This window comes from Pelodiscus sinensis, chromosome 3 (genome assembly GCF_049634645.1).
Source record: "Pelodiscus sinensis isolate JC-2024 chromosome 3, ASM4963464v1, whole genome shotgun sequence".
NCBI lineage: Eukaryota > Metazoa > Chordata > Testudines > Trionychidae > Pelodiscus > Pelodiscus sinensis.
In genome coordinates this window covers 185841471-185913559 of record NC_134713.1, presented here as the reverse complement: position 1 = coordinate 185913559, position 72089 = coordinate 185841471, and the positions used below count along the sequence as shown (strand labels likewise).

Genomic DNA, 72089 nt, shown 5'->3' with positions numbered 1-72089 from the left:
TTTCTGTATTTCCCTCAGGTGCAATTAGCCGGCAGTGCCACCCGCACGCCCCCAATCTAACCCATTTTTGAGCACCACCATTCAGAACAGGCCTCTCCTCCACCTTTTCCCAACCATTATCTTTTGCCGAACAAAGCAGCTTGCCCCCGTTTTATAAGCAAGGCCTTGCTGCTTCAGTGCCAACCGGGAGTGTCTCGCTGTGGGAGGGACAAAGCTTGTGAAAAGCATTTGGATTGAAACCAGGATGCTGTGAAAAAAACGACCTTGGTACATTTGAATCCCTTCATTGTTGAGAGTGATCACAAGGCCCAGTGCCGAAGGAGTTCCATACTTTGAGCACTAATCTCATTTGTAGCCCATCACTCAACATCTGGTCAGATGATGGGCCTTGGGGGACTCTGCCCTGTCTGTTTTTGTGGTGATCACCCATCTTTAAGGGGCTAGGCATTTCAGTGGGTTGATGAAGGAAGCTAACTTTACCCCTGCCGACCAAGAATCCTATTTCGGTTCATTTTGTTCTACAGCCTTAAATCATGAACATTTTGACACAGTGCAGTCAATATTTCCTATGCTGTTTCCCTACCTTGGGTCTCACTGATAAAGTTTTAACCCTGCCTGCACTATATGCTTTCTCTCTTTCACATATTGAAATGAGGGGAAAATGAGGGCTCGCATACCAGCATAGTTAAACTCATAAACCTCCCCCTCAAAATGTCAGTGCAATGATATTGATTGAAAAGGGGCTTACTTCATTTGGAAATAGGAACCTTTAAGACAAGTCTACACTACAGGGCAATGTCAACCTCAGCTACACAACTCCAGCTCCATGAACAGCATAGCAGGAATTGTCGTACCTTTGGTCAAGTTGCTGTAGTGTCTCCACAAGGGGAGGGAGGGTCAATGGGAGAAACTCTCCTATTGACTTCCCTTATGCTTCTCATTCCAATGGATTACCAGAGTTGACAAGAGAGTGATAGGCGATCGATTTAGTGAGTCTTTGCTAGACCCACTAAATAGACCCTAGAATTGATTGCCTCAGCGTTGACCTCCAAGTAAGAATAGACATGACCTTAGTTTGAAGTATCTTTACAGTGATATAACTGCATCCACATCAGGAATCATACTGGTATAATTGCTTCGGTTAAAAAAAAAGGTACACCTTCCCCCCCATCAAAATACTTATACAAGTAAGAAATCTGTGTGTAGATCAGGCCCAAACAACAGTGATTTCCTCTTCAGAATTAATTTGATTATTTAAAGCAGAGTGTGCAACTTTCTTTAAATATGACATTTGTTATAATGTCTTTAATTTGATAGGTGAATTGTAGGAATGAAATCCATTGAAAATTAAGAGATCTCTTTCAAGAGACACACATCACAGTGAAAGCTATTTTAAGAAAATTCACAGCACCTGCAAAAACAGATTGTTTAAAGATAAACTCAAAGCAGGTAGAAAACTGTGTCTGTACCTTTGTTTTCTCCTTTTCTTCTTCTTCTTTGATATGTAAACACCAAAAAGGGTGTTTTCCACCGCTCAGACACAAAAAAGCGTTTGGCTGTTCTGCTTGTTTTTTATATTGGAAATTCTGGTCTTGTGTTCCGGATTCAGCTGTCAGATCAGGGGCAGGCAAAATATGGCCTATGTGCTACATCTGGCCTGCCAAATCTCAAGATCCAGCCCAACGGCCCATCATCGACACAGCTCCAAGTCTACGTTGCTCAGCTGGGGTATTTTTTCACACCCTTGAGTAACATAAGTTACATCAACTAAAGCACTAGTGTGGACAAACCCTAAAAGAGGTAAGTAGGGGAGACGTTATGTTTGTTTTTGTTAGCACTGATGTAACTCAAACTCTTGACAAGCAGTTGAGACTTGAGAGAGCGGAACACGAGATTTGAGGTGCCTCACATTGGGAAGTGTAAAAAAACCAGCTCAACCAAAATTCTCTCTGGTTTTCTCTACTTACCTCATAAAGAAACAAAAAAGATCACACTCCCCCATCTCCCTTTGCAAGGGAGCTGCAACACACATTCTGCTAGAGAAGCAGAACTGCAGTCAAGTGGTATGAGATTATTTGGGGGGCAGAGATACTTCTGCCAGCTTTCTGAGGAAATGAGAGAGATGCTTAGGTGGGGAGACACTTCCCTAGCAAAGAAGGCTGAATCCCCATGACTCCCTCTCTTATATGGCACATCCTCTGCCACATTCTCTTTACTCGCCGCCACCAACCATACTGGGAGGCAGGACAGCCAGGATAGAAATCAGACTGGGACATAGGCCATGTCTATACTCAGGATGCTAACTAGTGGTTAACTCACTAAGCGAGTACTACTCGACTAATTAATAGGCACTTCTGCATTCCTCCTTTGAAATGTACGAGAGTCCCTGCTGGGGCTCTTGTACATTTTGAAGGAGGAATGCAGAACTCTGCATGCAGCCCGGGGCCAGCGGGAAGTCCCACTGACTCTGGGCTACATGCAGGCTAGCTTTGAAATGTATAAGAGTCCCCAGTAGGGGCTCTTGTGCATTTCAAAGCAGAAGTGCCCTCATGGAGCCCGGGGTCAGCAGGGGACTCTGAGCCCCCCACTGACCCTGGGCTCCATGCTATGCTGCTGATTTGAAATGCCACGCGGCACCCAGGGACTCCCCAGCTGATCCCAGGCTCCGCACAGCATTTCAGCATAACCCGGGATCAGCTGGGGAGTCCCTGGGTGCCGCGTGGCATTTCCCCAGAAGCTGGGGTCAACTAGGGAGTCCCCAGATGATCCCGGGTTTCATGGAAATGCCGTGCGGAGCCCAGGATCAGCTTATGGAGTCCCTAGCTGACCTCGAGCTCGGAGCTGCTGCTTTGAAACGCTGAGGTGGCATTTCAAAGGGGCAGCACCGCACAACTGAGCTGGGGATCAGCTGTGCAGCACTACCCCTTTGAAATGCTGAGACTATTATATATGGGCAATAAGTCTGTGATTTTTCTAATAGCTCTAGGTGTCTATGCAAGCTCTGTTTTAAATCGACTACACAAGGCAATAGAAATCATCGTGTACAACTTGATACAAATAATTTCCCAGAATTCTTAAATGCCACTAATATGTGGCTTTTTCAACTCACTCTTCCACCTACTATACTAAAGCACCACTTCCTGCACCTACAAAGTCTTTTGTTTATATAGGGTCTGTAATGGGGTGGAGTGGCCGCCCACTGACCCCGAGGGGGAGGTTTCCTTTCCAGAGCCTTGGTGGCCCTGACGACCCACTTGACCAGAAGCCAGGAGGTGGGGCCAGGGATATAAAAGGTCAGCCAGAGAGGCCAGCATGAGGCCAGCAATGGGAAGGAGCCAGAAGCCTTCCCTGCACACCCAGAGAAAGAGCTGGACCCAGGAGCGGCAGCGGACTGGCCTGGGCCACCGGGGCCCCTACTAGACCGCAACCTGGAGGGACTGCTTGCCTGGCCAGGGATTCCAGACCTACAAAACCTAGACGACCTGCACCAGATTCAGGTATCATCCAAGGGAAGGGAAGAAGCCCAGGGGAGACCGACCACCATTTGTCTGGGCCCCTACTAGGGCAGCGCATTTCAGAGTAGATCCCCACTGACCCAGCAGCAGACGGTTCTGCTGCTACTAGGGCTCTGGGCTGGGATGTGGTGAAGTGGGTGGGCCCGCATCCCCCCTGCCACTCCACCCTTGGGTGGCCGTCTTCCCCCCTCGGCTGTTACCCCACAGCAGCCTGCACCTGACGGACCCCCGCCCAAGCAAGGGGACCCAGCTGGGTGCACGTACCAAGACTGTTGAACTGTTTGTTTGCCTGCTGCCACGCCCTGAGCCAGGACTTGGCTTTGTGAACTGTTTGTTGGCTGTCCCGAACTGAGGCTTGGGGCTCAGAACTGTCTACCCATTTACTGCCTGCCCCAAGCAGTGCCTGGACTGTTTAGTGACCAGCCATCAGCCCTGAAGAGCTGAAGGGCCCAGCTAGTTCCCCAAGAGACTAAGCAGGGGGGAGTGGGGCGGAGTGGCCACCCACTGACCCCGACAGGGAGGCGCCCCTCCCCAAGCCCTACTGGCTTACAGGGTCTAGTTTAAGTAATGGAAAATATCAGTGATTACAATTAAAATTTGGGCTCTGAAAGGTGGATGTTGATAGTATTTTGGACTCTTGAAAGAATGTTTTCTGAAGAGGAAAGAAGGGTGAATGGACACAAGGGACAGTCAGACACTGGTGAAAGCAAAATGTCTGAGCGGAGCATTATGTGTGAATAGAGCTCAGTAGCCCCAGACAAGTTGTTAATCTTTTGGTTAGCATGTTATGTAATCTCTTTCCCACATTTTTGACTGGTCTGGCCTTTTGGCAACCCCTTGCCACATGTTGTGTTAATATGAGATTATCCAAGTCTGGGGCTGATAGTGTCAGTTATCCTGCAAAGTAATCCGGACCGAATTATGCAAACTGCAATACAAATCAGTTACTTTGAAAATGAGCAATTAATGTCTCCTTAAGGAAAAAATGAGTAGTCCTGTAGCACCTTAGGCTACATCTACATTGCAGCCTTTGTCGGCAGAGACCATGCAAATGAAGCGTTCATTAGCATTTCTTGCGCTCTCATTTGCATACTCTCTTCTGCTCCGTTTTGCAGAAGTGGATTTTGTGCAAAAAAACGCAGCGTAGATGGGGCCATTTTCCGCAAAAAACAAAACTTTTGTGCAAGAACCCTTATTCCTCAAAAAAGCAGGAATACAGGATCTTGCGCAAAAGGGTTTTCTGCCCCATCACACTGCATTTTTTGGTATAAAAACCTCTTCCACAAAAGAGGATCAGAAGAGACTATGCAAATGAGAGCGTGAGAAATGCTAATGAGCACTTCATTTGCATTGTCTCTGCCGACAAAGGCTGCCGTGTAGACATAGCCTTAGAGACTAACAAAATATAGAGTATCATAGTGCAAAACCCACTTCCTCAGATAAGTGGACTAAACAGTCTCTGAGGAATCTTTTTCTCCCCTCATCTGAAGAAGTGGGTTTTGTCCACAAAACCTTGTGATACTCTCTCTATATTTTGTTAGTCTCTAAAGTGCTACAGGACTACTTTTTTTTTTAAAGTTACATACTAATACAGCTACCCCTCTGACACGCCTTAAGGAAATGTAGTGGATAAAAATGTTTTACACCTATGCCTATAATCTTCTACAAATGTCTCTAAATGTGCACAGCTAGAAAATCCATAGCCACTCCCTGATTTGCTACAAATTGTATTCTAGGAACATCAACCAGGGTTTCATTGCAAATGCTGACCTACCCAAATGACTTCAGCTTCTTTTGAAACATCTGTTTGAAAGCCTCTTTTTTTATGCTACATATGAGGGTTATGCCCATTTTCTACTACAAATGGACATCATAGTAACTCTGTTTCTCCGGGATGTGAAACCTACCCCCCAAATCCCGAGAGATGTAGTTATAACAACCTAACCCCAGTGTGGGCTGAACTATATTGATGGGAGAAGCTCTCCCGCCTCTCATGGAGGTGGATTAACTGTGCCAATGGGAGAAACTCTCTTGTTGGCGTAGTAAGATTTTCACGGATGTGCTGCAGTGGTGCTATTGCAGCTTTTTAAGGGTAAACGTGCCCTTAGAATCTCCCGAATGGTTTTCTTTTCCTTCAGGAGTGATGAAGACGCAGTTGTCTGCCAAAGATTCCGCTCATCCAGTCCTGACGCACATGGCCGGTTCTTGGCTCTGCTTCCAGGGATGGAAAGGCTGCTGAAAGCTGCCACCCATTCCCCTTATCCTTTCAGAGGGAGGGAGTACGACTGGAGCTGTGGTATGCTAAGTCTTCCCCACACACATCTGCCAGTGAGTCTCTGTCCTGCTGGGCCCTAATCGGGCCTGTATGCAAGAATTTCAAGGGAGGGTGCGAGGTGTGGGAGGGCTGGTGGCTGGTCTGCCCCCACATCCCGCCCCCTGGCCTCACTCCTGGGGAGGGGAGAGGTTTGGAATCAGCTCCAGACTTCCCCCAGCAATGCACCACTACAACCTCATGCTTACTTGAAGGACAATGGGGGTGGGGTGCACTTGCACCCTTCGTATACACACCCTGCGTATGGACCTGCTAACCCTCCATTCTAGACCCCTTTTGGCAGAGACTGTCTCTTTGCAGTGAGGGTGAATCTTGACAAAAGAGTTTGAAAGAGACCACCAGACTCATTGTGATCGTGACCTAAGACATAACTTGAATCAAGCACTAGGGAGGTTAAAAGGGTAAGAGAATCCTACATGTGCAGCAGGTATCACAAGCCAAGGGAGGCTCTTTCCTTGTGGCCTGGGCTGCGGTAGGAGCTAAGGCAGGCTGGCCTGCTGTCAGGACTCAGGGTGACTAGGGCTGGCATTCACACTGGCCAGTGCTCTGGGGCTGGAGGGTGGCAGGTCTGCACTGCTCAGCGTCTCAGGGCTGGGGGCACTGAAACTGAAGGTGCTAAGGCTATGCTGCCTGGCTGGGGCACTGTCTAGGGCCCTGGCAAACTTGTCCACTCCCCCAGAGAGAACACTCAACCCTGCCATCTGACGCAGCTGAGACTTTACAAGTGTAAGCAGGGTCTGACTCAATGCTTCTATTACAGCCAGCTGGAATGGGAAAGAAATCCTGGGTGTGTTTATGCAAATGCAGTTTGCCCCTGCTTTGCTCAGACGTGTTAGATATTTGGCTGTTACAATGGTGCTTTGCTCAATGTAATCAACTTCACTGGTGTTGGGTCACACATTGTGTTAATACTAATTGCAATGTCTGTAATTATTGGGGGAATGCAAAAGAAGAAAGTCTGTGCTTAACCTGGCACAGAACCTCTGTTTAAAGAATGAGATTCTGGGCCTCTGCATTTAAATACAATTCACTCAGTTTGCTCAGACCTGCTAGATATTCAACTATTACACTGGTGTTTTGCCCATGGTAACCAGTTTGGCTGTTGTGGGGTCACAAGTTGTGTGAATGATAAATGCAGGAATTGTGAGATATGGTCACTAATGCTTACTAGGAATTGTAGGAATGCAGACAAATCAGACTGGCTACATCTAGACTGGCATGATTTTCCGCAAATGCTTTTAACGGAAAAACTTTTCCGTTAAAAGCATTTGCGGAAAAGAGCACCTAGATTGGCACGGACGCTTTTCCGCAAAAGTACTTTTTGTGGAAAAACATCCGTGCCAATCTAGATGCGGTTTTGCGCAAGAAAGCCCCGATCGCCATTTTCGCCATCAGGGCTTTTTTGCGCAAAACAGTTTTTAGCTGTCTACACTGGCCCTCTTGCGCAAAAAACACTTCTGGAAAAGGGCTTTTGACCGAACGGGAACGTCAAAGCATTTGCGCAAGAAGCACTGATTTCGGACAGTAGAACGTCAGTGCTTTTGCGCAAAATCAAGAGGCCAGTGTAGACAGCTGGCAAGTTTTTGCGCAAAAGCGGGTGCTTTTGTGGAAAAACTTGCCAGTCTAGACGCAGCCACTGTGTTTAACTCAGTTAAAAGGGAAGACCCTGTCAGTGTAAATACACTTGGATGGACAGAGGCTCATCTTCAAGCCCTCCCTCCCCAGCTTAATCTGATAGGGCTCTGGGAGTCAGCAGGCTGCCTGCCCTCCAAGTGTGAGCTGTAAGACCAGTTCAGCTTGCTTCTCCCCACTGTTTCAATGATGGAACTAAAGAAAGGCTCCATGAGGAATCTCTTTTAGTATTTAAATTTACTCTAGTGGATGCTGGAATCTTTTGTGGTCAGACTCTAAGAGCTGAAATCACTGAGAGCTGAAATCACTAGGTTTGGCCCAGAGTCAAATCCACCACAAGCCAGCGGAAGATGCGATGAGCAGCCAGCAGGACAGAAATAGAGAGGTGTAATGAGAGGCCTGCAGACCAGCGGCAGCGAGGTGAGACTAATGGCCAGCAGAGCAGCATCAGGGAGCAGCAAACAAGTGGATGGTGAGTGACCAGCAGAGTGAGTAATATGCCTCCTACCTCCCTCTAACCTCATGAGGGGTGGTGAATTCTGCGGATGAACCTCTGAACTCTGGGTCTGCCCTGACCCAGGGCAGCGACTGGGAGTGGGGTGCACAGAAGGGTGGGGTATGTGAAGGCGACATTTACGCTTCTGGACTTAAGAACCTGAAAGGAAAAGATCATGGCCCGACCTGCCGGAGCTGGGATGCTTACTCCTGGTTTTTGGTTACTCTGTGGCGTTTTCCCAAATAAATACCATGTTACTTCCCTCCCCTTTTATTAAAGGTTTCTATTCTACATTCAGACTGTGCTTGCGAGTGGGGAAACATTGCCTCTGAGGCATCCAAGGGTGTATCTCAATTTCCCAGGTTACTAGGTGGGGGCGCAAGCCAGTTCTGCGTTGGATGGATGGAAAGGAACCCATAGATATTGAACCCTGTCCTGGCTACTGCTGGTGCTATCTGGCAGAAGGGTTACACAAGCTATGGGTGTATCTAGTCTGGGCTTTCATTGATGAGATGCCCTTCGACTACCTAACTACAACTGCTTAGACTAGATGGATCCTGAATTGGCTTTTAACCCAAAGAGACTTCCCTACCTGCCCTCACCAGGAGAAATATATTGTAACTATCAGGATTTTTTTCCTCAGACAAGTCCTATTTACACACAGCAGCACTGGCCAGAAGGCTGAATAAAATCCACTTGAAAAGTTACTGGTTCTCAACTAGAGATAGAACAATAATTCCTTTTTAAACAAAAAACCATTCGTATATGTTACGAGGCTGGCAAAACAGTATTTCCTTCCGTGTTGAGGCTTTTATTGAAGTGATATTATTTTCACCTCCATTCAGTGGCATCCTTTCACTCTACCAGCATTTTCCAGCAAGGCACTAAAACGGGTGGAGAACCTTTTTTGGGTCGGGGGCTGTTGGTCCCCAGAAAAATCAGAGACCACACACTTAGAGGGGCCTGGGCTTGTAGATTATTGGGGGCCTGCCTAGGCTCTGGGTTGGGGCCAAATATGTTTCATGTGAGAAGTAAAGTGAGGAGCCCCTGACTGAAAGGGGAGAGACCCTCCCCACATTCCCCTCAACACCAGAGCTTAGGGGGGTCCAGGCTAGTAGATTGTGTGCTCTAGACCCACAGGGTGATAGATGGTTGGAACACCAGTGCGGGCTCCCCACTGCTGAGCCTCCAGGGCCAGATCCAGGCAAGCCAGGGGTCGCATCAAGCTCCTGGGATTGAGGTTCCCCACCCCTCCTCTAAAAGCTACCAAGAAGGAAAACGTTAGGTAATAGTCTCTTCCTGGCTATCGTAGAAGGAGAGACAATCATTCACTTTTGGGGGAAAAAAATTACTGGAACAAATTCAGAATTGTTGAAGCACAGCTGTGTGGAAACCCTCCAACTCTCAGAAATAACTTAGATTTTAAAATTTCAGGAATCCGTCACACGCGATCATTGCCCCCAGGATTCTTGACATGCTCTTTTTTTCTTATGGGAGACCAAGGTCACTTGTGCAGAACTGTCCAGATTCAGAATGGAAACACTCTGGAGATTTTTGGACAAGGAACAGACAGCAGACATTTCTGTAAACAACAAAACTGAGCCCTTGAAATGGGCAGAACATGCTTTTAGTTATGTTTAGAAGCTGCCAAAAAGCATGACAAGTGCTTAAGAAGGAAGCCTTCTAAATGGAGGAAGTGACATCTTCCTAAGCCTGCGAGATGCCTGTGTAGCTACAAACACCACCCGTGTTTTGGCGTGAGGGTCAGAAAGTCATTACAAACTGAAGTTCTGAGCTGCCACCGTCCTGAGCTGCCTCGGCACGCTGACCCTGTCTTTGCTTAGGAACATGCTGTAGGACAGGACTGGGGAACCTTTTTTGAGTCAGGAGCCCATGATCCACAGAAAAATCAGTGGGGGGGGGGGGGCCACACGAGAGTGAGAAGGAAAAAAAAAAAAAAGCAGCCCCTGACTGAAACAGAAAGACACTTCCCCACATTCCCCTCATACACCTTCACCTCGGTCTAGTGTACCTGGAGGGGCCAGGCTCTGGGTTGGGGCCAAAAATGAGGGGTTCAGTATGTGGGAGAGTGCTGCCAGGAAACTGGCTAGGGGTGTGGGGACGAAGTGGGGGGTGTAGGGTCACTCTAGGCAATGGGGAGGGGGAGGTGCTTACCTGGTGCAGCTCCCCAGGGGATGCACATGGCTCTGTATACCCCAGTCACTGCCCCCTGCTGTTCATGATTATGGCCATTTGGAGAGGCAGGGGGAAAAGCCTCCAGGCAGCTCTTTGCTGTGCCAGGCGGGGAGAGGGGGAGTAGCAGCCTGCAGAGCCACTTCTCCCCTTTGCCAGGCACAGCCCATGAGTCAGATCCTGCTCTGGCTTGCCTGACTCCAGCCTGTGAGTTACATCCCTGCAAAATGCTGGGGAGGATAGCCAGGTGAGCTGCGGGCCAGATCCAGCTGCTGGGCCTTAGGTTCCCCACCCCGAGATTATTGGGCCAGCAATTTCCGTGTCTTACCTCCAGCTGTGGATAAAACTGGATGCTGCAAAGGAAGACACCTGCCTGATTTTTTTAGGGTTGCAACAGGGCTGGAAAATTCCTCCTCAACCCTGGCAGAAAGTCAGCCAACACTCTAGCATACAGCTTAACCGGACTCTCGTTAGATGTTGTAGCAGGTGCCTGTGCAAAGGTACTCATGATCATGAAACTACTTTGAATTCTGTCAAGCCATTTGCCTTGATAATATCCTGTTGTTTGAATTCCCCAGGTAAATTAGGAAGTGTTCCACAAGTGAAACACATGCATGCATAAGGTCTCATGTGGTCCCTCCAATTTTGTTTTTTGTAAGGAATGAATAGTGGACCAATCACAATTAAAAACCTACACATGCAATGACCCCTCCCTCTTATTCCCTTCTCCTCTTGCTTTGTCCCATCCCTTCATTCACTGATTTCTTTTCCATCTTCCATCTCCACTGAGTCACTATTCCTCCTTGGTAATTCTGTACCCCTTATTCCTTATCACCTCCTCCTACTCACGGGTCCTGAGACCTACAGGCAGGACCATTTCTCCTGCTGCGATATTGAGTTAGAGGAGTGTGCAGCATGTATGGAAAGCTGCAGGTGGCTTTCACATTTGGGTCTCTTCCAGATTTCACATTTGGGTCCCTTCTGGGTCTCATGCCTCCTACCATTGGAATCAAAGGCTAAAGTCCCTCGGACTTGGTGCAGGATCAGTACTCTGGAGTATGGTTTACAGGCTGAAATTTTACAGTTGCGGGAAGCTGATTGTAAATTTGCCTTTCAGTTGAAGTAGGAAGAGAGTAGTCCAGTTGTACTAGGGTTCAAACCTTCCTTGATGTTTGTGTTTCTGTCTGCTAACTCCTACCAGTGTTAGACATAAATTATCCAACTTTTACATGACTTGTAACCAATTAGACTTATTTTCATCATCAGTCATATAAATAAAAGAATATCTGAAATGCTTGTAAATCTATTAAATCAGTGTGTATTTGCACGTTTGTTGCCTGGAACAGCAAATGCTTAACTCTATGCATCTTAAATTAATGGAGCTATGCATTGAAATTTTTGCAGTGTATTGTGGGGCTGCTGCTATGTATTGTGAGATGCTAGTCTTTTGATTGGCAGTTTTTAAAGGGAATATTATGAAGGGCCCAAAATAAAACTATTCCCCTAATAAAACTATTTTTATGACTCCTTTTTTATTTTTAGATTATGTAAGATATCCCGGTTGATCCAAGGCGGTCTCCTGCCATACCAGCTCAGTTGGGGCCACATTAATGAGGCTTGGGGGGTTTTGAAGGAGTTATTTGCATCTCACTTGTATGGTCCCTACTGACTTTTCTGTGGGTCAGTGACCCCTGACCCAAAACAGGTTCCTTGCCCCTCTCATAAATAAAGACAATGCTGAAACCTTTTGTGTTTGACATTTTATTTAAAAATGAAGCCTGGCCAACAAGCCCCCAGTTGGGGCCAAGCCCCCATCTGGCCGCAGCATCATAACACTCCTGAATTCTGACCCCCCAGACTCCAAACTTGAGCCTATCATACTAGAACCCCCTTTCCTGAGCCTCTCACATCCCCACACTCCTGCACCCCCACATCCTCAGTCTTCTGCCACAACACTCCTGCACCATCCACATATTGGAAATCTGTGACCTGAGCCCATCATACTCACAACCTCCCTGAGACCCTCACACACCCAACCCAAACTCCTGCACCCTCACATCCATAAGCCTGTGGCTTGCTCAGCACCCCAACACTCTCTAGCCTGGAGCCCCCTTCCCGAGCCAGCATCCCCTTCTCCACCTCCTCCTGCATCCAAATTCCCTCCCAGAGCTTGCATCTCTCACCCCTTCCCACACCCAAATCCCTCATACTTACCCCACAGCCGCACATCCTGTCTCAACCCCGTGATAGTGTATAAGGGCTGGGGATAGCAAGTGATGGAGAGGGGAACAGAGAGGGCAGGGCCTCAAGGAAGGGGTGGGGTCTTGGGGAAGGGATGGGGTAGATCGTGGCTTGTCCTGACATTTAAAAAGTGATCTTGGGTATAAAAGGTTGGAGACCGCTGTCTTAAGGGCTGCATCTACACTGGCATGATTTTCCGGAAATGCTTTTAATGGAAAAGTTTTTCCGCTTTTTGCAGAAAAGCGTCCGTGGCCAATCTAGACGCACTTTTGCGCAAAAAAGCCCCGATCACCATTTTAGCCATCGGGGCTTTTTTGCACAAAACAGTACTGTGCTGTCTACACTGGCCCTCTTGCGCAAATGATTTGCGCAAGAGGGCTTTTGCCCGAACGGGAGCAGCACAGTATTTTCGCAAGAACACTGACGATCTTACATGAGATCGTCAGTGTTCTTGTGGAAATTCAAGGGGCCAATGTAGACAGCCGGCAAGTTTTTCTGCAAAAGCAGATGATTTTGCGGAGAAACTTGCCAGTCTAGACATAGCCAAGGTGTTTATATACCATGGTGATGAATGTAGTATAAAGGCTAACTAAGATTCTGAAAGAGGAACTATTAGAGTTGAGTAATCTGCATTAGATATTATAGAACCCCCTAAAATAGACAGAAAAGGGCCTGTCATTCAAATTAGATTAAATTTGATTTTATGTCTCATCAGGGCTTATGATCATGGGATCATTAGTCATCAGACTCGTCACTGCCAGCAGCTGAAAACTGGAAACTGAAACCTATAATCAGAGATAGATTAAGATGTACTGGGGACAAAGAGTATGTGGGATCCACCCCAGCCACGGTCTCTGCTTTTCCACTGGCCTGGCCAGAAGCCATGCTGTGGTAAGAGCTGTGTAGGGAGCCCGGGCTGCTCTGGGGAGCCCTGGCCCTCTGCCTGCCTGGGGGGCAGGGATTCCGGCTGGAGGCTGCTCTCAGGCCTCCCAAACCACCACCCAAGGCAGCTTGAGGAGGGTTCTGGGCTTGCCACAGCTACTTGGGCTTCCTGAGCGGCTCTAGACTAGAGTGACTCTATGTCCTGTTTTGTCTGGGACAGTCCCCTTTTCAAGCCCTTCCCTGGACAGCCTGACTTTTTTGGCAAAACTCATCATTTGCCTTGGTTCTTCCTGTCACGTGATCATCAGTTTTGCCAAAAAGGGACTCGAGTATGGCAATGCTTGGGCCAGCCCCATGCGGGGGATGGGGACATTTAGGGTAGCTCTATGGGGGAGGGGAGAGGGATGGGGAACTGAGGGGTCCAGGTGACCGGCTCTGTGTTGGTCGGGGGAGAGGAGGCTTGGGGGAGGGGTTCCCCACTGGGAGGGAAAGGGGGAAATGGGGGTTTGAAGGAGCAGCTCAGACAGTTCTACGCAGGGGGGTAGGAGGAATATGCTCACCACTACAGCCAGGGGGATGAAGAGGAACAGAAGGCGAGGCCAGAATTCAACTTCTAAGTGCATTTTTCTGGGACTCTGCAAAGGGGAAAGGGTCCAAGCGCCTGGGCTCCAGCCAAAGCCCAGCTATCTACACAGCAGTTTTACAGCCCAGTAGCTCAAGCCCTGCGAGCCTGAGTTAGCTGACGCAGGCCAGCAGCAGGGGTTTAATTGCGGTGTAGACATAACCTCTGGGGCCAAAGGGGGGCCATGTTCAGACTGTAAAGGATACTGCAGAGCACTTTCGTTACTACTCTTGCCTGTGACATACATAAGGATCTTTTCTTTTTCTCTGACCTGAGAGACAATAATAGTAATTTTTAAATTATATTAGTCATAAATATCACCTTTTAATCGCCATCGTGGTTAGACATGTTAAAATGAGGGGGTTTTGGTAAACGCATAACCAGCAGTTACATGTGGGGTGGGGCAGGCGGCTCCCTGGGACCCAGTACACGTGGAGAGCTGGCTTAAAAGCTGGCTCCCGATGCGTACCGGCTCCCGCAGAGCCACATGCCTCCTCTCCCACGCTACTGCCTCTGTATCAGACATTTACATGTGAAATGAGGCCAGCTCCCTACGAGCATCAGCTCTTTCCTGTCCCTCTCCCCATGCTGTTGCTTCTGATGGGGACCGGATCCAGCCTGTGGGCCATAAACTTTCCTGCCCCTGCTTTAAATGGTAGCCTAGACAAGGCTTATAGGAGAAATTTCCCCTGACTCTAGTCAGAGGCTATGGAGATCAAAGAGGTGGCTTGTAGATGCTTGCCTGGAATCAAGCATGAGGAGGTTTGGTTGGGAAGAGAGTTTATATAGTGTGTTAATGAGGTTGTATTAAACCAGACCCCCAGACAAGAAGACGTTCTGAAACTCTACTCATTGGTGTGTAATTATACCAGTCAGAGAAGGAAAGTGAGGTACTGTAGATAGAAGTAACACACAGTATCACATTTTCACTGCATTATAAAGAGACTCCAGGCTACTGGAAATCAGTGTTGGGTAGCAATAGTTTTATTTAGGTCTGGTTTTTTTCCTTCCCAATTTTTCTGACTTAATTCACAATGATAAATATGGAACCTACAGTACAACAAATACTCATACTTGATTTCAGTTCACTCTACAGATTCCTAGTGAATTTAAAGGTCAATGACATTCATTTAGCCAGAAGTACACATCTGCATAGCCTTACAATTGTACTCCCATTTGGAACTATCATTAAGAAGTAGAAATCAGAAAAATTTTACTCAAATGTGTCCAAGGACTAAAACACGCATTGAAATGTTTCAATTGAGCTATAATATGTATAATATGTCATATAATCTTCCTCTAGATTCCCAATGAGAATTTCAGGACAACCAAAGAGAATCTGTTGCAACTTTTAAGCTGGAGTACAATGCCTATTTGGGAGTTGTAAGTGCATTGTGGATCCCCATGCAATGTGTTTTTAATTAATCATTAGTCATGTACTCCAATGCTGATTCTTGCCTTAGTGCCTTGATGTAAGGAGCTTCTGGTAACCTAAAATGCCACACAACAGAGGGTGTGCACGTGTACTTCACTATTTTTGTGGACCACTGAAGCATGTATGTTTCTTGAAAAAATATTAAAACATTTTAAAAATAATTTTGCCTAGTGATTCTGAGAAAGTTGCTTTAACTTAAAAAAATGTGGGCTTCTGCTGTAGGCTGGATCAAGAATGCAACTTGAAAATAAAATAACCTTCCCCCAAAATACTGTTTCCCCCCTGTGTAAGCAAAACAGCTGCCACATACACACTTCCTGAAAGCAGTAAGACCGTGTTTACACTGGCTCGATCTTGCGCCAAAGCAGCTGCTCTTGCGCAAAAACTTGCTGCCTGTCTACACTGGCCGTGTGTTCTTGCACAAGTAAACTGACGTTCTACTGTATAAAGTCAGGGCTTCTTGCACAAGAACTATGATGCTCCCACTCAGGAATAAGCCCTCTTGCACAACTGTTCTTGTGCAAGAGGCCAGTGTAGACAGGCAACATGAATTTCTTGCACAAGAAAGCCCTATGGTTAAAATGGCCATCAGAGCTTCTTGCGCAAGAAGTGTCTACACTGGCATGGATGCTCTTGCGCAAAAGCACATGCCAGTGTAGACGCTCTCTTCTGGAAGAGTTTTTGCACAAGAACTCTTCCACAAAGAGTTCTTGAGCAAGAAGCTGCCAGTGTAGACGTAGCCTAAATATATCTCCAGATGACCAGTATGAAAAGACTAATATATATGTGTGTGTACATGCTGAAATTGGTCGTGCTTGTGAGATTAGTAGAATGAGTAAGGCCATACCTGCCTTTCCTACTGGTGGACACTTTTGTATTTTATTAAAGTCAGCAGCTTCAAGCTGAAAGATTTCTCACTTTTTATTATGGCATGTTGATCAGAGTTTGTAGTCTCATCAGCATGGGAAATAAAAGTTAAAGTACACTAGTGATTTGCTTATTCTTGTGCTTAACAATCTTTTTGCCTTGTATTTAACTGTGACACTCATGAGTACCTTTTCCCAGACCTGAAGAGCTCTGTAGAGCTCAAAAGCTTGTCTTTTTCACCAACAGAAATTGATCCAGTAAAAGACATTACCATAGTCAGTGGGTATAATAGGCCATGACTGAGCTGCTGCCAGGTGTCTGTGCCATGGTGGCTGGCCTGCACTCCCCTCCCTGCTCCACCCCTTCCCCAAAGTTCCCACCACAGCCATGTTCTGGTGAACCTCTCCTTTCCTCTTCCACTCCACCTATCCACCCTTTCTGGAGGTTCCTATCTTGCAGTCTATCACTATAAGGCATGTTTTCTAATGCCTTTTTCATTCTCTTGGCTGTTTCTGAACGCTCTCCATTTATCATCATCCTTCTTGAATTGTGGACACCAGGACTGGATGTTGTATTCCAGCAGCGGTTGCACCAGTGCCAAATACAGTGGTAAATTCACCTCTCTTGACTACCACTTTACCTTTCATTGTTTATGCTTCCAGCGATTGTTTTTGGTCAAAGCATTAACTGGGAACTTATGTACAGCTGATTTTATGCCATGACTGCTACATCTTTTTCAGAGTCACGGCTTCCCAGAATAGCGTATGCATTTACATTTAGCTCTGTCAAAACATATTATTTGCTAGTGCCCAGTTTACAAGCTATTCAGATCACTCCCTGTTCCCTAGGGTGTATTTTGGCTGCATAAGTAAAGAAATGGATATGAAGGAAATTTATTTTATGTCCAAAGAGCTAATATATTTTAACCTACTTCCTGGGATTCAGAGGAACAAGGGATGGCAAGAGATCAAGAATTGTCTTCGCTTCTGTCTGCCTGAAGAATCTTTCTCTCTCTCTATGGCTATGTCTACACTTGCAGCTTCCTGCACGAGAAATATGCAATTGAGGCTAAGCGTGGAATATTGCCGAGCCTCATTTGAATACCTAATGAGCCGCCATTTTGCAAAAGAGGCTCTTGTGCCAGAAGGAGCTGTCTACACTGCCCCTTCTTGCGCAAGAAAAACCCTCTTACGCAATGCAGCTATGCCGATTATTTTCAGGAACAACGGCATTGCACAAGAGGGTTTTTCTTGCGCAAGTAGGGGCAGTGTAGACAGCTCCTTCTGGCTCAGGAGCCTCTTTTGAAAAAAATGGCAGCTCATTAGGTATGCAAATGAGGCTCGGTGATATTCCACGCTTAACCTCATTTGCATATTTCTCACGCAAGAAGCTGCGAGTGTAGACATAGCCTACGTGTATGTGCATTACAGAGTCAGGTAGACAGGGATGTTGGGCAGGTTGCAGAGAGAGGCAGGGCCCTCCATGTAAAAACCCCTATGCTATGACGCGGTGACAGGAGTCAAGGAGTGTGAGGGTAGGAAGGCTACTGTACTGAGGCTTGGTCCCACACATACTGAGTTGAGAAAGAGGGTCAGAGAGGTAAGGATGCTGGACCCTGTGTGTGGCAATGCCATCGTGCTGGGACAGGGTGGGTCCTCTGAATTGCCAAATTCAGGTGATCCAAAATCAGGTGTCAGAGCCCCAAATCATCAGATTCACTTAAAACCCAGGAGATTCTTTGTACGCAACGTAACAAATGCCGGGTTATTTGTATCCGGTTTCTGCGCCTTTCGGGTGCCCTCATTTCGTGGGTCCGAGCTTTTCTCTGCAACCAGGAGAGCTAGCCACCGGGGCAGGGCTGGACAGAGGTGAGATTCCGTCATCGCTTCCTCCCAGCAGCTGAGGCTTTAAGGAAAACAACCAAGAGTCGAAGGCAATGAAATGGCAAGGGGCAGCCAAACTGGCTCCTCTCGGGATGGCGAGGCCATTAGGCTTGCGATGGAGATGGGAACTAGAGGGGCTGGGTGCAGTGCATGTGGCCCATGCATGCCAGTGCCTTGCCACTCCAGCCCAGGGGCAGGGAGCTCACGCAGTGCTGCAAGACCAGCTGCTTTGGTCCCTTCCAGTTGGCACAACAAGGGGGGGGGGGAGCTTTGCTCAGGCAGTAGTAGCAGGATAAGCAGCGGTGCCCAAGCGAAGCAGGGCCCGTGGCTCTGGCGTGGATGAACCACCCCCCCTGCAGCCGGGTCTGCGTTACGCAAAGTCCCGGCCTTCCCGCCCGAGCCTCCCGTTACCTTCTCCGCACTCCCCCACCTACCCACCCACCTGGCTTTTCCGTGCCCACAACATACGTCAAACACAAAACCGATCGCGGATTCCGAACACAGAGGGAACGCGCCCTCCCGAAAGTGCCCTCCCGCCTCCTCCGCCCGACTTCAGGAGCCTCCGCATCCCCCGCCCGCAGCTTGTCATTGGCTGAGAAGGCAGCCTGGAGGGGGGCGGGGCGTAGAGGGCCGCGGCGCGCCACGCCACGCCACGCCACGCCTCCCCTCCTCTGCCCGGGCGGCGCGCGGCCAGACTGCTGGCTCCGGAGCCATACCTGTCCGGCCGCTCGCTCGCTCGCGCCGCTTGCCTCGGTGGCAGGCTGGAGGAGGGGGCCGCGCGCGCGGCAGGGCAGCGCGAGGGAGGAGAGGGGAGGAGGGAGGCGACTGTCAGCAGCGCGCGAGGGCAACAAGTGGGCAATTTTTCCCGCCAGCATGTGCCGCCGGCGGCTCCACCCGCCCGCGAGGCTGGCGCCGGCGCCCCCCGCCCCTTAAGACCCGTGCGCCCCCAGCCCAACGAGGAGACGCGGCCGCCGCAGGGGTCCGAGCCCCCGGGGACTCTCGGGAGAGAGGCGGCGGTGCCGCTGCCCAGCCCTCCGCCCGCGGCGGCCAGCACCCCCCGCTCGCCTGAGGAGACCGCCCGGTGGTGAGTGGGGGGGGACCCGCTGGCCGGCCAGAGCCGCCGCCCTGCCGCAGGGGCCGAGCCGGATGGAGCCCGGCTGCTGAGGCCGTGGGGAGAAGCAATGGTGGATCCGCCAAGCGCCACCGGAACAGCCGCCGCGGAGCCCGGCCGTTGTCTGGCAAGGTGTGTACCGGGCGAGGCGGTTTACACGGCGCCGGGGCAGCGCGTCCAGGAGCCAGGGGGAGGGCGGGTGTCCCCGGGCGGTGTCAGGCCGCTACGCGATGCTCTGGGGCGGGGGAGCCGCTGCCGTGCCCCCGGCGAGGTGGGGCCTGCCGGCCTCCTAATAGAAGTGAAACCGTAGCGGCCGCCGCGGCGGATGCTGCTGTGACCAACTCGTCCCCTGGCTGTGGAAAGTTACCTGACATCTGCGGACGGGGGCGGGAGGGAGCCTGGCACCCGCCCGTCTGAGTTCGGCTTTCGTGCTTCCCGTGCGTTGGGGCACACGGGACGCTTCGGGGTGAAAGCGCAGGCACCAGCATGTGGCAGCGAGGAGTGTTGTGCAAGGGTCTACACCACCACATAGAAACGTGTGTGTGTGTGGAGGGTTGTGTCCCCTCCTACGCTGGGTCTCGCTGGTTGTGGCATTGAGGAGTGTCTCACTGCCCTAAACATCACCATGTTGCAGGATGCGAGTTCTTATTTATCCAAACTAGATCCTTACAACACCTTTCTGGTTAGTTGAAGTCTTGAGGGATATAAAGTGTGCGTCAGTGTATAGTGAAAGGAAGAAAAAATAAAAAGCTGTTCTTGGCAGAATGCGCATGTTCCTTGGATCAGGCTGTTTAGTCCTCTAAACCTTCTTGAGACATACTGTACTCTGTTAGGGAGATGTCAAGTTACTTGCTGGGAACGTGGCAGTGCAGCACAGAATTAATTAGTCGCCCAGGAAAAAAAATTATGATTGAAGTTACTCAAGAAACCTTCTAGCTTGACCACCAGAAAATATTCCACGTTGCTAGAGTTTAATAATTAACTCAGATGTTTGGCCCAGTGATATGGATTGGGGGCTCACTTAGTTTATATACACTGCTTTTAAATTTAACATTAAACTCCTTACCTGATTTTGACACACTGAAAGTGATTGCATTCAGGAAAATTAAAAATGTACATTAAACAAAACTGCATATATTATGATGCTCTCTAAATAGCGATTTCAATGCTGCACTTTGAAAAGAGTATAGAATTTCTCTGAGACAGCCATAATCCTTTGAGCATAAATATTATATATAATTTCTTTGTAAAGGGATGCTGTTGAATACACTTCCTCCTGTGTCCCAGATAATTCTTGTGGTTTCACAATCAAGTTTTCCAGTTCAGATTTTTTTTCTTTCTCAGTAATTAAGAGAAACTCCCAAAAACTAATAGGAAACTGAGTATGTGTGGAAAGAAAACAATTAAATTGATTGTGAATTGATCCAAATCCCTCTGATGACAGTGGAAATAGTCACGTTGATCTGGATCAGGCCCAAAGTGCTGTCAAATGTACACAATAAATAAAAAAAATAGATACATTGCTTTAAAACTCTACAAGGTCCAATAAACTAGAAGTGATGCTTGTAGTAACTCTTAAATTAGATGAAGTCTGATGACTTTCAAAAATGGTAGTGTTCCCTTAATACATGTTTGGATGTTTTCCTCATTCGTTTTCCTGTGTTTAAACATTGTTTAATTGGGAATAATCTTGAGACTAGTTCTGGGGCACTTTTGTTAGGGTAACGCAAATCCTACTTTTGTATTTATTTCTCTTAACATATTGTGCTATCATTCATAACCAACCTGTTTTTTTCTCCTGTGATAAAGTTTAACAATGGAGATGAGTAGGTTTATGATGCACTGAATATAGTTAATAATAATTAGAATGTTGTACAGTGCCTTTTGTCCATAAATCTTAAGGGCTCTACAAAGGAGTATAAGTATTGCTATCCCTGTTTTTCAGGAGAAGCTGTTTTTCAGGAGAAGCTGAGGTACAGAGAAGTGAAGTGACTTGCTGAAGGTTGCACAGCAGATTGGTAGAGCAAGGAATAGGTCAGGTTTCCTGATATTTTGTCAAGTGCTCTGTCCAGCAAATTATGCTCCATTTCTCTTTTGCTTATTAGCCAGTCCCTGTATGTTTTCAGGGGCAGTAACAAAAAGATTTGGTGGGTTTTTTGTTTTTGTTTTTTAACTTGCAGGATAGAAGTAGCACTTGAAATGTTCTAAAGGCACTGATGGTGTTCTTGGTGTTGAATAGGGCACAAATATAATGGTAGTCTTAATTGTGGGAAGACTACAACTAAAGGCATAAAGATAAAACAAAGGGATAAAGGTAAGATGCACCTGGTGAACATTTTTGTCCCAATTCCACAAATACTTATGCTCATGCTTCACTTTCCCTTGTAGAATAGGCCAGTTGACCATAAGAATTTGAAGTGGGTCTAAAGATTTCTTAGAAGAGCTGATTACAGGGCTTGTTTTCATGGGGATTGTTCTTAAAATCACTAAAATTTATGTCCTGCTGTTGCAGTTCTGCTTGTGGTAGGGCTAGTTTAGACTCAATGATGAAGTCAGTGACAAATAGTCTAACCTTTTCTGAACAAAGTTAGGTGACAGTGGATAAAATAGGCAACTTATAGCGCTCCCACTCATGTAACTGAAATTGTGTGAAATCCTGGGGGAAGAAGCTTGCAAGGCCTGTGTTTTTAATATCACAGCGGTGTTGCGGTATCGCTTTAGTATTGTTTTACTCAGATGTGGTGGGTTTTGTTATGCAGAGACCGCTGAGCACTCTACAGTAACAGTGGGTAACTCCTCAGGTTAGGTTTCCATTACAGATTAAAGAATAAGAGAGCACTATCCTCTAATATACTTAACTGTATAGCTGCACACTATAAGAGCTCTTTTTTTAGTCACCAGTACATTTCATATTGTTTTTGCTAGTTTTTTCTTTTTTACATTTCTATTATTCTTCAAATAAAAGGGGAGTTTTTACTTCAGCTTTCACAGCAGATCATATCCCAAACACTGCCGCATTCCACGTTATGATAGCAAATTAAAATAACACTGTAAAGCACAATCTGGACAGACTGAACTTGATACTCTAGACCTCTGTTTTGCATATTTCAACCCTTGTGTATGCTAAGCTTTTGATACTGTTGACTACTAATTTTTTATCCTTTTTAGTCAAACTATTTAAGGCCGGGAGTTGTTTTTTATATATATAACTTGAGAAACACAAAAGATGTACTGTCAAAAATTTTCTTGAAAACTGAATTTTTCTTGAGGGTTGACCTAATAAGTAATATTGCTGGCTTTCCTTTCTTTAAAAAAAAATTCTTTAATCAACTATGCAGGTATGGTTATTTAACATTTTCAATTAATTGCATCAGATTTTTTTTTTCATAGTGGAAACAATATAAGGAAAAAATTTAACTTGTGTGGTATCTTGAACCTTTTAAAGTATGAAATTTGTCAGTTTTTAGGTTAACATTTTGGGCAGTCTGTTAATTGTAACCATAGCGTGTAAAGCTGTTTTTTAATTTTTTTTCTCCCGTGTATGTATAGTATTTTGTTAAATAACTTGAGTGCTGAACTACTGGCTTTGTATTTTTTTTTTAAAGAAATCTTTGCTTTTTCTCCTTTCCCGACAGGCTCAGTTTTAATATTTGTTTCAATCTATAAACCTCTTTAAAAGAACCCTTTCATAAAACCTTTTTAATTAACAAATTATTTGGGTCCTTGTGTTTTATGCATAAAAGGAATCATTGGATACTTTGTGCAGTGTAAAAACATTTGTAAACCTTAATTGAATGTTGGCCACAAAATGAGTGAGAGATTTTTTTTTTTCTTGGAAAGAATACAATTAAAATCTGCTATAGTGTAGTCTGCATAACAATATGCATTTTATGTCATATTGTACTGTAAGGGGATATGTACTATGTTTTATCTTTCTGCAGTCACTCAATGATTACATGACACAATTTGTGTGTGCCTACAAGAAAAGCGGTGTCAGTAAACTAGAATGGAAAATGAAGAGTGACATTTGAGAACATATTAGGAACTATATTTTTCTTGTTTCAGAACAAAATTTACCAAGGCATTGACTTCAAATTAGAGAGTATACATCTTAACAGATGTGAGGTATCAATGTTTCTTGTTTCCTAGAAATATTCTTTGGGGATTTGGGCCCTGATCCTGCACCTCTTAAGTCATGGGAGCTTTTCTACTGATTTCAGTGGATGGAAGATCAGGGATTTTGGGCATAAGAGGCACATAAACTGTCACAATTTTCCAGTCTGTGTGAAAGAATTGGATCATTAAAATGTACTATAGTGAATTGTGCAAAAGAATGATTGACTAGAAACCTCATGAGAAACAATTAGCATTCAAATAAGAGAGAGAAAAATCCCAGAGTGTGAGGGGTGTGGTACTTGGTTTACTTAATGCAGAGGAAGAATTGATGAAATAATTTCATCAGATCAGTCATCAAAAAGATTTGTTTTCTTTTTGGAAAAAAATTGTTTTGTTACTTTAATACTGTAGTAGCCAATTTTTTAAATTACCGTTGAGAAAATCTGTTAAGGTTTTATATTGTGAAATGTAGGTGTTTCACTCAAACTTAACTGTACACTTGCTCAAAGAAGTAAAACCCAGGGCTTTTATTGGTGATAACTTATATGCTAACATGAAGGAATCTTTAAAACCACACAAGTTATACCACTTAGTTGTACAGGCATTGTTAAAATAGTACACCCGCCCTCCCCCACTGTAGAGACAGTTATACTAGCATAAAAGGCATTATACCTACAGCCCTGAAAATCTGCAAATATAAAGTGGAGATCTGTGGCTAATTTTTGCAGATATAGGTGTGGATACCAATTTTGCATCTGCACAGGATTCTAATTATGCCAGTATACAGTAGCTTATTCCTTTATGTGACTGAGAATACTTGTATAACTCTATCCACCCCAACATACTTCTAACTAAAAATAATTATACTGGTACAAGATAGGATAACAAGCTTTGTGGATAAGGGGGAAGCAGCAGATGTGGTATATCTAGATTTGATACAGTCTTGCATGACTTATTAATAAAACTAGGGAAATACAATCTAGTCAAGGCTCCCGTAAGGTGGATTCATAACTGTCTAGGAATGGTTATGCAACCAGTTATCAATGGTTCAGTCATTTTGGAAGGGCATAACAAGTGGGGGTTCTGCAGAGGTCAATACTGGGACCAGTTCTGTTCAATATCTTCATCAATTGTTTAGATAATGGCATAGAAAGTACACTTAGGTTTGCGGCTGTTATCAAGCTGGGAGGGTTGCAAGAGCTTTGGAGGATACAGTCCTATTTCAAAATGATTTGGACAAACTGGAGAAGTGTTTTTAGGAAAATAGGATGAAATCAATAAGCATAAATACAAAGTACTCCTCTTCAGAATGAGCAATCAGTTTCACACATACAAAATGGGTAATGACCATCCAGGAGAGAGTATTGCAGAAAGAGATTTAGGGGTCATAGTGGACCACAAGCTAAATATGAGTGAATAGTGTGACACTGTTGCAAAAAAAGCAAACCTGATTCTGGGATATATTAACAGGATTGTTTTAAGCAAGACATGAGAAGTAATTCTTCTGCTCTACTCTGCACAGATTAGGCCTCAACTGGATTCCATTTTTGGGTGCCACATTTCAGGAAAGATGTGGAGAAATTGGAGAATGTCCAAAAAAGAGCAAGAAGAATATTAAAAGGTCTAGAAAACATAACCTATGAGGGAAGATTGAAAGAATTAGGTTTGCTGTCTAGAACAGTGGTCACCAACCAGTAGATAGGAATTTATTGGTACATCTTGGAGCCTTTGACAGGTGATCCTGACAGGTTTGGCCGGGAGACCACCAAGTGCCAGCACTTAATCTATCCCTCTCAGCGCTGCCGTGTTGCTCCTGCCCCTCTGCCTTGGAGCTGCCTCCCACTTCCAGGAGCTTCTTGCTTGCTGTGCAGGGCACAGGAGGAAGAGGGAGGGAGTGCTGATGTCAGGGTGCTCTTCCCCCCACCCTGTACCCCATCTCCACATAGTGGAGGATGACGAGAGTTTGCTGGCTGCTTTGCAGGGCCAGAGTAAGGGTAAGCCCCCTGCACCATCACCCAGAAGCCATCTGTGGTAAGCAGGACCCAGTTGGAGCCTGCATTCTGAACCCCAACCCCAGTCCTGAACTCTCCTATATCCCAAATCCCTGCCCTATCACTGAGTCCTCCTGAACCCAACTCCCTCCCAGAGCCTGCACCTTGAACCCCCTCCTGCACTTCAGCTCTCTGCCCCAGGCTCAGCTCAGAACCCCTCCCACACTCCAAATCCTTTAGCCCAAGATCAGTCTACATCCCTTTCCCCTCCATCACAGCCCTCTGCCCCCAGCCTGATAAAAGTGAGTCAGGATGGGGAAGGGAGAATGCACTCTCCAGTTCTCCACCCAAGGCAAGATAAGACTCCTTTAGCTGAATCTGTAAACATTGCTAAATTACTTTAAGTGCTGCAGGAAAATGGGAATTTGGGAAATATTTGTGTATATGAGTAGAATTAGTTGATCCTTCATGTGAAATTTTGTATCACTGGAAAATGTTCAGTTTGCAAGTCCTCTAATTCATGTATGAGAGAGGATAAGGAATTCTGCCTACAGATCTTAATGAACAGATCTTTGACATATATTCTACCCCACCCTCATGTGTCGCTTCTCAAAGCTTAAGAGCCTGGGAGCTGAGACTCACCAGTAAATTAGTAAAGTCTAAGGAAGTGGTAAGCCAGGGAAACATATTTGACACTAAGAGCTTGAGCAGGACTCCCCTTGATACAGCTCAGTCTGCGACTTCATGACTCTGAGTAGTTACCATTGAGGCTCAGTTTCATCTGGGCATTGAAGCATGACTGGCAGGACTGAGGAAAGGTGGAACTATCAAAGCCTCCATCTTTGGCAAGGAGCTCAGCACCTATAGCAGCTCATACTGTAGCATCAACATCAGCACTTCGACAATGTACTCTCGTATTACTGCCTTCTGCACTGTACTTTTGCATGGAATCCTGAACTGGCACTGATGGAGAAATCAGAAATGAGCCACTTGTGACCCCAGAGATTTATAGCAAAGAATGACCTCCTGATTGTTCTGGAGTCAGAATCACCTCTCTTGTCAACACTGGCAGCTGTGTCCACATCAAGACGTCAAATTTTTTTGGGGCTAATGATCCCCATAGCCCTATTCTCTTTTCTGAAGGACCTGGCTTTGACAGTGGAGCTAGACTGTGCTTTCTCTTCAGCCTCATTGAAAGTCCCTGATGATGATAGAGCCTCAGACATATGCTCTCCTAAAAATGGCCATGTCGTCATCATCATATGTGGGTCTGAGACCTTCCTCTAGAGCTAAGTATTGGGACATTCTGTCATTAGAAGAAGAACACTAATTTTTTACACCCTAGCCACTAGAACCATATCAGCCAGTTTGTGGTTTTTTTTGTTTTGTTTTTTAAATAAAACGGTGGAGTCTCTGGTACTTCCAGAGTAGGATTGAGTAATGCAAGAGAATGTCTACTTCAGCAACAGCATCTAGGGATGACTGTGCCACCACAACCTCTGTTCAAGACCTCTTCAATGCTAAGAGGAAGAACCTGAGAAGATAGCACCCATAGTTGAACTCCCATCTCCACAGGCCACATCCTCATTTTTCCCAGATGAGGCAGTCATCTCTCAGAAGCTCCTAGGAGCTTCTAAAGACAGCAGTTAAAGCTCTCCAAATTAGGAATGTTTAGCAAATAGTCAACTACTTGACTTCCTGATAAGTATAAGCTTATTGGGTAGTTGAGTGGAGTACTTGACTACTCGTTTTCCCCCCCTCCTCCCTCCGCTATCTCTGTATGAGAGGTAGCAAGGTCGGCGGAGGGGAAACAGGAGCCTGTGCTGAGGAGGAGCTGGCTTAAAAGCTGGTACCCCCAGTACCATCTTAATAGTACCACCTCCTCCGCCCCTCCCCGCTGCCTCTATAAGAGACATGTGGGGAGAAGGGAGGCTGCTGTAAAGCAGCCTCTGCCCACAGTGGGCCAAGTCTCACTGTGGGCGGACACTGCTCCAGCAGCATCCCCTAAACCCTGGCTGACCCAAACGGTCTGCTGGACTCAGCATGAGCTGGGACTGAGCAATCCCAGCTTGCGCTGGTCCAGGATGCTACAGCGCTGTGTTTTAAATATAGTAAGAGCCATCGGGCTCTTACTACATTTTAAATGTAAAGCCACAGTGCGAGTGGCTTCCAGAGCTGGCATAAGCCGGGGTTGCTCAGTTCTGGCTCCAATTGGCTCTGGAAGCTACCTCCATTGCAGCTCTTCAGTGCAGCCCCTTCTGGACTAATTGCATAGTTGATACAAATTGTATCAACTTCATGATTAGCCAGATAACCGCAATTTAACATGCTTACTCCAAAGATCCAGGAAAGTACAGGATCAAACTGATAAGATTGTGGATCTACTCCAGTTCTCCACACAGGGGAAGATAAGACTCCTTGAGCTGAATCTGTAAACATTGCTAAATTTAAGTGCTGCAGGAAAATGAGAAATATTTGCATATATGGAGTGGAATTAGTTTATCCTTCATGTCTAATGGTTAAAGCATGAGTAGGCAAGAGGCTGCCAATGGGCCACATCTGGCCCACCAAGCCACGGCATCGGGCCTGCAGCCGCCATGCTAAAACCCTTAGAGAACAGTTCATGCATTAAACAGCCAGCTGCTCTCTGCTCTGGATGACTGGGGAGGGAGGAGAGAGTCTTCGCATGCTGCCCTCCCCCCAGCAAAATCTCTCGGTTCCTTTTGACTAGTTTCTGGCCAGTAAGAGCTGAGAAATTTTGCTGGGGGGCAAGAGCAGCATGAGAAGCCTCTCTCAAAGCCTCCCATACCCAGAGCGGAGCCATGTGGAGAAACCTCACCCACCCCCTCTCTCCTCTAACTACATGCCTCAGGCTTCCACCCAAACCCTCTGTACCCCTTTTCCCCCTTCTTCCAGGTTACAACTCCCTCACAAACTCTGCACCTCCTCCCACATCCCTCCCAGGCCACAATCCTCTCTTGCACCTGTACCTCCTCCTTGACCCTTCACCCCATTCTCCTGCCCCAGGTCACCACCAAAACCCTCTGCAACTCCCTCCCAGAGCCCCTCCTCCAGGCCAGAATCCTCTCCTTCACCTTTATCCCTCCTGGACTGTGCACCCTAAGCCCCTGACCTGGATGACAGCCCCCTCCTTCACCCAAACTTCCTCTCAGACCCCTCATCCTCTCCTGAACCCGTCCCCTACCTCAAGCTCCCTTCTGCACCCAGCCTCTGTCCCAGACCCCACATCCCGTCCATCAAAGTGCAGCCCTTGACCATGTGCCAAAATCTTGGAGTCTCTTCTCTCCCTCCCCTCCCCCACATTAAAAATTATTGCCCACCCCTGGGTTAAGGCATTTGCCTAAGATTGGTATCTTCTTGACTGTATGAGAGACTTGTGTGTAACCTGCAAAACATTTTTTTTCAAAATGAGATTTGAGATTTTACTTTTGTGAGGTATGAATGCCTGAAAGTGGTTAGTTTTTGTTTTTTAAAAAAAGTTTTTATTTCTGTTTACTTTGGCAATCTCACTGATGGCAAGTGTTTTTCTTCATACCTTTGGAGAATTTGTGAATGACTTAGAGATTCTTAAAATGACTTTTGACACTTTATTTGAAAGAAGGAATGTGTTGAATCTCTATTTTATCCAAAGGACTTAAAGTTATTTAGATGCTGATATAAATCTTCCACTGCACACTGAGAACATTGGGGGGAAAAAACACTTTCTGTAGTCCAGAGATTATACAGGTATTTCATACAAAATGGATCATGTTCAATGGGAGGTCTGGAAAGAGAGGCTTATCTATTCCAGAATAGACTATATAGTCTGATGGTTAAGATACTCATCTTTTGGCGAAGGAGAACAGGTAGGCTACATTCAAGTCCTCCTCCAGAGAAGGGATTTTTAACCTAGGTTTCCTATATCCCAGATATGTACTCCAGTGACTGGGCTGTTTTGGGGTAGGAGTGTGCATTTTCCCTTTCAGTTCTGTAAATCTAGCCCTCATCTCTTTTTTGCTTTTATTAAGAATGGTTAAAAATGCCTAGAAACAAAATGTTTAGTTTTCAATATTATTATTATTATTATTTTTACTTTGATTACCAGAAATCTTTATTGTTCATTCAGATGAAACTGGATTCTTTTTGCCTTTTAGCAACTGCCAGCAAACTTCAAGGTCAGTGAGTGATATTAGAACTGGGACAATAAAAAAAACAAAACCCTGTTGTTGTTACAGAAAGTGTGCTAAGTATAATCAGGTAATGAAATAACCTAGCTGTGGTTTAACCTTTTTTTTTTTTTTTGTGGGGGGGGGGGGGGAGAGGGGAAGGGAACAAAATGTTCATTGTTATCTCTTCCTCGATGAAGCTGGTAGTCTTTCTTTTGAATGTCGTGTTCAACTCTGTATTTCTTCGTCAAAGTTGGACATCCAAACTCTCCAGCCAGCGAACAGCATCGCTGTTTAGATTGTGGATATCCTCCAGTGAGCCAATATATTTTCATGTTGGGCATTCCGCAACAATGCGATTCATAGTTTGCGGACTTCCACAATCACATAGTGGAGATGGCAACAAATTCCACGTATGCAGTAGATAACCATACCTGCCATGACCAGTCCTAAGCCAGTTTAGAACACACCACAGTCTCCGGGGAAGTTCAAAATCTTTCTGCTTAGTGATGGGATCCAAAACAAGATGTTTGTTTGGGACGTCTACTTGCTGCCATTCAGCTCACCATACTTCCTTAACATTGGCCATGACTTCCTTTGCTCGCTGCTAGGGGGGCTTGCCGGATTTTAGACGTGATGTTGGCGGCTGAGGTATTTCTGGATGGGAAGAAGTTGGCTGCTGCGGTTGATAAGTTGGTATAGTCTGCATTCCTGCTCCCGTCGACAGATGCTTGGTGGGGAGATGTTTGCCATTGTGGTGACAGCCTTCCTGTTGCGCTACTGTTACGTGTTTCTTGGATCTGTGCTACCATCACTATCTGACTGAAATAACTAATATCATCAACTAGTCACCGAACGATGAGCACTTGTCCTCCCGGTTCATTCAACACTATAAAGTTGGTAGTTTTAGTAGTTAAAAGCCAAATAGTGATGGCTTCTTTAAAGTCTGGTTAATCAGTTTTACTTTGGATTTTTTACCGTACCATTCCTTTGGATTCTGGGTTTCCCCTCTCTTTTACTTAAGATTGTCTTCAGGAATTCCCATCTCTCCCATATGTCCTTCTCCAAAAGGGTTACATCATGGTGACACTCCAACTGAAGAATCTCTGAGAGTTTTGTCAATACAACACCAAGAAAAGTATCAAAGGGGTAGCCGTGTTAGTCTGAATCTGCAAAAGCGGTGAGGAGTCCCGTGGCACCTTCTAGACTAACTGAAGTGTTGGAGCATAAGCTTTCGTGGGCAAAGACCCACTTCGTCAGATGCAATCTGGCTTCAGTATTCAAAAGTGAATAATACAAAAATAAATTACTACTTTCCTGTTCAGCTATGTACATCCCAGACAAGTAAAGAAAGAACAAAGAATGACAACTTCTTTACCACTGCCGAGTTTTCTGTGGGCCGACTAATAAAATTTAGGTGCTAAGAATATATGAATACATAATCCTTAATATATTTTCTGTCACCATGTTAATCCAGAAAACATTATAATAGTATAGTATAAACTGAAGGCACATTTTTTATCTTCGTCATTAATTTTAATCTTGCTCGTCTGATATTTAAGGGAAAATAGTTATGGTGAGAGGGACGAAAAGGGTTAGCAACATTGTAAGCAAGTTCTGTTTGGGAAGGGAGTGAAGTTTGTGTGCTTTATATTGTAAATATTTGTCTGGGAAGGGTAAGATTAGTTGCAGACACGCCAGCAGGAAGAACTTTCATTCTCAAGAAAAAAGAGGAACTCTGCTTGAATTCTGTTAAGTTGCACAAAAGTACCTGTGAGTTGAGTTGTCTGTCCTGAGAGGTGAATCTACTAGGAAAAATTGCAATTACAAATGAAGAATAATGTTGCCTTCCTCCTCAACCCCCTTAAAATTCTGTCCTTATACCATTTCCTTCTTGTATTGTTTTCTTGTTGCGACTTAGCATTTTCGTGACACTACAGTACTTTGTATTGCACCAACACTTAAGTTTTTGGCTTGCTCTTTTTACAACTAGGAAACTGGCTAGATCGTTGCTACTTCTATGTACTGTATTTCAAAGAACTCTTTGCTAGGTGTAAATGGTGTAATGTAGAAGGCTTTAGAGAGCATTGGGCTCTTTTCCAGAGGGGAGAAGGGCCCCAATATAAATGAGGCCAATTCAGTAAGGGTGGATCTGGCTCACTCCCAGCAGTCAATGGGGAGGTGCAAATACCAAGAGAAGGAAAATTGCTTTTGTAGAGAGAGAACCATTATGTTTTTATTCAGTCTCAATTTGATCATGTTAAATATGCATATGAATTGCAGCTCTGCTGTTTCTCTTTGTAGTTTGGGGAGGTGGGTGGGGGTGTGTGTGTGTGTGTGTGTGTGTGTGTGTGTGTGTGTGTGTGTGTGTGGTTTTTTGTGAAAGGATGGCTATTTTTCAATCTGTTACTGAGTGTCCGGGGAGGATAAAGTGTCCTTCTTTCTTACCTTTTTGATGTCTGATTTGTGTCCATTTGTCCTTTGGTGCAGTTTGGTCAATATACATGGCAGAGGGGCATTGCTGTCACACAGTGGCATATATTACATTAGTAGATGTCCTAGTGGATGAGTCCCTGACAATGTGGCTAGGTCCTGTGATGGTATTATTTGTATAGGTATGTGGACAGAATTGTCAACAGGTTTGTTGCAGGGATTAGGGATGTTAAGGACTAGTTGACTAGTAGACTCTCCAATAAGCAAACACTTACTGGATAGTCAGTTGACTAGTTGATCCCACCCCTGCTTGCTTCCTCGATCAGATAGAGGGGGCAAAGGGAGGAAGATAAGGGGGTACTCCAAAGGGGCAGCACTGCACAGCTGAGCTCGGGCTCAGCTGTGCAGCCCTGCCCCTTCAGAATGTGAGGCGGTGTTCAAAGGGGCAGCGCTGTACAGCTGGGGAGTTCGCAGCATGTCCACAGAACCTGGGATCAGCTGGGAAGTCCCCATCTGATCCCGGCTCCACATGGCATTTCAAATCCGCAGCGCAGCATGGACTCCATGTTGTGCTGATGCTTGGAAATGCACAAGAGCCATTGCTGGGAACTCTTGCACATTTCAAAGCTGGCACACTGTGTGCAGGCCAGAGTCAGCAGAACTTCCCGCTTGCCTGGGCTGTAGGTGGAATTCCTCATTCCTCCTTTGAAATGTACAAGAGCTCCATGAGGGAAGTGCCTATCGACTTGTTGAGTAGTTGGAGAAAATTCCATCAACTACTCTACTCGTAAAATAACCAGTAGTTAACATCCCTAGCAGGGATAGCTTTCTGTGTTAGTATTTCTGTGATGTGGTGTGTGGCTATTAGTGAAAATTTGCTTCAGGTTGGGAGGGCTGTGTGTAGGCAAGGATTGGAAATTTTCCCTCTTTGCTATTCACACATTTCCCATCAACTGCTGTGAGTGAGCCAAATCCACCTTGATTGGAATAGTTAACACTGATCCTACACTTGATAAGTAGATATGCTTCTGTGTGTGTGTGTGTGTGTAATTATATATAAAAAAAATAGGGGGCTGTGCCCCCTACTCACTGCACTTGCCAACACCCTGTTGCAGTAGGTAGGGAACCACAGGTCTCCCACAGCCCCCGGCCACCAGGAGGGCTAGGCTGCAGCCATGCTAGCCTGGGCCCCTTCTCCCTCCATCCTGCCCCTTCCCCCAACCATGCCAGCCAGGGCCCCTTCCCCTGCGCCCCCTCCCCCTGCCAGCCTGGGTCGTTTCTCTTCCCCCCAATCCTAATTCTCCCCCCTATTCCTGGCTGTGACTGGCTCTAACCTCAGTGGTTGGGTAGGCTCGGGTGCCTGCCCGCCCTGTGGGGGGCACAAAGAGGTGCAAGTAGTGCAGTGGGGAAAGCAGCAGCAAAGGGAGCACTGCCCCAATCTTTCCCCATGCATTACCGTCTGCGCTGCTCACTGCCCCAGCTCTGCCCGCAGAGCCCAGGGCCACCTGTCCAGTGGCTGGGAGCGGAAGGAAGGAGCAGACAGGTTGGTGCGGTAGCTCTCCTGGGTGGTTATGGGGTGCTTGGGCAGCTGCAGCAAGTGCAGCCACTGGGAAAGGGTGAGTCTTCATAGGGGCAGCCGGACTTTGGGTGGTCGGGCACTGCATTTTATCTCCCCAAGAGTCATAGAATCATAGAGCTGGAAGAGACCTCAGAAGGTCATCAAGTCCAACCCCCTGCTCTAGGCAGGACCAATTCCAACTAAATCAACCCGGCCAGGGCTTTGTCAAGCCGAGACTTAAACACCTCTAGGGATGGAGACTCCACTACTTCCCTAGGTAACCCATTCCAGTGCTTCACCACCCTCCTAGTGAAATAGTTTTTCCTAATATCCAACCTGGACCTCTCCCACCACAATTTGAGACCATTGCTCCTTGTTCTGCCATCTGTCACTACTGAGAACAGCCTCTCTCCATCCTCTTTGGAACCTCCCTTCAGGAAGTTGAAGGCTGCTATCAAATCCCCCCTCACTCTTCGCTTCTGTAGACTAAACAGACCCAAGTCCCTCAGCCTCTCCTCATAAGTCATATGCTCCAGCCCCCTAATCATTTTGGTTGCCCTCTGCTGGACCCTCTCCAATGCGTCCACATCCTTTTTGTAGTGGGGGGCCCAGAACTGGACACACTACTCCAGATGCGGCCTCACCAAAGCCGAATAAAGGGGAATGATGACATCTCTGGATCTGCTGGCAATGCTCCTCTTAATGCAACCTAATATGCCATTAGCCTTCTTGGCTACAAGGGCACACTAGCGGTGGGGGAGCCCCCAAGAGCTTGCTGCTGGCCAATAAGCCTGGCTGGGAACCCCATTCCTAGCACCTGTCTCCAGGCTGCTGTCCCAAGCCCCATACCCTCCTGCCTGCCCCTGGGCTGTCACTGTTGTGATGTGGGGTCTGCCAGGTACTGTGCCATGTTTCTTAGCCCTGTGGCATGGGGGTGGCAGAAGGGGAATAGGGGCTTAGTTTAAAATAGTAATTCCAAGTAGCGAGGTTGGGCTTAAGCTGGGGGCGGGAGGAGAGATGGAAGAGGTGGGGTGGGACACAGAGTGATGTGATGAGGTCATTGTGTTGTCCTGCAGGAAAACTGTTCTTAATACATAGAGAGAGAGAGAGATCCCTACTTCTGTGATTTCCACTCCATGCATCTGACAAAGTGTTTTTTCCCAACAAAAGCTTCACTGTCCCATGGAATGGTGCCTAGACCACAGCCCCAGTTAAGAACAAGAGACCTCTACAACTTGGCTTGAGAGCCAGCTGGCTTTATAGCTCAAGCTGTAGAGGCTCCTATACTAAGTTTCAGAGGTCCCAGATTCAAATCCATCTGGTGGTAATTACACCCACATAAATTTCTTAGGCTTTAAGGTGCCATAGTTTTGGCAGATACAGACTAACATTGTTATCTCTCTGATACTTCATATTTAGAGACAACCATTTAGGTAAAATGTGGGCAGATTTCTGACAGTTATCGCATTTTCTTTTTCTTTCTATTTTGAAGTTTCCAGAGTTCTGCCTCTGAATTGGGGCCATGGATTATAGTTCCCGTCTCATGAACTTTGGTTTAGATGCTTTTAATTTAGTTTCACAAAAAGCTGTTAGTGCAATCAGTATTCTTCTATCAGGACTCACTCCCTTCACAGTACTCCAAGCTCAGAGAGAGGAACATAGTTCAGTACCACACTTAAATGTACTGCCTCTAAACTACTATGCTAGCCATTTCTCTTCTGTATTCTCCCCCTCCTTTTTTGCCTGTCCTCCGCTCCCTACTGTGCACCTTCAGCAACAGGTTGTATCTGTTTCTGCAAGCATTGGCTCCTGTTTTCCCCTCCCCCCGGGGCACTTCTCTCCTCCCCCGTCCTCCTCCCCCCCCCCCCGCACCTGGGGCAGTCAGCTTGATGGGAGCAGGTACATGTGGCTCCCTGCGTGTACCGGCGCCTGCCTGCCCTTCTTTCCCTGCACTGCTGCCTCTGTATGAGAGGCAGCAGTGCAGGGTGGGGGAGAGGTAGACCAATGGGAGCTGGTGCTTGTAGGAACTAAACTGGCTTTTAAACCAGCTCCCCATGAACACTGGCTCCCCTCCCCCTGCTGTGGGAGGCAGCGGGGGTTGCTACCTGTAATCAAAAGTGTTAACCAATGAGCCCAAGCTCATTGGTTTTAACTCTGTTCTTGGCTACATGGTCACATCCCAAGTGAGACCTCTATTTGTATGTATATTTTTATACCATTGCAACAAATAGGACTGGTAAATTTTTCCTTGATTTGAAAGAGTAGTAGATATATCTATGCATCAGTGTAAACCCAGAACAACTACATCAGTGCAGCTACACTGATGTGAAAATACCCAGGGCAGACAAAGATTGAGTCAGAAGCAGTCTGGCTTCCTTGGGACTTCCTCCTTTTTCTTGAGTTCCTATAATACATAGATCAGACACAGAAGAGACCATTATGATCATCTACTCTGAATGGCAAAGGTTTTCCATGATGCTAATGATTTCTTTTCCTCAAACCTCTTCAGTAAAGTCTGTCTGCATGACCTATTCAGATTGTTACATTTTATGCTGCTGGAGCTGCTGTTGCTGACAAGCTGCCTGAACTCAAAATTTACACCACTAGCATTTTGGTCAGTAAGTGCAGCATGCCCAGACCAGATGGGAAACAAGAGTTGTCTTAAGACACAGCTGTGTGAGTTTACACAAGGGAAAACATGTGGTGAACTGCATTACTTATTTTGTTGTTTTAAATCCAGTTCCTCTGATTGGCTAGCAATCTTACATAATCTAGTTCAACAGCAGTTGCTGACTTTTATGAAACTTACTGAGCTGCTTGTCAAACTATCGTCTTTTAGCAATGAGTTCTACTGACTTTCCCTTTAAAAGAATATTTGTCTTCAATTTTAAACTTGCCTATTTAGTTTGTGCTCCAATATACTGTATACAGATTGAACCTGACTAGTGGCATCCTCAGCATTTGACCAGTTCCGTACCAGAGAATTTTCTGGACCAGGGTAGGTCAATATTGTCTAGCAGCATAACCAACACTTGCACTGCTTACTGGGCAGTTAGGGGTAAATTAGAACTAAATAACAGCACAGAACAAAGAGCCAGGTCTGGTGGCTGTAAACAAACATTACAGGACTGCAGAAAATTTGGCCATACCCATGATAAGTGGACATCCGGCTAACTACAGTCATTCCTGACTACAGATGTTTCTGGACCGGAGAGTTCTGATTCAACCTGTAGTTGCTATCCTACATAGCAGGGATTCTCAAATTTCATTGCCCCATGACCACATTCTGGCAACAAAAATGTGTCCACAACTCTAGGAGGGGAGACCAAAGCCTGACCCTGCCTGAGCTCCGCCTTCCCAGGTGTGGGGGGAGAGGGTGCGCCAAGGCCCAAGCCCAAGGGATTCATCCCATCTATAACCTGAACCTTGCCACTGAGGGCAGTAGCCAAAGCCTGGGTCCTGGTTGGTGGGGTTCAGGCTTGGGCTTGTTTTATTGTCTTGGACCCCAGCCAGTCTAATACCAGCTCTGGCAACCCCATTAAAACAAGATCACAATCCTACTTTGGGTTCCTGACTCTCAATTTGATAACTGCTGCTATATAGCGAATAATATAAACGTTCAAATGGCTTGGATACCAGGAGACATCTACTTACCATCTAAGATGCCTGCTGGAAACAGCTAAAACTGAACAGGGGGAAGGATTGGGCCCAACCTAGGAGGCTGCCTAGCTTGTGAAAGAGAGAATTAGAATTGTTAGGGTAAGAATTTGCATGTAACAATTTTCGTAGTATATTAGAAGTAGATGTTTTGTTTATTTTGACTTAATAACGTACTTTGTTTTCACTTTTATATTCACTCAAATCCTACTTTATATATAAATATTTTAGAGTTTTTGTCTATGGTGCCATTTGTACAAGAACACCTCCTAAACTGTAAGAGCTAGGACCACCAAATTTGGTATGCGACTTCCTCTTACCCTAATTTAAACCAGGGCCAGGGTTGGATTATGCCTGGAAAATGTGAGGTGCTGGGAATGGGTCTGTTTTCTATACCTTGGAAAGGGAGGAGGCAGAGAGGAGGAATACAAAGAAGGGGGGCAGAGAGAGGAGGAATGTGATACTGGGAATGGCCACTAGGGCAGATGCAGCACCAAGAGAGTGGCCAGCAGGACGGAGGCTCCACCATCTTGTCTGCCAGCACAGTGGGACAGGAGGACTCCTTACCAAACCTGGAGCCTGCCCTCCCAATTAGCGGGCAGCTGGAAGCAGGGGGCAGCCCCAGAACCTTAACTCTCCAGACAGTCTGTGGCAGGGGGGAAGGAGGGGGTTGGGAGTATCTCCTGGAACACCCCCTTCTCCTGCTTACAGCTGCAGGCTGCAGGAAAGGCAGCCCCTACAGTCTTGCCTTCTCCCCCCAGACATCCTGTAGGCCGTGTGTGTGGGGGTGGGGGGCTGCTGCAGAACGGGGCAGCCCCGCAACCTGACTCACTCCCCTCATAGCCTGATGGCTGGGAGAAGAACAGGGAGGGCCTGCTGGCAGCAGAGAGCTGCCCCAGCTCCTCTGGGAGGATTTGCCACAAGAGCAGTGCCATCCTTGCCACCATGGGCAGCCCCAGTAAGCCCCTCTCAGCCCTCTGGCCTGAGACTTCTGACCTGAGCCCTGTGCCTCCTGCCTGCCGTGAGGCTCCTCCCTCGACCTTCCCTGAGGCCTCCCCCCACTCCCTTCACCTGCCCTAAGCCACCCACCCCTTGTCCCTCTTCACCCCCAAACTCACTCCAGCCTTCGTTATCCTTCATTTTTGAAAAATCCAGTAAATAAAAGCATGTGTATCTTTTTCGTTTATTTTTTAAAAAATACTTCAGCTAAAGACCTGAGCAACACTGGGTACATCTGCTAATACTTAATAAAAACACTTCTCTTTATTATCAAGCCCAGTGTAAATAATTACCACCTGAGGTGGAGCAACCATTGTGCATATTTTTCTTTCATTGGTAAAAAGGTCAGACTTATAAGCTTTCTCTGTGTACAACTTTTATACAAAGTAAGAGATTTATTTGGAGATATGGTCCCTGTTGGAAGTTGAGTTCTTCGGTGCTCTCAATGGCCTTATCTAATCCCTCCCAGAGTAGAGCTGGTTCAGGATCTGTATTGCTCTGCTTGGGTGCAGTAATGCCAACTCTGTGCTTTGGCCAGGGGAGACCAGAGCTTCTGGCCTAGTGGGACATAGGTTGGGAGTCCCAGCGGGCAGGAAGGCAGGCATCAGTGACTTGATTAGCCCATGGGGTGGCAACCCCAAGGAGACTTCTGTGATCTAATCCATCATAGTGCCTACTAAAACCACTTTTTTAAAGAAAATAATGAATTTGAGGAAGTTAATTGCTGTAATTTAAGAAATGGTTCCCCTTTTCTGTCATTCTGCCATTAACTTACTCATAATATGTAAATTGTATTTTCAGAAATGTGGTGGGGTGGCTGCCCCACATTGTCCAGGAAGGGGTTAGAGCAGGCTTAAGGGAGCCAGTGCAGAGTCCTAGCCAATCAGGGAGAGACTTTTAAGAAGTCAGTTGGATGGTAGCTTGGTGGGGCAGTCCTGTATATAATAGAGATGTAATAGTGTAGTTGATCAACCGATTAGCAAAAGCTTATCGGTTAATGGTATAGACGACAAGCCTCCCCACCCGCCAGTAAAATTTTTAGCCGGCTGTCAAGCAACCTGGCTCAGTCCTAGCTTGTGCTGGGTCTGGAACCTACCCCTGCTGTGGCTCTGTGTTTAAAGTGTATTTGGAACCAGGTGGGCAGGCAGCCTGACTCAGTTCTGACTTGCGCTGGGTCTGAGAGCTCAGGGACATCCCCCCCCCCCCTCCCGGACAGAGGTTGTGACAAAGGCAGCAGTGTGGGGCAACTGGCAGCTGGTCCGTGGGGGAAGCTGGGTTTTAAGCTTAAACTGCCAGCCCCACCTCTGGGGACTATAGAATAGTTGAATATCAGAGGGATAGCCATGTTAGTCTATAAGGTGCCACAGGACTCCTCACCGCTTTTGCAGATTCAGACTGAAATGTTGGAGCATAAGCTTTCATGGGCAAAGACCCACTTGCATCTGACGAAGTGGCTCTATGCCCACGAAAGCTTATGCTCCAACACTTCAGTTAGTCTATAAGGTGCCACAGGACTCCTCACCGCTTTTGTAGAATAGTTGAGTAACCAATGAAAATTCATGAGGCTAACCAGTATTTAACATCCCTAGTATGTAAGGAGCTACCCAGCAGAGAGAGGCAGTTGGGTCCTAACCAGGGATAGGTGCTGGACTAGTTTCCAGGGAAGTACTTTGGAGAAAGCAGTTCTAGTCAGGCTCAGGGAGCTAGATAGAGGAAGGCTTCAGCCTGTTAACTGCCTCCTGTTTCTCTGGCAGGTAAGAGGAGAGTGAAGGAGAGCAGGGATAAGGCTGCTGGCAGAGGGTCCGTGGGTTGGGACCTGAGTAGTGGACGGGCCTGGGTCCTCCCCTTCTCCTTTTCACCATACTTTGCCAGGACAAGTGGCCTTTACTTACTATGACTTGCCCCTGAGGCAGAGGAGCCAGGCTTTAGGGCCACAGTTGGCCACAGTGGCAGGGGAAACTGAGGACTGCTAATACTCCAGAAGGGGGCAAGAGACCTGTATGGTGGGCAGTGTCCTAAAGAGGGAAGCACCCTGCTGAAGATTGAGCTAATTCCTGGAGTGACCAGCAGGAGATGCCGTAGTAGTGACAAGAAACAACAAAAAGCAGTATGCTCATAAAATGTTAATGTAAAAAAATTGTAATTTCTTTTATTAGGTCATTACTATCCTAATATTTCACACAACTAGCATTGTTGCATAGAACTCTGCTTTTAAAAAGGGCTTATAATTGTCCCACAGTGAACTAAACTGAATCTAATTTGTCACTAGTGATTGCTGCCAGTGCTGCCGTCTTTAGAACATTCTTTTCAGCGACAGTACTTTAACAGTAGTTATTGAAGTCAAAGGAAACAAAATGTAGCAATAGTCAGTTTTCATACCGGAGGGAGGTAGACAGTGGGGTCCCCCAGTGATCTGTACTGAAATCTGTGCTGTTCAGTGCATTCATTTAATGATGTAGAAAAGGGATTGAACAGTTAAGTGGCTAAGTTTGCACGACATAAAATTATTCAGGTTGGTTAGTTCAAAGCTGGCTGCAAAGAATTACAGGAGGATCTCACAAAAACTGGGGCTTGTCCACACTATGAGGTTAGATTGAAGTTAGCCATGTGAAGTCAATCTTTATAATGAATGTGTCTACCCCACTAAGCCCCTTCCACCAACCTTAAGCGATTTTAAAATTCACTGCTGTACTGTACCTTGATGAGAGGAATCATGATAAATTTGACCTTTCAGGGTCGAATTTTGGGTAGTGTAGACACAACGCTGTCAATTTAACATTCTTGCAGTCTGGGAGGTGTTCCACAGTACCTCAATGTGACTGCTGGCCAACTCTTTCAACTCTGCTGCATTCCTAGGTACCCAGGAAAAGCCCTGGAAACTTGAATTTAATTTCCCGTTTGGTCAGTGTGGACACCCGACCACAAATGCCCAGGGTCACAAACAAGCTTCAGCATGCAGAAGATACTACAGCTGATTCCTGTGTGGGGAGAAGAATCTATGCTGGCGTAACTCTGAATCAGCAGAATAAACGCTGATATCTCTGCTAAAAACGCACAGAGCATGGTGGGAAAAGCATATAGCCAGGATGCTTAGCAGTGCCATGTTAGAATGAAGGAGCTTAGGCAAGTGTATCAGAAAACGAAGTAAAAGTCACTCCCGGACAGAACCACAGATATTTTGCTTCCATAAGCAGCTGCATGGGATTCTAGGGGGACCCGATCAGTATCCCAAAACTGTCAGAGGATATTTCCAAAGCAATGCTTCCTACAGCCTTGGGCAATAATAAGGACGTTAGAAGATGATGATTGATGAGAAGAATGCTCAGCAGGGGCAAGAGGAGGATCAATTCTCACTGACAGCCAGGAGCTCTTCCTAACTGTAGAGCCACTCCCTTCCCAGGGCCTGCTGTTGCCAGACCTGAAGGTGGGAAGGGTTGCTCTGATGAGTTCATATTTGTGGTCACTTTACAGTGATTAAATGTAATTGGGTTCAGTGTGTGTTCTGTCTTGAACAACTGAGTTAAAATGGCAGCTGGCACACCTACACATCAGGTTTTCCCTGGAAAAGTTTAACATGTGGCGATGGAGTGGGAATCCTTCCTGCCCATCTCTACAAAGCTTTCATTGAGAGATTCTTCAATCCTTTTCAGAAGATTTCTGGGGAAGGCTTTTTCCCTCCTGTATAGTAGGACACCTTGCAATGCAAGTCAATGGTAAGCGATTTGGCATCATTGCAGCACAAAGCAGAACAGCATAATGTCCAGGTCTCTGGTGGCATTCATTCAGCATCTGCTTCCTGTCATTCTCTCTAATTTGGAGAAGACTGATATGGTGACTGATCTGAGTAAAATAGGCAAAGTTTTGTAGCTGATAGCACTGAATCCACCTCTGTTTGCTTGTCTCTCACAAATTGAGCCCAGGTGTGCTGCCCTTTTTGTGATGGACTTGAGGGATCATCCTGCAGAACTACTACACTTTGCAAGCATGCGGTGGGGGTTTGGAAGTGACCCAGCACTAACTCTACACATCTGTGCCTCTATTCCTCACACCCACTATCCCCCCCTACCCCCGCTGTTTGCATATGCAACCATGTGAATGAGGGCTCTAGTTTACAAGCACCCTTTCCTACATGTTTCAGAGTGGAAGCAAAAGACCCCTTGTAATGTGTTACTTACTATACCTACCTACAAATCGAGTTCTACTGCCCAGCGCTCTGCCATATGTTATTTTGCTAGCAGGCGCTCAATTTAAAGTGCAGAGTTCAGCTTTGTACCTAATAAACGTTTTGTGCTTTATTCCCTGTAAAAAAGTTAACCTATTGTTTTTTTACAGTATATCTCTGTAAAATGTATACTTGTTTTCTTCTCCCCTGCCCCCATGCAGCTTGTACCTCTCTCTGCTCTAGCAGTTAAGCTTTTTCAGATTAGAAAGTTAAGACATACATAGGACAAAATATTTAACAGGCTCATGCAATCCACCTGCACTGAGAGGATACAATTCAATCATGATATCAGTGGCCATCCACAACAGGAGGACAGGAAAGTATGTGGGGAATATGGAGCATAACACGCAGGATGAGACGTTGACACTCATAGGGGAGCAGATCTGATGAGGCACTGGGCAGAGGTGCAGGTAAAGTAGCTAGAGCACAGAACCCCTTGCCCCCATTGATAAACCCACCTGCCCTCCTAACCAAGTTCCATATGCTTCTCTTCCAGATGTCTTATATTTCAGGGGGAAGACCTAGGAAGCCTTTCACTCAACTCTGAGGGAAGGTTAATGGAGCATAAGGATGTTATTCCCACAGTGATTTTAATAAGCTGCATGTCCTTGTGTCCCTCCTCCCCTCCAGTTATCAGACCCTGTCACACCCGCAACTCCTTTTCTATTCAATGATGCCTGTGTTCACTATGTTGCCTAAATAAAAATGTGTGATTTAAGAACAAAAGGACCTTTATTCACTGTGACAACTGTGGTTGGAGGTGGGCAGTAAACGTACAGTGGAAACAGCTTGGTAATGAGCAACACTCATAATTGTCACATCATTATCTGGTCTTTTATTAAACTGGTTTTTGAGGCACACTGTGCATCAGAGAGGCATTGATAGGCTCTCCTTATTGCTCTGGTGTCTGGCTGCTCATAATTGGCCATCAAGTGATCTGCCCCTACCTCTTTCCCTGCCAGAAACTTTTCCCCCTTACTTTCATAGATATTATGCATCATATGGCAAGCAGCGTCAACAGTGAGAATATTGCTTTCACTAAGGTCAAACCTAGTCAGTAATCTGTACCAGTGCTCTTTTTAAATGCCCGAAGGCACATTTTACCACCATTTTGCACTTGCTTAGCCTGTAATTGAACTACTCCTTACTGCAGTCCACAGAGTTGACTGGTGAGAAGGCACTCGGCGTCACCAGCCATATGACCCTTTTTCCCCTTTTCCCCCCTTCCTCCCAAGCCTGAGGAAGGGCTGGGACAAGTTACCTCCACCCCAGCTCCCATCTCGCTCCTGTCCTCTATCACCCTTGCTCCACCTTCACCTCTCCTCTTTTGTGCCCTTGCTCTGCCCATGCCTCACATCTTCCCCTAATTGATGTGTCCCAGGGTACTACCAGGGTTGGGAGGGGCTGGCAATAGGGGTCCAGCTCCCCTCACTCACTGGCAGCGGTGGGGGAAGTGTAGCAATGTGGCCTCAGCAAACTGCTCCCTAGCTGCATCACTCCACTTCTCATCAATGGGTGCAGGAGCATTCCTGCCACCTCCCTCGAGTGATGCTTCAGGAGAGCAGAATAAACTGAGGCTGCATTGCTCCCCTATCTGTGCCACAGCTCATGAGTACGAGGTGGGGGCAGACTTCTGCTGCAGGCCCCAGGCCTCCTCACTAGTTCTCCTGTAATACCCAATAATTCTGGCCTTGCCAGTTGCTGGCCAGCCCCGTACGCCTCCTGCCCATGGCATTTGGGGGCATGTATGCCCCATACCTACACCTGTGTCATCACTGGCTGTCCAGGCTGCCTGTGTGAGGTTTCGTGAGTCGGGAGCAAGGGGTGGGCTGAGTCTCCAAGGATAGCTGTTGGAATTCTAGCATCACCAATGGGAATTTTCCAGTCTGGAAAGACACACTTCTGTTTTTCAACTTTCTGAAGAGATCAGAGTTCCTAAAGAGACATCATACACCCTTCCCACATTGATATCGGTGAAATGGCCCTTGTGACCACCAATGTTTGCAGTACTATTGAGAAGTACCTTTTGTAGTTTATGTACTCTTTGGCAAGGTGGTCTGGTGCCAAGATAGGGATACGTGTTCCATATATAGCCCCACCACAGTTAAGGAACCCATCATGGCAAAGCTGCATATTTCCTGCATATTTCCCAGAGTCACTGATCTTTCTAGTAGAAGAGTATCGATTGCCCTGACTACTTGAATCACAGCAACCTCCACTATAGATTTACGCACTCTGAATTGATTTCTGACTGACTAGTAGCTGTCTGGCGATGCAGACTTCAACAGGGCTATTGCTACTTGTTTCTCAACTGTCAGAGCAGGTCTCATTTTGGTATTGCTGTGCTTCAGGGCAGGGAAAAACAATTTGCAGGAGTCCATAAAAGTGGTTTTAGGTATGTGAAAGTTCTGTGGCCACTGGTCATCATCCCGTAGCTACATAACTATGTGGTCCCGCCTGTCTGTACTTGTTTCTTGGGACCATTGGCGTTCTGTGTCAACATGCCTGGCTGCTGCCAACATATGCCAATATCTCCATTCAGTGCATTTCTGTGTATCTGTATGTGTGGCCTCTTCCCATTTTTCTTTGCACAGGTGGGTCCAGACTAGGTTCTGGACACACTGGAGGATAATGTGCAAGGTATTTACAATGCTTGCCACAGCAGTCTGCAGCTGAGTGTCATCTATGCTTGCTGTGCTATAGCATTTGACAAATAACCAGAGAGAAAAGGATGCAAAATGACTGCTGTTGCTTCCTCTCTTTCTGCCTCCCTCCTTGAAAGCAAGCGCATAATGGGAGGCTGACAGCATGTAATCGGAACCACCCATGGCAATGTTTTTACCCATCAGGTTTTGAAGCCTAACCCAGAATTGAACCTATGGGATGGGTACCCATAGTGCATTACTGTAAGAGTGATGATAGCCATGGTAGTGGGAACGCACTCTGTGCGCTGTGGGTATGAGGACATGCACCTTTTACGTTATAAAATTGGATGCTAAATGTTGACCTCAGTAAAATTGGTCTTATTTCTAAGAGTAGACATACTCTGTGTTACTATAGCAAAATGGCAGATGAAATTCAGTGTTGATAAGTGAAAAGTAATGCAATTTGGAAAATGTAAATTCAACTATTTATGTACCATGGTGGGTTCTAACTTAGCTGTTACTCAAGAGGAAAATCTTGGCTGCACCATGGATATGGATAGTTCTTTGAGTTCTTCAGCTCAATGCAAGCAGCAGCCAAAAAGACATAGCAGAATTTTAGGAACTATTAGGAAAAGGATTGGAAATAAGAAGATATTAATAATGCCACCGTATAAATCCATGATGTATCCATATCTTGAATACTGTGTCTATTTCTCTTCACCTGATGTCAAAAAGGATATAATGAAACTGTAAGAGGTTGAGGACGACAAACAGTACCAAAGGTATGGAACAGCTTGGCAAGATCAAAAAGATTAGGGTTCATCTTAGAAAGAGATGACTTTTTTGTGTGTGTGTCTGTGTGTGTGTGTGTGTGTGAGTGTATGTGTGTGTGTGAGAGAGAGAGAGAGAGAGGTCTATGAATCATGAAGAGCATAGAAAAAAATAGTGTTGTTTACCCTTTCCAACAATAGTAAAACTGGCGGAAGGGCTGTCATTCAAAATTAATAGGTACCAGATTTATTACAAATAAGAGTAAGTACTTTTCACACACCATTCATGTTAACTTGAACTTACTGCCATGGGTTGTTATGGCGGCTAAAAGAATAACTGAGTTAAAAAAAAAAAACTAGATTAATTCATGGAAGATAGGCCAAACAATGGATATTAGACAAGATGGTCAGGGATGCAACACTATGCTTGGGGCAACACTAAACCTCAGATTGCTATAAACCAGGAGTGAAGACGGAGATAGATATTCCAAAATTGCCTTGTTCTGTACAATCTCCCTACAAGCCGCTATCAGAGATCGGATACTGGGCTAGAAGGGCTATTGATCTGATCCAGTCTGGCAGTTCTTATGAAATTGGCTGATATGAATATAAATGTGGCCAGCAATGTTGACTACAGGTTGAACCTCTCTAGTGTGGCACCATGTGGACCTGAATGGGTGCTGAACCATAGAATTTGCCAAACTATGGGAGGTCAGTATTGTCTAGAAGCATTACTAACACTTTCACTGCTTACTGGGCTCTCAAGACATTTAGGGGTAAATTATAGCTAAGTAACAGCACAGAATGCTGAGGCTATGTCTACACTCACGACTTCTTGCGTGAGAAATATGCAAATGAGGCTAAGCATGGAATATCACTGAGCCTCATTTGCATACCTAATGAGCCGCCATTTTTGCAGAAGAGGCTCTTGTGCCAGAAGGAGCTGTCTACACTGCCCCTTCTTATGAAAGAAAAACCCTCTTCTGCAATGCTGCTACGCTGATTATTTTCAGGAATAACAGCATATAATGGTCTTCTGTTATGTGTTTTAGTATTTAAATTCCTGGAATGTCATTGCTGGTTAAGTGCTGTCATATGGGTGGAAATTGGGTAAATATTGCATTTTATTAATATCAGCAGAACTGACTTAAATGGGGCCTGTGTTTTATGTAGTCTTGCCTTAATCTTTGTATTAATGCCCATCAATGTGAAAGCTATTTGCCTATCTTTGCATATACATGCAACCACACTTAAGTTGTGGCCCTTGGCATGTACTGTGAATATCATTGTGGCCCCTGGGGCTTCCAAAGTTGAGTAGCCATCAAGGATGAAAACCTATGAAAGGGATGAAAACCTGACATAAAGGATGAAAACCTATTATTGCCGCCATCAATTATTCTCTTCAGTTAGCAAAGATCTGTGGGTGGTAGTCGTAGAGGTTCCAGATCTGCTGATAAACAATAGAAGTGTTAATGTGCTACATGATGGAATCTGTTTATACAATTTACTTTATTAAAATCCTAGGAAATTTAAATATAAAAAAAAACCTTAAAAGAATGTGATTGCAAAGACAAACATGCAAGCACTTAAAAGTTAAAAAAATACCAGAATTAAGGTTGCCTGTGGAACTTTAATTCATCCCTCTTGGGCATAGATACTATGATAAAGTCTTTGTATGATGGCATACTATTGTTTTTTAACAGGGCCCCTATTTCAATCTGTGCACAGGATGGACTGGCTGTAGAGATGAATCAGAGTTGTGTAGTTAATAGAGTTGTGCAGGCCCTAGAATTTCTATCCCATGGAAAAATTCATATTTATTAAATGGTTTTAATTTTGATTCAGAGTGAAATGTCAGAAATTTGAAATTGTCTGCAGAACAGAAACGTTTTGAAAAAACTCAGTTTCAGGGGAAACATTTTTTTTAAAATTCTGGACCAGCTAACCACATAGCTCCCTGGCAAGATGGCTGAAGAACCAGGCAAGAAGGGTGGGGAATGTAGGAAGCTGGCCAGTTTGGGAAGCTAAGTAGTCTGGCCTGCTCGCTGGGGAGCTTGCCAGATGGACAGTTTGTGAAGTGTGGAATGTCTGCTGGATGAACTGCTGGGAAGGTGGGGAGTTGTCTGTTCCATATTGAAACTTTCAACAGAATCAGCACATTATCATGGAATATCTAGGTTCTGTTTAATTAGTGTTTCCAGTGGAAAACTTTCATTAGAAAATTTCCAACCAGAGGCCTGTGCACAGGAATTTCTGGCAGGGGGAGGTGTTTTTTTTGGTAAATATTGATTGTATTGTCGTTCAATGAACATTCATAAGAGGTTAATGAAAATTTGAGTGGAAACGGTGATTGGTAAAATGATTTTTGTTATACTAAAAATGCATACTGTAATAAAGGTTTTATAGAAATTACCTTCTGGGATCATGGCGGGTAGCGCAGCCATCATGGCCCCCCCTCCCTAGGCTGCCTCTGCCTGCTGCTGCTCTATCTGCTCCGCAAGACCAGCACTGAGTGCAGGTGGGGCTTCCAACCAGCGGGGCTGGGCCCGGGCCACTCCTCACAGGTGGTGGTGGGGGATGCTGTTCCCCTGGCCCTGACGCTGTTCCTCAGCTTCACCTGCCCTGCCCCTCACAACACAGCACTCTCCCATCCCCCTAACTGAGCTTCCTCATGCTTGCTTCGGGAGATCATGGGGGGAGGGGTCCATTCACACCCTTTCCACCCCCTGTGTACGGGCCTGCATAGGTTTGAAAGAGACCTCAGGAGGTCATTGAGTCCAATCCCCTGCTAAAAGCAAGGACCAAACTCAAATTCATCATCCCAGCCAGGGCTTTGTCAAGCTGGGACTTAAAAATCTCCAGGGATGGAGATTCCACCACCTCTCTAGGTAACCCATTTCAGTGCTTCACCACCCTCCTAGTGAAATAGTTTTTTTTTAATATCCAACCTAGACCTTCCCCATTGCTCTTCATTCTGTCATCTGTCACTATTGAGAACAGCCTCTCTCCATTGTCTTTGGAACTCACCTTCAGTTGGGTTCAAATCCCCCTTCACTCTTCTCTTCCAAATCCCTCAGTCTCTCCTCATAAGCCATATGCTCCAGTCTCCTAATCATTTTCATTTCCTCTACTGGACTTTCTCCAATGCATCCACATCCTTTCTGTAATGGGAAAAGGGGGCACAATTCGATGCAGTACTCCAGATGTGGCCTCACCAGTGCTGAATAAAGGGGAATAATCACTTTCCTAGATCTGTGGGCAGTGCTCCTACTAATGCCCCCCATTAGCCTTTTTGGTTACAACGGCACACTGTTGACTCATATCCAGCTTGTCATCCACTGTAATCCCCAGGTCCTCTTCTGCAGAACTGCTGCTTAGCTAATCTGTCCCCAGCCTGTAGCAGTGCTGGGATTCTTTCATCTCAAGTGCAGGACTCTGCACTTGTCCTTGTTGAACCTTATCAAATTTCTTTTGGCCCAATCCTCCAAATTGTCTAGGTCACTCTGGACTCTTTCCCTAACCTCCAACATATCTGCCTCTCCCCCTAGGTTACATTGATAGATATAATTCATTAAACGGGCAGTTTCATCTTTCCACCCTACAAAATGACCTCAGACCTCATTTTAATGGAGTCACTAGGGCTGGAGTTAGACTGGTTGGGGCAGAGGGCCAAAGGTGAGACTCGTGTTCTCTGCTTGAGGCTCACGTCTGGCTTCAGGCCTGAGCATCGGGGCTTAGGTTACAGGCTGCCCAGCTAAGGATGAAGCCCTTGGGCTTTGGCTTTTGTTCTTCTGCCCAGGGGCTGTGGGGACCAGGCTTTGGTTTTTCCCCCCTTATACTTCCGTCTGAGGCGGTGGGACTCAGCCAGGATCAGAGTTTGGTCCCTGCTCCCGAGGTTATGTAGTAATTTTTGTTGTCAAAAGGAGTGTCATGGTGCAATAAAGTTTGAGAATCCCTGATGTAATCTATTAATTGGTGTTTTGTGTTATTTGACATACTAACAGGTATGTCAAGAAGAAGGTAGCAATGGGTAGAGAAAATTAGATAAAATATCTGGCCAGCACATTCAAAGCTTAATTATGTATTTAATTTTATATAATAGATGAAAGTATATGCTTGGAAACAATATTATGTGATAGTAGACTATTATTTTAAGAGTCCTGCCAGAAGAGGGAAGGAGTAGGCTCTGTGTCTTTGAGAGGGAAAAAAATCCCCTTCACAATATTGATAAGGTCTGTAATATGGCTTCTTTTGTCTGACTCTTTTTTGGTAGTTCTTCTCTTACAGATTACTCTAGTGCTACCTTCTGCTACAACTCATTTTCTTTCCTAGCAAGAGAATGAAATTCAGAATTATGAACAAGGTTTGCTATTGCCTATGCAGGCCTGAATAGCAGCTTAGAAACTGCCCAAGCTTTTCAGTTTCACTTGGCAGCTACTTGGGAAAGCTATGGAAAGTGACAAACTGTAGACTCGGAAACTGAGTTTTGCATCAGTTCACATTTGGAAGGATTTCACAACTGTAAGGGATGGAGAAATAATTAGAAAAAGACCAAAAAAAAAACCTCCAACCCCATCCAACTGTATTCTGCAGAACTTGAGACCTTAGGCTTACCTTATTACTAAGGGAAGGTTTACCACCTGCTGAGAGCAAATGGGTTTTTCAGAACTTTATTATTGTATAATTTTATCTTGTGAATCTTTTGGAAAGATATCGCTTGCAATTCTGCTTTAGAAATTCAAATTCAAAATTTTTCATCATTGTTTGTTCTCTTGATTGACAAACTTCCTATTTCTAATGGAAACAAACCTCCGATATATACAAGTGCTGTCTTGCAGCTTAGAGGGTAACAATTTCATTTTGCATTTTCAGTTTGTAAATGTAAACTCTTGGTTTGCTGATTTTTGTACATCTCTTGTATTCCTATAAAAATAGAAACCTGTTTGAAAAAACTGAATAAAATCTAACCACAATTTTTCTTTTCAGATATGAGAAATGAGTGTTGGACGCAGAAGATTAAAGCTGCTGGGAATTCTAATGATGGTAAACTTTTTTATTTATGTGATTGTGGAAGTCTCCAAAAGTGGTGGTCAAGAGAAGAATTCAAAAGGACAGGTTATATTACCCAGCAGCAAATTCTGGAGGAAATACACTCCTCACAAGGCCTATTGGAACAGACAGCAACAGAAGCTGGAACTCTTGTACAACCCCATTTTGACCTTGCTTTCCAATATGACTGTGGAAGAAAACTTAATTTCTAATGCTACTGTTCTGAATTCCTGTGAACCTGATCCATCAGTAACTTCAGAGGTTAAAGACTTTGCAAAATTGCCAGACAGATTTAAAGACTTCCTGTTTTATTTAAGATGTAGAAATTATTCATTATTAGTGGATCAACCGAACAAGTGCAAACACAAACCTTTCCTGCTGCTGGCTATTAAGTCACTTATACCGCATTTTGATAGAAGGCAAGCAATTAGGGAATCTTGGGGTAAAGAAATAAAATCAGGGAATGTAACTGTTGTAAGGGTCTTTTTGTTGGGACAGACCCCTCCAGAAGATAATTTTCCTGACCTTTCAGACATGTTGAAATTTGAGAGTCAAACTCACCAAGACATTCTTCTTTGGAACTACAGAGATACTTTCTTCAACTTGACACTGAAAGAGGTGCTGTTTCTTAAATGGGTCAGCAGCACATGTCCGGATGCCCAGTTTATTTTTAAAGGGGATGATGATGTTTTTGTGAATACCCATCAGATCCTGGATTACTTGAAGAGTTTATCAAAAGACAAAGCCAAAGACTTATTTATAGGTGATGTGATCAAAGATGCTGGACCTCATCGAGAAAAAAAATTAAAGTACTACATTCCTGAAAGTGTTTATGAAGGTTCTTATCCTCCATATGCAGGAGGCGGTGGGTTTCTGTACTCTGGTGATCTGGCATTAAGACTGAACAATGCATCTGACCAGGTCCTCCTCTACCCTATTGATGATGTTTATACTGGAATGTGCCTTCAGAAACTTGGGCTTGCTCCGGAAAAACACAAAGGCTTCAAAACATTTGATATTGAAGAGAAACACAGAAATAACATATGCTCCTACACAAACTTAATGTTAGTACATAGCCGAAAACCTCAAGAAATGATTAAGATTTGGACACACTTGCAGGATCCACACTTAAATTGTTAAATGTTTAAAGTAATGTGCATAAGTGTCTTCAATTTATTTTTCAAGGTTGGGTCTAGTTTCTATACTGAACCATTAAAACTCTTCTTTGTTTTCACTTGGTGATTTTTAAAGTTAATTCTCCTAAAATCATTAGCTAGAAACATTTGTCCAGTACTTATAAAAGTAAAAATAATACTACAATAGCAAATTTTTGATAGTATGGCATGAACTGAGTCCTACTCTTTCCACTGTTCTAGAAGTTATGATGTTTCAATATTTCACCTACAAATTGTAAAATAGACTTGAGAAGTTATAACTCAAAATCCTTCATTGATTCATGATTAGTTGACACCATAATGTTGGAAAAAATGGATTATTCACTTTTCATTGGTAGTGCATCTTTCTTTAACTGTGGTGGTAGAAGCTGTAAACACAGACTTTCCTTGAGAAAACATGTTTGTGTGAAATAGCACTTGAAATTGGGAAAGTCTCTAATTTTTACACAAAGTAAAAAAAAAAATTACCCTAATTATTGAAAGCTTTTTAATTTTGTAACTCTTCCTCTATCACATGCTACTCCTGAACAGTATTCACTCACTTAAATGTGATCTGCTGTGCAAAATGTCTGCCTGTATCAGAAAGGATACTGAATCTCTGCTGTTTAAAAAAAAAAAAAAAAAAAAAAAAGTTACATTCTAAAATCACAATATAACTTCAAATGGGATAAAGTTTAAGAGATGGACATGTAAGGGTGCGAGGATAACTTTTATGTTACATTTTACTACTAGGCAGTTTTCTGTCTTGAATCTTGATTTCTGTCTTGTTAAACTTTACAGAATCAAAGTTCTCCTGTTGTTTTATTTACATAAAAGATAAAAGGCTGCTCTGGCCAGTCCTTGTTTTCTGTGTTGGTGTTAAAAACAGTTATCAGGTAGCTTAATTTGATATGGATAACTGAAGTCTGTAATTGCATATCACTCAGGAAAGCATGGATTGGATCTCTTCTATAAACTAATGATAAATTTACAAAAGTGCACATCTTAAAAGTTTAAAGTTCTGAAATTGAGATTTGGAAATTTCATGATGTGTCATGGCGGTTTAACGTATGTACCAAAACTCCAGAAATCTTTTCTTGCCATATTTCCACATGTTGCTTATATAAGAATTTATTCAAGTAGTGACACGTTCTTTGTGTGTGTGTGTATGTATGTATATGTATGTGTGTGTGTGTGTATATATATAATATATATATATATGAGAGTGCCTGACTATTTATTGTTCAGATTGAAGACCAAAACATTTTCTTAAACATATTTTGTGTAACATTTTATTTGTATACAGTGTTGTCAGTCAAGTATTTAAATAGAGCATGATATTTTAAATCTGTTGATGTAATATGTTAAATACTGTTGTTTTTGAATTTGAAAAATAAAATTGTGATTTACGTAGTTCTTGTGCCTCTTGTATATTTTGTATTTAAAATGAAAGCTGCAAAACTATCAAACATTTCACTGCATAACCAGTAACAAGCTATATTGAAGAATTTAAGACTATGCTAAATTAGGAGTTTATTCAGTATATTTCTGTTTTAATCCTAGAATGCAATAGCAACTGAAGAAAGACAAATGTTGAATTGTAATTATGTATTAACTGTCTAGGCATTGTAATACAAGTAAGCTAAGACAACACTATAGTAAAGAGCAGGCATAATTTTTAATGACATTTTTTAAGGATCTTAGGGAAAAAATATCATTGGGTTCAGAAACTGGATCCACTCATGGAAGTTACTATGTGTCTGAGCAGGATGGAAAGGGGATATTCAAAAGAAGTTTGGAATGAAATTAAAGCATAGCAATTGTGCCCAACATTTTACTTATTTTGGTACCATTTAAATAAATACAACAGCCACATCACTTAGGCTTGGTTTCTTTACACATTAGAGGCTCTTGTTCTTCCTTTCCCTGAAGGAAGTGATGTTCCCTTTCCACTCCACCTCTACCACACATACACTTGAGATTCCTGGCCAATAAGCAGAACTATGGGGCTGTGCCAAGGATCCTAGCATGTTTTAGTATGTCCAGAGTTATATGCTGCCTCTGTCTGTCGATGTGGGGGAGAACTGGGCTGAAAGAGACCAAACAGTTAAGGAAACCTTAAGTACTGGAGGGAGGGCGGCAGAAACTGAAAAATTGGAACTTTAGGGAAGGACAGAAACACAAATGAAAGTGGGGTACAGAGACCTATAGGGGTACATCTACACTGCAATGAAAGAACCTCAGCTGGCACAGCTCTAATTCAGGCTTGGGCTGTGGTAAAACTGCTTTGTAAACATGGGGTTCAGGCTGAAGCCTGAGCACTTGAACCACCATCTCACATGGTCTCAGCACCTGGGCTCCAGCCTGTGCCTGAATATGTACAGAGCAATTTTATACCTCCACAACGTGTCACGTGAATGTCAATTGAAGGGAGCTAGCCACAGCTATGCCATGGGTCTTTTAGTGCAATGTAGATGTACCCATAAGGTGGCGTGTGGAAAGAATGAAGTATTTTTGTATAGAAGGATGGGGATCTGCTTACGCACGTGCTATTAGCTAGTTGTCTAGAAGGGTAAGGGCCAGCACCTAGGCACTGTCCCGATTTTCTCACTCTCCATTAAGGAGAGTACATACTTCCTCTTCTATTCTGAGAGAATGTTCCACACTCTGGGTTTTTCCCCTGTGAAAAGTTTCCCTTCCTTTTTCTAGGAATTTTGCTTTCTATGATAGTGCAATGCTTACTGGATTTAAGTTATCAATTGATTTCACCCTCCGGGTTGTGGGAAGGGGAGAATGGTAAGAACGCATAGAGGGAACAGCTTGGGAGCTCCGGAAAGGAATAGCAGTGAAAAGATTGGGGTGCTTGTGGAAAGAGGGCAGTATGGAAGGAATTGGAAAACCCAAGTGATTAAGGAGCATGGGAGAGAGGGAAAGAGGAAAAGAATGGGCACTTGGTAGTAGAGAAATGATAGGAAAAAGATGTCAGTGACTTTGTGCATGAAGAGCAAACGAGTATCATCAGTATCAACCTGGTGTTCCCTTTTATAGAGACAGACAGATGGGCTCTTCAGACAAAAGAGCAGGAGGGGAGCAAGTGAGAAAAGCAGGGATAAATTTAGAGAATAGAATAGTACCAGGGGAAACGAACATTAAATGGAATAGAAGATATATTGGAGGGAGAGGGTACCTAGGATATATGTCCTGGGGCAACATGGAACTGACAATAAGAGACAGAGGAAATGATAAAAGCTTTAAAGGTTAGTGTATTTAAATTGTTCAGGTTCCTTATTTTGCTCAATCATAACCGTGTCGGAGTGCTGAGTACTTGATAAACAAAGCATGCAGTCTAGTATAAAAGTGAATTGGTGATTCAATTGAGCTGGCATGCATTGTGTTGGAAGACTGAATTAAGGGCATGTGAGATTAAGTAAACACAAGGGTGAGTAGTTATTGGTGGAATGGTATGTTAAAAACTTGTAGCAGAGATTTGAAGGAGAGGAGTTACAATATTTAGTAAATGGAGGTGTGAAGCTGTTGCAGCTATAGGGAGCTACGTGAAATGCAAAAATTAAAGCTACATTTTAATTTTTAAAAAGTGTGTGTGGGGGGGGGGGAGCCAAGATGAAAGCACAGATTGCATCATGCAGGAGTGCGGAAATGTTAACCTTGCTGCGGATTCAGAAGAAAATGACTGGGACTAGTGAGATACATGCAGCATGACTGACAAAGAAGGTAGCATTGGCTGCAGCTTGGAGAATAGAACAGAAGGGAGAAAGGTGGAGGCAGAAGCATTCTGTACCAGTCTGTGCCAGACAGCTGTTAGAGGCACCGTATTTATTGGGTCTTTATCCTCAGAAGAGTGGGGGAAGGAGAAAATATGAATAGGTCCCCCGAAAGGAAAGATTATTCAGAAATGTTAGAAATTGCTATTTTCTCCTGCATTGGTTTAACAGCTCTGGACAGAATTAATCATTTAATGTCCAGTCCTGCTGAAAGGAGACAGATTTCCCTTTTATTAAGCTGAAATCTTCTAGCACATTAACTAAACCTAGCTTGGCACCTTCCCCATTTTCTCTGTCTCCATTTGGGAGACTGCATGCTTCCTTGTCTGTTCTAAGAGAATGTGCCATTCGAAGCATTTTTCCCCCCTGTGTAAAGTTTCCCTTTAGACTTAATGGATTTGTGGTGTTGGGAGTTTCCATAACAAAAAAGGTTCCTCTTACAGTTATCAGTTTATTGCCAGAGACTTGGAAGGTTATATTTGCAATGTTATTGAGGCACCAAAAGATGTAGATAAGTATGCAGTCATATGCTGCTTTCTGTTTTGCTGCGCAGCATATTGGATTTTCAGCAAGGGTCTGAAATCTAGACATCTTCACCTTCAGGATGATCATGCCGCCAATATGAGCAAGCTCTCCATTTTTCCAGTAGTAACCTCTGGGACCCACATCAGTGAGTATAGAACTTGCCCTGCAGGTTTGTACCGTTCACAGGAGATGCCTCATGCCAGAAACCCTACAAGCAAGGTTAGGTAAGGAGAGGGAAAACAGCTTGAGTGTACAATGACTGAGGAGAGGGGTTCCTTTTATCACAAGCAATTTAGCATGAAAACTTGCGTCTTCTGCATCTCACAGTCCTCCTTTCCTCCTCTGGGTGACCTAAGTTTCCCTAGATGTGTATGGGATGATGTCTGGGAATCATCTTGGAGGTTGGACCCATCAGAGGGAGACCCACAGGTAACAGCTGGCTCAAGATGAGGATTAGGGAAGGGGGAGGACGGTGGTGGAGCTTCAGACAGAATTAGACTTGCAGTTGAAGATTCTGGAGGGCTCAGTTATGGTTAAAAGGTATAGGCTGTGAGAAGACACAAACCGCTCCCTTTTAGGAGGGAAGGGAGTAGGGACACATTGTGTATGAGCAGCAGAGTGGCAGAGAAGCTGCTGCTTGTACTCCTAAGAACCCAAAAGAGCTAGCAGCATTTCCTTTGTTGTGTAGCTCTCCTGCAGCTGTGTACGATATTACAGCCATTATGCAGCTTGACCTTCAAGGGAGATTTGTGAGTGTCATGAGGTATGTGACATTTGGTGAGTCTGTCTAAACTCTTTTGGTTAATCTCAATTTGTGATTTTGTTTGCTGAAATCTAATTAGGCCTTTATAATATATTTGGCTTGGCTAAGAAATGTCTAAAATATTGAACTTTATTACTAATGAGCTCAAGCTAAATTCTAGCATGATGACAGTGCACATCCTAAGCCAAACTTCTCATCCACTCTGATTTGGTGGAGTACCTCACTTTGCACCATGTGTAATCATTTACATCTTGTGCAAGAAGGAAAATCAGGCATCTCAAAAGACAGCTATCTCAGCAATTCCCATTTGCGGGTCTACAAACCTTTATGTGGGTCTGGAAAAACTATTCATGATTCAATTGTTGTATACCTTTAGACCTTATAGGGATCATTTTGTGTAATCAGCATAAACCCAATGATCTATTCCTTCAACTAATCTACAAAGGAGTGACCCACAGATTGTTGGCTGCCAATTATTTCAGCAACAAAATTTCCTACCAACATTTCCTTTATTAGAAGTCTCCACTGTTGCTTTCGATACAAAAAATAAGTGATTTTTTTTCCACCAAGAAATCACCTAACAAAATTTGAAGCCCTTTCCCCTGTTTGTAAGTTTGCACCAGTCAGATCCAGAGGGTGCCAGACTAAAGAGGTTCAACAAGTATATCACTTTTCAAGGATAACTTAAGACACAAAGATTGATTTAGCAATTTCTGGAAATCAGGATGAAGTTAATAAGAAGGAAAGCCACAAATTTGTGAATGCTTGAAAATCCTGATGTGCACTACCTATGGTCATCGGACCAAAACACTAGACGAACTCCTGTTTTATGAAAAGTAATATACAACCAATGGCTGGCAGCTCTAGGTTCTAATTTTAGGTGGGGAATTTTGATTTGTCATTGCCAGTCCCAAAATCATGATTGGCATAAAAATCATGAGACTAAATAAAAAATGGAGAGGTTTTTTTTATTTGCTTTCCTGCTTTTGAGAGTTTAGGGCATGTGGGCTTGATTTTCAAGCTAAGGGATACTGAAGGAAGCATGTGTCCTCAGATTTCATTCTGCAAAGGAGCTGTCTGGAGCACGGTGGTTGAGTTGGATCTCTGTGCCTTCGGTAGCAGATCTTCCTCTCTCTGTTTGGATGTTGTGTGTTAGATTTCAGGATTCTATGAAATAAAGCAATGTTACACTGCAGCCTTTCAGGAAGAGAATTTGTTCTGTTTCCAACTCTCTGTGTGTATGTCATGAACAGAGTGGAGCCCAGTATTCCTTTAAGGGATTCTCAACTGGGATATGGTCACATAAGGGTTTGCCAGATTATACCCTAAAGTACTCTAGAAAATAGCTGGTCTTCCATTGAATATAACCCTTCAAATTACTAATATGTTGGGACAGCTTACCATGTTAAAAGTGTGGTACAAGCTGGACTCACCCGCCCATTTCTGTATAGCTGACAACCTCTGGCTGAGTTACTAACATCCTTAAATCCTGATTTAAAGACTTTTCTAATATGCTTTTGTTTGTGTGCATACCGCAAAATGGACATTGACCAACATTTACTAAACGAGTAAGACCACTGTTTACCACACGTATGATGGTCCTTCACTTGTACGTACTTGTTCTCCCTTTGGATTAATAAACTGTCAATTATAGTAAATGTTTTAGTTACATTGCTTTATTCGTTTTTCATTTTCAAGTGACATTCAACATATAGACAGAAAAAGGGGCGGTGGGGAATCAGATACAGACCAAATACTTACACACTGAAAAACACCAAACTCTGTCTATTGTTCCTGTGCAGTAGAATGCTGGACTAAAAGACAATATGAGAATTAATTTTTAAAAAATGCAAGAGTTAATCAGGGACCCATTGCCGGCCTTCATCCAGGATTTTCCATGTAGCTCCTTTCTGTAGAATGTTTCCATCCCTTGAAAGTCTCAGAGGGTTAGCTGTGTAAATCTGTAACTTTAAAAAAAAAAAAAAAAAAAAAAAAAAAAAAGAGTATCCCTGTAGCTCCTCGGAGACTAACAAAAATATATATATAGTATGAACTTTCATGGGCAAAACCCACTCCTCAGATGAGCAGAGAACCTACACTTCCTAGGAACAATAATTATTCTAACCTGGAGAGAACACTCAGGATATGGATACTGGAGACGGGGGACCAGAAAGTTTAGTCTTGGTCTCACAGATAATTGAAAGGCTTTTTCAATGAAATCTAAGTCTGGCACAGCGCTAATCCAACGTAAATGTGTAGGCAGTTTGGCCTACTTCCACGGCAAAGAAGTAAAATGCATGGAGATCAATAAAGAGAGATGAATGAGCTGTCACATAGAGTGGCTTGCAGTTGTCATTATACTATCTTGTGGAAGATAGATGGGAGGGTAGCAGGAAATGAGCCATCTTCAGAACTCAGCAAACTTTTGTAATCTGTAGCTGGCCCCACCGTATGTGTTAGAGCAGCTTCCACCTTGTTGCAGGAGGAAGTTCTACAAACGCTTCCCACTCATGCAGTCTCCAATTCCGGTATATTGGCGAGAGCCCTCGTATTAGTGACTCTGATGGCATTAACACTTTTCAGCTTAGTTAGAAACACTGCAGAGCACTGGGGTGCTGCCTACACTCCGGCCTGGCTTAACCAATGTGCACTTGAACAGGGACCCCGTCAGCGGCTGGGTAAGTGGGGCCATGTGGTGGCCAGATCGCTTTGTTGGCTCATTGCCTCATGTGCTATAAGGGAAGGACCCTTCACCTTCCTGATCTTATTGCCTTGCTCCTGCATCCTCCACAAAAGAGCTTTGTAGCCTGCTGCTGACTGCCGAAGGCATGCTACCTGCCCCAGGACCTGTTTCTTTTAGAAGCAAAGTGCGCCCAGGCTAATGCTGCTGTAAAACAGCCATGAGAGCTAGGGCTGCTGGTGGCTGTCTCATGGAAGGGCCTGTGGCCTCTGGGAAGGGGAGGAAATAAAGCATATGGGCCTTCCAGAGGATTTTAATGGATTTTGTGGCTCTCTTCTATCACTCTGTGCTCTGTCTAGTTTAAGGAAGGTGTTTGTGTGTGGGGGAAGGGGGGAGGCAGAGGGTGCAATTTCCATTATGCAGACATCCACTCAGCTGGACTGGTGGCAGTATCCGCATATAGACATGGCTTAGCCCTGCTGATTGTCTTGTGCTTATCAGCATGAAACTTTTCCTTCCCCAACACATCATCTCTCAGTTTTCTCCTCTGCATTTAAGCAAATGTAAACTGATATGACTGACAGGCCAAAGGGCCAGTAAAAAGGATTGGCACAAGAAAAGCATCTCACCAGAGCAGGGAAGAATATGAGTGAAAGCAGGTAAGTAATACCTACTTACAGCTTCACAGCCTGTAAGGATAGGCTCAATGGTACAAGACGACTCCATGCTCTGTGCATTGTAGAGGGCCTAAATTGGGAAGCAGGAATGCAGAATTATGTGACACACGCCACACACTATCCAGTCCAATAAGTAGAGCTGGCTGGAAAAACTTTGACAGAAGCATATTTGTCAGAACCTGCCATTGAAATTGAAATGCTTTGCCAAATTGGGTCAATTCACTGGAATGTTGTTTAGAAATTCTGGGGCGAAAGGTTCCAACACTGTTGACGCTTTCATAATGAAATGTTTTGATTTTGTGGTTTTGAAATGACGTTTTATTTTTAATTCTTTATTTTGGGTCATTATAGATTTTAAAATGTTTGGATGATTATTAAAAAGGCAAAATCGAAATGTTTCAATTGATTACAAATGATTGTTTTCCTCCCCCAAAATTTTCCTTCATGGAGAATTCCAAAATTTTCAGATTGTGTTCCAATTCAGAACGAAAGCAAATTTCAATATCCTTCATGAAATGGAGCAGGTTTACCAATCAGCATAATGTCCATTGTCATTTATTTGAATGTTAAATGTATTTTATGCTGTGCCCCCTCTCCCCCCCGATGATTAGTTTTCAGTGTAGTGCAGATTTGTGCATTGAACAGAAATGTGTATTGTATCAGGTAGCTGCATTGGCGATGATGCTGGGTAAGAATAGGAGGCAACTAAAATTGGAGTAGGGTTTTGAATTCATCATTTCAGTGAACCTTAACATCAGGTCACTACCCCATTGCACTCTGCTTCTGCAGCATCCAACAATGAGTGATAAAGGCCCTTATCATGATGTTTCTGCTAAAATGATGGGCAATAAAATACGTTTGAAGTATATTATTGATTCTCTTCATTAGTCTTCAGAATCAATACTCAGAAGCCTTACTAGGAACAGAGTTATCTTTTCAAGCTGTCTGCAGACTCAGGAAGACATCCACTTCCTCAGTTTATGTTCAGTTAATATTTTAAAGGTTATCTTTTTAACCATGAGAACTGCAGACTTTTTAACAACAATTCTGGCAACTTCAACAAGGGCAATTATGTGGCACGTTGGGCAGCTGGATAACAATTGCTTTCTTGACTCTCAAAATATAAAAATGAAAAAATTGATATAAAATTGAAAAAGATTAATAAAAGTAATAAAAAGAAGCTCTATTTTAAAATAGACCCATCAACATTAAAGGCATGTGCCAGGCTCTACTATTACTCCATACTTACTATACCAGTAAACCCAGCATAAGAAAAGAGCACTATAAAATAATTCCCAGAACATACTTCATTAGGAGAGAGCTGAGTTATGCTCAATCATGAAATGATCCACATTTGTGTTAGGCTAACAATAGGTATTTGGATGGTGAGGATAGAGGCCAGCCTGAGTCGCTGGGCAGAGTGAAGGAGGTATTATAAACAGAGAGGAAGTGAAACAGGGTGTAGAAAGTCAGAAAGCAGGTTAAGAAGAACTAGAGGGAGATAATTAGGCTGAGAAAGGGAGGGAGAACCAGAAATGGAAGAAAATCAGAGGCACAGGTGTCAGGAAACAGTGCAGGGAAATGAGAATCAAGCAGTGTGGAAACAAGGAAGGGATGAAACTAGACAAAAGGGGCAGACTAAAACCAGAGAGTGGGGTCAAAACCAGGCTGGGGAAGAAAGGTTTGTTGTGGGAGCAGAGGAGAGTTGTAGGCAGGCAAGGTAGGCTGGAATCACTTTAGAACAGGGCTACTCAACTTGTGGCCCGTAGGCTGCATGTGGCCCATGGCCCGTTTGTTTGCGGCTCGCAATGCAGTTTGGGTACACGGGACCTGCGGGTGGGAGCCAAAACAAAAAAGTAGTCAATGGAATGGTCTTCTGTTGGAGATGTGTTTTAGTAGTTAAATTCCTGGACTGTCATTGCTCATTAAAACTGCTGTCATATGGGTGGAAATCGGGAAAATATTGCATTTTAATATCAGCAGAACTGACTGAAACAAGGCGTGTTGTGTAGTCTTGCCTTAATCTATGTATTCATAGTCGTCAGGATGAAAGAAGCTATTTGCAAATATATTTGCATGTCTATGCAACCACGCTTAAGTTGAGGCCTTCGGCATGTGCTGTGAGTATCATTGTGACCCTCGGAGCTTCCAAAGTTGAGTAGCCCTGTCTTAGAGTAAAGCTCCCGCTCCACAGACCATGAGGAGTGCTAGATGGGCTGGCCCACGAGCCCTGAATATGGTTGGGGGGAGGAGTCGACAGGAGAAACTGACTCTTTAGTGCCACGTCCCCACACAGGTATGTAGCCACAGGTAGGGTTGCAAGGTGTCCAGTATTCACCCGGACAGTCCGGTATTTTCACGTCCTGTCCGGTAAAAAAAATTCAGAGAATACTGGTCACCTAAAATGTCTGGTATTTTCTGAATTTTTCCCCCGGCCAGGAGGCGAAAATTCTGGGCACCTGGTAACCCTACAAACACTCAGTGCCGGCCTCCCGAACCCCTTGGTCCCCCACACTCCCAGCCCCCTGACTCCAGTCCCCATGTTTACCTGGTTCCCCAAGGCTGCCGGCACAAAATGGCTGCCGGCCAAAAGACCTAGGGGAAGCAATGCTTTCCCCTGGGTCTTAGTGCTCAACTGCTCCCCTGTTCCTATCCCTGCACTCACTCTTAAAGGGGACATGCTGTTTTGTTGTAATGCTGTTTTATTTTAATTTTTTTTGGCTTAATAAGTCCTTGGAGTCCTTTTTTATTTTGCTCAACAACTTTGGTCTTCTCCCCTACTCCTTCTCCCCCCCCCCTTCAACAGATTCCCCCCCCCCCCTTTTTTTTTTTTTGCGGGGAGAGAGGAGGGTCAGTTTTTTTGTTTCAGTCATCTGGCAACCCTAGCCACAGGTGGGCCTTAGTGGCCCACAGCCCATCCGCTTAGCATCCAGGCCCACCTGAATCTGAGCTGCGTTGTAGCTGCCACCACAGCACTTCTGAGGCACCTGAAATCCTGGAGGGAGCCATTGTTTGAGCTGTGGGCCAGAGGGTCCCCACTGCTCTTGGCTCTGGGGGCTGCCCAGCCGCGGGAGACACAACGCCACGCTGCAGCCATGCACACTGAAGCTGGGAAGGATAATGCCCTAGAGACATATTAGTGCCCCAGTTATTCTGCCACCCGCCTCCTCTGCCCGGCCATACTATTGGGCCGCTAATGTGGGGGTGAGGAAGGATAGGAAAGGAGGCAACAGGAACACCATCCCTTGCGTTCAGCACAGGGCCCTGGGCCCTTCCCCATGCAAAGTGCAGCGTGGGCCGTTTGTGCTGGGAAGTCAGCCCCATGAGAGGTGGCCACCGCATCTTTTCCCCCCGCTGCTGGAGGGGGAATGGTCAAACCCGCACTGGCAGCTACTCTCATGGGAGGGGGGTGGGTAGTGGACAAGCAGGGCACTGCACTGGGTCCCTTCCAGGTTCAACAAGGTGCAGCACCACATCTGGCCCCTGTGAGCAAGGAGCAGGCACCGTGGCTTCCCCAGGTGAGGTGAGCTGAGCCCATCGGAGAAAGAGCTGCTGGCGGTGGTTGTCCAAGGTGTGGATAGCCTGTGCCTAGCTTGGCAGCTGAAATCCTGTGTCTGAGGGCATCAGAGACAGAAAGAGAGCGTGGCATTGGGGGAGATGCTGAGCTAGGCACCTAGCTGTCCACCCAATCGTTAGGGCCCACCCATTCCTAGCTACACTACTGCTTCCATATGAGACCAGGATCGGTAGCGACAGAGCTGGCAAAAAATCCCACCTCTCCTTTCATCTCTTCTCTGACTGAATGATGGTGCTGCCATCTAAAAAGAGGCTGCATGGACTATGGGAGAGGACATGTGCTGTCACTGTAGGGGCAGAGCAGGCTGGCTGGCTGAGCTTTTTAGGGCTGGAGAACAGGCCTGGCATGTCCCTATGAGCCTCCATTGCATTTAATAACTATAACAAAAGGGAGGAAGTGCCTTAATCCAGGATTAAGAAGCCAAACCCAAATGTGTGGGCAAGGAGCCCTCTTACTAAATGGAGGAATCTGGAAAGCTATGCTGGCTTTCTTAGGTCCATTGAACAGTACTTGAAAAATAAGGCAGTTTGTGAATCCTGTTCTCCTAATTGTTTTGCTTGCTTTGAACTATACCAAATGAACTGCCTGGCAGAAAGACCCTACCTTATATGACTGTTTTCTGAGTATGTTTTTAGTACACTGCTAACCAGAGCTTGACTGGGAGAATTGGAAGGCAGAACAAGCTTTCTGCCAGACTTGGAAAGGAAAACTCGGTGCCTGGTAGAAATGGAGTTGTATCTAGAAAGGTAACAGAAGGATAGCATACCAGGTTAAGGGATTTTCTGCACCAAAAGATCATATAAAAGACTCAGGAGAGTATCTGTGTTACTCAATTTTTTAAAAGTTATGGACTAATCCAGTAGCATCTCAGAGACTAACGTGTATGTGTATATGTGTATATAAAAGTAATAATCTTTCTTTGGCAAAACCCACTTCCTCAGATGAGTGGAGAAAAAAGGGGGAATCTCCCAATGACACAAAAAGGGAGAGGGGGAGAAAAAAATACCTGTCAATTGTAATGCCAGTGCTAATGAGACTGAGCGGGCTGTAAGTGTCCTAATACTAAGCTTTTGATGTCATTTGGGTGTTGAATATAATGGCCCATCTAGTTCATGTCTTTGTTCAAGCCATGAGAGAGAGTGTCAAAAGATGGTAGAGTTTGTGGGACAGTGGGGACAGTTATATTGGTATGAAAGTGATTGTACTGGTGTACATTAGTCATCGTCTTGTTCTTCTTCGATGTCCCATGGGTGCTCCACTCAGGCCATGGAGCATCCCAGCACATTTGATTGGAGATTTTGATGGCAGTACCCCTCCCCCGGGTCTGTGCATGGGGTCTGCCAGTCTCACCAGCTGCCAACGTATCAATAGCACGTGTATGGTCTTGGCGCCTCAGCTCCTTCTCTCCCACCCCTGTCCAGAGATGAAATGCAGCAGTTCTCAGCAGCAAAGTTTCTTTGTATATTCTTAGTTATTTCATCTCAGATACAGCTAGAGGGTGAGGTCATTTCCTGTTCCAAAGAAAAAAGTGTTTGCTTCAACCTGCCAAACTGGACTCAAGAGGTGTTCCTCTTGCAGAGAGGCCTTCTTTGTATCAGGTGGCCTCTCTCAACATGTTCACTGCTTGGGGGAGTCCCATGTGCCCCCAAAATGCTCCCACTGTCCACAATGACAAGCGCGGCCTCAGAAGGTCAGGGAGCTGTGTCTGAAGCTTGTACTGCTTCAGGACTCCTTCCGACCGGCACTGACCCTGAACAGAACTCAGGGGCAGAAATGCAACAAAAACACTCAAAGCCCTCAAGGAAAAGACCAGCTTCTTCCATTGCCTCAGGCAGAGTCAATAAGCACAAACTTTTGATTTCTTCAGTGCTGGCCACCCCACGGCTGAGCACTTTTCACTCTGCAGGCACCTCAAGCACGGGCTGTGAGTTGGCTGCTTCGAAAGGTGCTGAGGAAAAAGGCTTTCAGCTGCCCACCTCCCACAGCATCAGCAGTCACAGTGGGCCTGGAGCCGACCTCAGGCTCAGGGCAGACTATTCAAACAGCAGGAGCTGCGCTTGCCTTGGATCTTGCTGCCCCACTTCAGTCTTGGATGCTGCCGATGCAGCAACACCCAGTGTCACTCACACGGCATCCCAGCACTCTCCTCAGCTTCCACAGTGCTGGCCCCTCGTCACCTGAGCGCGGCACCGCAGTCCCATTCTGCCCCGGAACAAATATGGTGGTTTGGCTCGGCTCAGCACCAATCCTTAGTCCAGCTGACCTCATGGTCTCCCACTCCCCAGGATCTCCTCCCCTGGATGGGGATGTCTCACCACAATATTGCCTGTCCCCCGCCCTCACTCCCCACCTTACCCAGCAGGTGGGTTGGGTGGGGAACCTTTTTAGTTGTCAGGGGCCACTGACCCACCAAAAAATCAGTTGAAGACCACACAAACACCTCACTGACCTGGCCCTTGACTGAGAAGCAGGAAGACACTCTGCACATTCGCCCTGCACACCAGAGCCAAGGGGGGCCCAGGCTAGTAGATTTTGTGGGGCTCCCTAGGCTCTGGGGTGGGGCTCCCCCATTCTGGACTGAATCCAGGCAAGCTGGGGAGTGGATGTGGCCCCCCCCAGGCCATAGGTTCCCCACCACTGAGGTAGGAAGAGGACTTGAGGACAAAGACCTCTTTCCACACTATTCCTCACCAGAGTATGGGGACTCGGGCAGACAAAACACGCCTGCCAGACAATCTCCATGATATGCTTCCTCTCCCGGATGGCACCACCCATACCATTCCCTGACCACTGGCAGTATTGGAGTACATGGGACTACTACAGAGTGGGACATGCTATTCATCCCACTCCATGGAGGCAAGTCCACAACTCCCCCTCCCCCCACCTCCCCGCAACATTTTCATTAAAGACCTGGAAAATGGAGTGGAGAGTGTGCTTATGAAATGTGTGGAGGACACCAGGCTGGGAGGGGCGGTAAGCACTTTGGAAGGGAGGATAGCAATGAAAAATGACCTTGACACAGTGGAGAACTGGTAGGAAATCAACAAGATGAAATTCAACAAGCACAAGTGTTAAGTACCACACATGGGGGGCAGGGGAGAAGCATCAAGTGTACAAAGTGGTTAGGCAATAATGGGTCTGGGATTTATAGTGGATCACAAACTGAATATGAGACAACGATGTTACGCAGTTGTCAAGGAGGCTAGTATCCTTGTGGGAATGGCCCCTGATCCCTGCGGACAAGTTGTTACTGGAAAAGGCATTGTCCCAAAACACACTGAGAGTAGCTGGTGCAGCAGGCTCCACGAGTTTGGGAGCTGGCAACTTCAGTGCTTTGTGGTCTCAATTGCTGAGGCACAGGGGCAGCAGAAGGGTGGGCCTTCAGATAGCCAGGATCCACTTCCTTATGTGCACATCGTCCTAGGACTGAACATAAAGGTGTGTTTGCAGAGGAGGGAGGGAGATGAAGAGAGCCAAAAGATGGAAAACCTTACTGTCACTTTTTACAAGTACAAGGCCGTGTGAGTCTGTACATGTAGCCCTGTGGCACCTTAGAGACTTAACAGAAATATACAAGTAAGTTATGCTAAATTGTGATAATAAATCACCTAGAAATGGGGAGTTTGGTATTTCTGTCAATAACTGACTTTCAGACTAAAATTCTCCTTTATTTCTCTCCCATGATCTGGCTTGTTTAGGGCAAAATACTGCCTGCATAGTCCTTTCCCCATGTTAGACTCACCTGGTTTTCATTAGGATCTTTCACCTTTGCAATGCTGTTAAAATACGTCTGAATTTACTAAGAATAAGGTTGGTCCTAAGTCTTTCTGGGCTACTATGAGCGTATTGCTAATCAACAACTGGTAACTTGAACTACTGAAGACTGAAATGAAGAGCTATGCAGCTGTGGAAAAGCCAAGGAAATAGCCCCACCAAATCTTTAAGAAGCTGCCCGTGACAGAGGGCAGTTTTATACGAGGGCTCTCCTGTTGTTACTTTTGTTACCAAGTACTCTTGCCCACTTCGGGGCTGTTGTTGGCAAAGTATAAGGTATTTCAATGGCAGGGTCTTACTCCAAGGAGCTTACAGTGTAAAGGTCTGAGCCAGCTCTTATTGCAGTCAATGGGAGTCAGAGCGAACCCTCCATTAGACAACAGTAAGTGATGACAAATCAACAAAGCGAGTCAGGAAAGGAGAGAGCAAGGCGAGGGTTGCAAATTTGAAAAATTATGAGAGAGGGGCTTAATACCATGGACTCATCTGGGCTGCTTTTAAAAATAATTATAAATGAATAAATGGACTGGTTACCAATGAGATTGGGAGCCCATTACCCACCTTGCTGAGCAGGTCCTGACACAAGTGCTCCCACTGATATCAGAGGGACTGTTCCCCTGAGGACCGGTGGGAAGATAGGCGTTACAGTCTTGCTCTGTGTTCAGGGCAGCTCATGAATGTGGTGCCGGCTTTCTAATGATTTCCTTTAAAAAACTAGAGCATTCTACTAACTTTATTCTCTGAACTTTTCCAAAACCCATCTGCTCTCTTGATTTCTGCTCAAGATTTTTGTTTGGGAATTAATCTAACTGTCGGAAATCATTCAACTAATGCAAAACTTTCTCTCTGTGCATAATAAGGATCTATATATAGCTGGGTACATGTTCTGAGATTTGCATGTAGATTGTTCAGTCAGGAATGCACTTGTTATGTCTCGTTCCCAATAGCTCTGGCATGCATATTATTTTTAACATCTGAAATCCCATACCTGTAGTAGCAGTTTAAAAAAAAAAAAAAAAGATTGAATATTGGAGGAGAGGGGAGGGATCCTCAGAATATTTCTTTGAATGTTTTTCTTAAAGCATATTCATACTCATGGGTGTTCACTTGACCTGAATATTCTTGCAAACAAATTGAATGTGATCATAATAGTCACCAAAACAGGTCATTTTAAACTTGATTTTAAACATTTTAATTGCAAGTATTTGTATCCACGAAGTCATTCTGATTGTTACAGTTCTCCGGCCATGAGAGCAGAAACATCTAAAGTGACTTAGGTCCAACCAAAACAGCTTGAATTAAGGAGCCGTCATGTGAAATCTTTGCCCCTTTGAAGTCAGTAGATGTTTTGCCATTGATTTTGTTGAGAACAGGATTTCACATCAAAAGCTTGTAACAAATTCCTTGTTAACAAGCTAGCGATCAAGAACTAGTCGCTGAAAACATCCCACACATATTTTTGAATAAGAAAGTTAAAAATATAATTTGTACCTGGCTCATTCATAAGTAGAAAACAGTTGATACTCATCAGAAACATGTTTTGTCTGCCCTGCTCTAATGGACATCAATGAGTTTTAATCCCTTTAGTCGCTTTCACTGTTTGGCTACTACAGCTTATAACAATACGTGCTTTGATGGATGTACTGGAGTATTTGCTGCAGCTTTTGATTGATTCTGTTTATTTGTTTTTCTTCAAGACAAACTCGATTAATGATGAGAACAGGAAGTGTTGTATCCTTACCAAGAACAGCTGCCATCTGGTAGTCTGAACGGCTGAAAACCATAAGAGGAAAAGGTGGTGACATGGTTTTAATCATAAGGGTTTAGGGGAAAAAGCGGCTGCTTCCTGATGCAATGTAATGTTCAAAGCTTCAAGCCTTTTACTAGTATTGCTCAGACTTTATCCGCAAATATTTTAAAATGTCTTTCTTACGAACTTGTGGCCAACCTCTGCAGTCCTTACTCAGTGTCACCCAGTCCTTACGCCCACACACTCTCGTGAAATCACTCAGCCATGTATTGGCAAGTTTATACCTTGTACTGAGTCAATGGTATTTTTGCCTAAATAAGGACTAAGTGAAAACGGAGTTTATTTGGCTCCATTTCACTAAGGAAAGAGATGAAATGACTGTATTTGACTGTGTGATGAATTTGCAGAATTAATTAAGGCAAACTCCGTAAGTGGGGTTGCATTCGTTTTCTAAACAATTTGAATGTATTTCAACCACTGATGCAATCTAGATTAGAGAGCAGTGGTGACAGCTACTCGCTAACCTGGGATGCCCTTTACACTGCTTTGCAGTTCCCTCCACTCCTAGACTGTTCACAAATGGCCAGCTGCTGTGAGCCCTAGAGCTGGGGGTGTGCAAGGCCAGCTCTGCACCTCTGGAAGGGGCAGGGCTTTGGGCAGAAGGGGGGCTGGGGGCAGTCAGCGCTTTGTGCTGCCCAGACCACAGCATATCCCTCATCAGAGCTATGCAGAGCGGTGCTCCGGCAGCAATTCAAAAGGACCCAGGGTAGTAGCAGTCTCCCTCAAATTGCTGCACTGGGTGCTTGGAGTGGGATAGGGGGGAGACTTTGTGCATTGCCCCCACTCCCAGCACAATCATCACAGCTCCCATTGGCCTCTCCTGCACCCGAGCCCCTCCCAGATCTCATCCCCCAATCTTCTGCCCCAGGTCATAACCACCCCTTTTACCCAAACTCCCTCTCAGTCCCTGCACCCTGTCCCCTACCCAAGTTCCCTTCTGCATCCAACCTCCATTTCAGACCCCACCTGTCTCCATAGAACAGTGCAGCCCTTGGCCACTTTCCAAAATTTTGGAGTTGCCCCCATAAAAAATTACTGGCCACTCCTGGGATGGGGCTTGCTCAGGTGAGAGAATGCCTCACCCTTCGGGATGGAGGCAATGAATGCCGGTTCATGCAGGAGTGGTGTCAAGAGCTCAACATTAGGGACAGTCACTGGGTCATGAAGACCTTGAGTCTGGCACCCAAGAGGCAACGGGGAATTGAGGGCTGGGGCAAGAATCAAGACTGGGAGACTTTGTTGCATCGTCCATTCATTAAAAACACTGCAACAACACTGCAATGTTTTTTATTAAATAAAAAGTCAGATGCAGAATTGAACCCAGCAGTGTATAGTGAGGCACCTTGCTTGTGGTCAAAAGAAGAGTATTTCCAACCTGAATTCCCTAGAAATACTCTACACACTCTTTTTACATTGGAACTCTGGAACATTAAAAGCCTGGCGAGAGGTATTCCTCTGAAGAGCTGTTTATGTGGGGAAGTGAGCCCTGGGTAGCTCAGGAAATCGGTGTGATCTAAGTCATTGGTTCCAGTTGCACCCAGATGTGCAGTGGCTGAAAGTTGTCGTCATCTGTTGATGATTCAGTAGCATGTTTAAAATGAGCTGGTGGTTTCTCAGGAGATGGGCATCTGCACCACACACTTTACAGAAATTAACCTCCTGCATTGGCAGTCTCAGCACCAAGGCCAAGAACTCAATGGTCGGAGGAAGGAGCTAACCCTTATGCCCTGAGAGAGGTTCCTCACATTAGGACTGTGGGTGAAAGCCACAGGTTTGTGTGACACATTTCTGGTGGGCTTGCTGTACCTGTTCTGGGGCTAAGTAAAGGGCTTTGTCCTCCAGGACTGCCACTCCAGAACCTTTCCTTGCCATGACAAAAAAGAAAGAAACAAAAGGGGTAGAACATGGCAGCTGAATGCAATTAGGTAGGTTCTGCTGTGTGTGAATGTACATAACCAAGTCTATATAACGTGTCTAATCCGAGCACAACAGAAGCCAGTATGTAAGTAATGGACTGTGCTCAGTAAGCAGAACTACGGCCACGGACAAGGTGTGTATTGGCCAGAGATGGGTGTGATGAGTTCCTTAAGTACTGCTGAGACTTGCTTTAGGAATTAAGGCAAAGGCTGATTTACCCAGGGCCTTCCACAGCTTTCTTATGGAAAGTCATTTTTGTATTTCCACTGGGGATTTGCCCTGATTACAGCTAGCCTTAACAGTGACTGCCTCAGAGCAAGCCTTAGTGTTGACAGGCATAGCTCCTGTTGGCCCTGGTAGAGCGTAGCTGCGTAACTCCCCTGTGAGCATGTTACAGGTCTCCCGGCTGTGCCAGATCACAGCAGATCTGAGCTATTTGAGCCCTGAGCAACAGTGGTTTAGCTGAAGCAAGGGCAGCTTATGCTTTTAGCTCTGGAGGTCCCCATTTCAGTCCCCAGAGTGTTGGCCAACGTGGTGGCTTTGCTCGTCTGCATTGCTGCAAGTACATGCACAGCTGGAATCTGTACAAACAGTATAGGGAAGACCTAAGAAATA

The 72089-nt window shown here is 45.1% G+C and overlaps 1 protein-coding gene across 1 annotated transcript; it reads left to right on the top strand.

The window, feature by feature from the left end:
- Positions 1-18854: 18854 nt before the first annotated feature.
- Positions 18855-53382, top strand: B3GNT2 (UDP-GlcNAc:betaGal beta-1,3-N-acetylglucosaminyltransferase 2). Its single transcript, XM_075925617.1, has 2 exons — positions 18855-19341; positions 50753-53382. Exon 2 carries the CDS (start codon positions 50762-50764, stop codon positions 51953-51955), a length of 1194 nt encoding a protein of 397 aa, XP_075781732.1. The 5' UTR covers positions 18855-19341; positions 50753-50761; the 3' UTR covers positions 51956-53382.
- Positions 53383-72089: the final 18707 nt, after the last annotated feature.

What these genes read in the sequence shown, in the direction of transcription:
- B3GNT2 (XM_075925617.1), top strand. Translation starts at nt 50,762, where the DNA reads ATGAGTGTTGGACGCAGAAGATTAAAGCTGCTGGGAATTCTAATGATG.